Here is a 72,089-nt window from a genome sequence, read left to right on the forward strand (position 1 = left end):
CCCATCCTCATTCTTTCAGCGGGTCAAAGACTTTGTGCGTGAGGAAGTTGCCCGCCAACTTTCTTTAGTCCCCTTCACTCAGGAGCCCACCTCCCGTCTTCCAAACTAGCTCCGCACCCTCATTTCCGAAGAGGTCGCCCAAGTTGTCCCTTCCGCACACCATCAGCCGCCTGCAGCCGCGAATCTCAACTCTACGCGGGCAGTGCAGCCTGTCGCCACGCCTCTCACCTATGCGCAGCCAGTCCTGCCTGTGGCCGCGCCTCTTACGTACGCGCAGGCAGTACGCAGGCCTCCACCGGCGTTTTTCACGACCCAGTCCCAACCGCTGCCACCGGAAGCCCATGCTACATCTTGGACCGCACCGCGAGCTAATCCTTGGCGAACACCTGACAATCGACCCATCTGTTATTCTTGCTGCACTCCCGGACACGTCGCCCGATATTGCCGCCGTCGTCCTCAAGCGTTCGGCGACGCCTCGCGGCCCTTCCAGTACGGCAGCGAGCCATTTCGCCAATACGCCGCTCCTTCCCCCCAACCGTATGCTCGTGCTGACATCCCAGAATTTCCTTCGCGTCGCTCGCCATCCCCTCGCCGACGCTCGCTCTCCCCAATGCGTCGGCGACCCGCACCACCTGACCAGGAAAACTGAACGTCGCAGTTCAAGAGGCAAGAACTGCGCCCCATTCGAACTGTCAAAGTCCTCCCCATTGGACCACGAATATCCTCTGGACATCCCGATTAGATCCGAACGTCCAAGTCCCGATCAGGACATCCAGTGGATAACATGTGGACATTAATTTCGGAATGTCCTATTTAAGACATCCTTCAGACATCCACACGATTGAACTTCTGGGATCTAAACAAAATCCCAAAACTTTAATCCTATGGATGCCCGAAGGATGTTTTCAACGGGATGTCCCATACCGGTCATATGTGGGACCAACACACACAGTCCAACACATACTACGTGATCATATCGCAGAAAATTAAATCTCTACCACGGCTGCCTTCAGCGCACGCTCTTCCGAAAAGACATGTCAGCCAGCAATGTGAAGTTGCTGCACTCATAATCAAACTTCCAATGCCGACGATAAGCGGAGAAGCTGAAATGAACGCCCGAAACTGCGCAAGCATATTGGGAGGAAACGTCACAAAGAGACAGGCAGAACGCCGGAACAGCTGCGCATTAACACCTACCGCAAGGCGTAACCGAATCAATCGTGTCCTGTGCTCTTACACTCTCCGAACATGTCGAGAAAGAAGAGTACGGCAACCTCTGCAACGCCTGCGACCCCTGCCGTTGTACAGAGCAGTGACTGCCTTTACCCAGTCGAATCACCACTGTCTGTCGCATGCACACGAACGCTTTGCGCTGATTTGCGCGTAGTCGGTCACATGACTTCACGAATCCGTCTTATTGGATCTCTTCGCCCTTCTGCGTAAGCTCGGAATGCTTGAAGGCCTGAAGGTTGCTGGGTTGGTGTGCTCCGCGCTCTCACACGTTCAGTTCGCGCGCTTTCTCTGAACGTTGTGGTTGTATCGTTGTGCCATGCGCTTATGAGTTCCAGGGTGAGCGTTTTTCCGCTCCAGGTGAACGTTTTTGTCATGCGCTTTGGAGCTCCATTTCTGCGGCGCCTGTACGTCTTACGCCTAGCAAGAGGTAAGTGACAGTTCATGAAGTCAATGTTTTTCTATTAGCAGCCCTGCAAGTGTCGTGTCTGCGCATAATCGAATGACGGGCATTGTAGTACATCCCCATCTTTTGCAGCGACGGTAACGTCAATCGGCGAATGACCATGCGTTGTGTTACGTTTGGTCGCATCGTACTACTTTTCTGCAAATTTCCGAGCTTATACTCTGTCCTATATTTCTGCGCAGCGCTGAGATCCGCAAAAAAAAAAATTGAATTCGAAACTTTAGAACCGTTAACCCCCATGTGGCCCACAGGACGAGTCCGCAAGAGTTATCGTTGTCTTTACTAAACAGCGGCGAATAATAAGAAAATGAATAATAATTATAATAGCTTGCCGACACACACTGTCCAATAGCCTTGCTTCAGCTTCGTGTGCGTTTTCTTTGCGTAACCGTCATTGCGAGAGTAATAAGTTGTACAACTGGGTAAGTTGAAATAGCTGAAATTTTGTAGGCATTTGTATCGCGGTCGGGGCACTTGCTGCACGTTATGGCCGGCAACGCTGCTGAATTTTAATACGCCTGTCTTTAGGGCTGCTATATTCTTACTAACAGTGCATGCACTTTTCTTGTAATAAGTAAACTTTAGGGCGACTTGTTAGTCTTCAAGACAAGTTTACTCCTCGGCTGCCTGTGACGAACGAAACGTTTGCGCCTACATAATTGCTCGTTCGCATGTGGTCGTATTTTTTAGTACGTAACATTGAAACTTTTTCTAACTATAGACTGATTCTTTCGCATGCTTGTAGTGATAATCGTGTCGCTTAAACTTCTGTACGTGTGCTGTTGGCGTTTTGTTTGCGTAACAGCGATTGCCAAAGTAATCGTAAAACTGCGTACGTTCGGAATCATAGAACTTCGTTGGCGTTTGTATCGCGATTTCAGAATTTGCTGTCCGGGACGGCCGGTCACGCTGCTGAATTTAACAGCTCGTGTAATTACGGCTGGTATTGTTTTTGGCTAACAGTGTCGTGCACGTTCTCGTAATAACGAGACATCTGGGCGACTTGTTAGGTTTCTGCTTATTTACACGTGAACGGATGCATGCTAGTATGGTGTCAAGGTCAAATTCACGTCTCTGCTCTGTAACGACGAAACTGCGCGCTGATGAGCTCGTTCGCACGTGGTCGCAATTTTTTTTTATATATATAAGAGTTTGTGAGGGTTGACTCCACCACACGCTCTTTGTCAGTAACCGTGTCGCTTAAGCTTCGTCTGCCATTGCTGTTTTGTTTGCTTAACGATCGCGATAGCAATCGTAAAAAAGTGCGTAAGGATGGATTAACTGAATTTACTTATTTCAATACTCTTAATGTCACGCAGGGCGTTACAAAGAGGGGTGGGATTCTATGCAACAAGTGGAAATCGTGGTTTTGATGATGATGATGAGTATGATGGGACAGCTTGTCGCTGACCTTAGAGGGGTTGGGACACCAAATTTTGAGACTATAAAAAGCATGTTGTAGGCTGCTTCCGTATGCAAGCACACCCAGAATGAGGTATTGGACGCTGCAAACATTTGAAAATAATTTTACTTCAGCTCCAAAAAGTCATTAAAAACTCCTTCTCGTAGTCGAGACCCATCGCTAGCGCGGCAGTTACTACGTCACAGAGGAGGAACGAAAATATTGACGTCATAGCACACTAGCACAAAAACGTGACGTATGATGAGTAGCGATGAAATGCCGATTACGGAGCCTGCTGAGCCGAGCGACCGAGCATAGCCTCCACTATGACCGAGCTACAGGCATATAGAAATCCTTTCTTAATGCAAAGAAGGGGTAAGGCGTGCAGGCACGGACACAAGAGGAGAGAAGTGGACAACACGAACGCCGGACGGCGGCCCGCGAACAGCAAACTGCGTGCGGCGAGTTGCCGTGCGGACGGGCCTTTACACGTTTGAGTGTAAAGCCCGTCCACTAGCCGGCCGACTCCGAAAGGGACCAGGATATGCGGCACTCGTGTTGTCCGCTTCTCTCCTCGCATAGTCGCATAGTTCGGCAGCTCGGAGCGGTCTCTCGTTCACTTGGCCTTTTTCAACGTGAGAGCCCGTCCACGTTACCGGCACGGAAGCTCGCCGCACGCCGTTTGCCGTTCGCGGGCCCCCGTGCGCCGGCGGTTTTGCTCGCGAACGGCGAGATTTCCTTGCCGTAGAGAGGACGGGCCCGGGATCCATTTGTGCGGCAGCCGTACGGCGAAGCGGCCAATCAGCGACCGAGGAGTGGTCACTCTGGCACCGACGGCAGCTTCACCGCCTCTGATCGTTCGGTGCCGCCGATATCGTTGCTAGGCCTTTTCCGGTTTACTTCAAAGCTAAATTACGGCGCTTCGGAATGAATCACCGACTCTCACAAGCCGCAATATTTTCTTACCGTTGTTGTCGCTCTTCGCAATAATTATAATCATCGCGACATGCACTTTGAATCGCCAGTTGTTGACCTCTGCTGGCAGAGCACGTGTATGCGCGAGCAGACGACGCAGCATAGTTTTACGTCACTATTTTTATGGTCCACGTGACCAAGCCATGTTGCATTTCCTCCTCTGTGACGTCATAGCATCCTCCGGAGCCCAGAAACCGAAACCGAAATCGCTCGGTATAATAATGCTATTATTAAATTATTTATCGGATATATATGAATCCCGCTGTGTGTATCGTGCTCCCTAAAGCATGACGCAACGTTTGAATCAACAAACGCATGAACGAAAATTTTGATGTCTCCACCCCTTTAGTAAAAAGAAGGAATAACTGTGCACGTTTGTACGTGAACTTGGGGCGTGGAATACAGATGTAGGCATCTGTATCACGATCGGAGCACTTGCTGCGCGTGATGGCTAATTGGGCGGCTGTACTGCTTAACTTTACCACGCTTGGTAAAGCGTGGTAAAGTTCAGCAGCGCGGCCGGCTACTTAACCATTACGTACAGCATACATATATGTGACAAACAGTGACCTGCAGATTTTTCGAAAAAAACGAAACTTTTGGACTTGTTAGGCTGCTGCCTATTTGCATGTGGTCGGATGCATGCTATTATGAGGGCAGTAAGATCAAGCTTAGGCCTCAGCTTCCTGTAACGATCGACACATTTACGCTACTTATCTATAGCTCGTTCGCACGTGGTCGTATTGTTTCGTATTAATGGGGAACGTTTGTCAATCTTCGTTGACTGCTAAATTTGCGTCACGCGCCAGCCGCACTCACTGATGAGCCATGTCGCTTGAGCTTCGTCTGCCGTACGAGATTTCTTTTCTTTTTTTGCGTAATCGCGACTGCTAGAGTGATCGTAAAAACGGCGTGCGGTTGAAATAACTAAAGATTTGTGGGCATTTGAATCACGATCGCAGCACTTGTTGCACGTGATGGTTGGCCGGCCGCGCTGCTGAATTTTCCCACGTGTTTCTGTCATACAATGCCGTACACGTTTGTTTCTAAAAATAACGAAATTTTGGGCGACATCTTGTGAACTGCTGCATATTTACACGTTCTCAGGTGCATACTAGTATGTTGGTGAGGTCAAGCTTACGTCTCAGATGTGGGTAACGATCGAAACGTTTACGCCTATTAGACTATTGCGCCGAATTTGCGCGTTGTCGTATTTTTACTAATGGAGTCTCGGCATAGGCGCCCGCATTTTGATGAGGGCGAAATGCGAAAACACCCGTGTACTTAGATTTTGGTGCACGTTAAGGACCCCAGGTGTCCAAATTATTCCGGAGTCCCCTACTATGGCGTGCTTCATAATCAGATCATGGTTTTGGCACGTAAAACACAACAATTAGTTTTTTAGTAATGGTGAACGTTTGTCTCTTTTGACTGTTAATTACCCGTCGTGGTAGCTCAGTGGCTATGGTGTTGGGCTGCTGAGAACGAGGTCGCGGGATCGAATCCCGGCCACGGCGGTCGCATTTCGATGGGGGCGAAATGCTAAAACACCCGTGTAGTTAGATTTAGGTGCACGTTAAAGAACCCCAGGTGGTCGAAATTTCCGGAGTCTTCCACTACGGCGTGCCTCATGATCAGAAAGTGGTTTTGGCACGTAAAAACCCCACAATTTAATTTGACTGTTAAATAAATTTCTGTCGGGTGCGCGTTTTATCGCGTTTTGCTGGACCCAATAAAATTTTTTTCACTCACTCACTCCCTCTGTCAGGTGATTTACCGTGTAGCCGAAGTTTCGTCTACCGTTTGAGTTTTCTTTGCATAATCGCGTTTGCAAGACCAATACAATCGCGGAAGTTTCAAATAACGGAACTATATTGTAGACATTTGTATTTCAATGGCAGCACCTCGCACACAGGGCGGTTGACCAACCGTGCTGCTTCAGTTTTCTCGCATTTGCTATCATTTGGGCCAGCGTATGTGCTGACATGTGTGCGAGACGCGCTGGACAAGATTACGAGACTGTTGCATCTCCATATTGTCATTGTATATTTACTGGAGTTATATAGTCGACAATCGCCTAATTTTGTTCTATTGTTGCGATAGAAATTGTAGAAACACTCCTGTCGAAATTCCGCTGATGCGAAAGTGCGCTGCGGTTGGTTGTGGCTTCGTGGGCGCTGTTCCCGCGCAGCTTAGTGTCGAAGTTCGCGTAAATTTGGCTCTGGAAAGGCATTGTGGCTGAAAGCAGCAAGAAGCGATCGCTTCTCGCTGCTGCCCCACTTCACGCCAGTGTTCATACAGCGTGTTTACCGTCAGGGAGATGTGTTCATGTATGGCTTTGCGCACGACACTGTTTGTTAATTTAACAAGGAAGCGAAGGTTTACTGTAATTTAAAGTGGCGATAACACGTACAGCTGTTTAAATATAGGCGTTTGGTAATTTGCTGTCCCAATCGCTGCTTCGCTTTTCAGACGAAACTATGCTATGCAGACGCAGTGACTAGAATTCCTTTTATCTTTGTACAAGGGTGAAATCATTACTTCTTTTCTGATAACTGTTCGCTCAACGAGTTTGTATTAAGTCACAAAGAAGCAAAGTTGCTGTCAGAACCAGCAGATTGCTGTTAAATATGCAGGTTGTTAAGGTAGCAATTTTTGTAAACAGTTCTAACACATTTTTATTGCATACTTTACAGTCATGCTGTGTTCCTGCCATCAGCCTGGTGTCACTTTGGGTCGACATCATTCTTTGTTGAGAATCATCACAGAAACAAGCTCACGGAAATCTGCTTTCTTAGTACCTCTGATCTCAACAGTGTATTTTCGTGCCTGCGACCACTGGAACCGATCCTTCAGGATGACTAGTAAATTGCGTAGCGTACCCGTGATCTTTTCTGTTCGGCATCTGAAACTATGGACGAAAGGCTTCACTCAGCGTGTGGCGACTTCCTTATGGACCGATGTGCCTGTGAACTCTGGGTTAATTTTTGTCTCTGTGACTGTTCAAGCAAGTCCACAGAAATGCTTCACTAAATTTCTTAGTACACGTGAACTGCAATGTAGTCGTCTTCGACCGCTGAGCCAGCCTGCAGTGAGCCTTAGTGAAATGTTTAGTCGCCAAGATACGTGTGATCTTTTCAGAAGTATTTGTAACTGCTGCCATTGAAGAACAGTCATGCTCTGCCTCTGGTAACTTCCATCGAGGCTGTCTGATACCCGTGAATTTTTAGGATGAAATTGTGTTTATGTGTGGCCACTGAAGCAAGCCCACACAAATCCTCTATTAGCTTTTCATATAGGTGAACTCATATAATGGATTTTTCTGTCTATGACTGCTGAAGTGAGCAGGCTGCAAGCACTGAAGCAAGCCCACACAAATCCTCTATTAGCTTTTCATATGGGTGAACTCGTATAATGGATTTTTCTGTCTATGATTGCTGAAGCGAGCAGGCTGCAAGCTCTTAGTTAATTGTGTAGTTGCCAAGGTACCTGTGACGGTTCAGCAATATTTGGTTGACCACGGAAAGGTCGCATTCAGCTTCTGTTTACTTGCTTAGAGGCCTTCAAGCCTATGAACACTTATGGTGAATTTGTGTTTGTGACCACTCAAGTGCAGCAAGTGTCTTGTGACTCTAGTACCTGTGAAATCAGTTTGGTATTGTGTTGAAGCAAGTGTCTTGTAACTGCTTTTGTATCTGTGAACTCTCTTGTAATGTTCGTGTTTGCAACTGCTTAAGTGATCCTTTAGTAATTTTTTAATGCCCAGTGTGTCTAATATATTTAGTACTTTTACTGTGTGCAACCACTGAAGGAGGCCTGCAGAAAGTGAAGTAGCTTCCGTCTTGGAACACACCTCTGATCTTTCCAGCAAATATTGCATTTATGTGCCCGCGACCGTTGAAGTGTGCCAGCCCAATGTAGCCCTCTTACTAACTTCCTTTGTACCCCCCACACTTGCATAGGGCTTTTAAAGTTCTTTTAATGGCCGAGGCGCATCTGCGAATTAGCTCAACTGAAATGGTCTTGTCACTACACACGAAAGTGTCGATGTTTGCTCTGGTGACCTTTGCCAGAACTTGTCATATATGCACAGCGCATTTGCTCTAACCTCTAAGAACAGTTGCACCCTTTGTGTTGTAAATTTGCCACAGAACAATAATCGTCATCTGTCTTGCTTGCGTTTCCTTTCTTGAAATCCCTGCGCTCGTTACATTCCTGTCGAGAATGCTCTGTCATGCTGATAATGCGCATGGCGTTCGTGACATGGAAGTACCGGGTTTGCAGCGTTAAAGAAATAAAATGCGGGCAAAACAGATGATTATTGTTCCGTGGCAAATATACACCCCAAAGGGTGCAACTGTTTTTAGAGAGTAAGTGGATCATCATACAGCAGCTGTTTGTATATATATGGCCACTGAACTAGTCTCGATAATTTTGTTAATGCCTAATGTAGTTGTGACATCTTAATTTAGCATAACTCGTGTTCGTGTATGTAACTACTGAATATGGCCTAGGGAAAGGCTCTGGAAACATAAAGTGGCTAACATATCTAAACTTTTCCCCAAATTTTGCATTGATGTGCCTGCGACCACGGAAGTGAGCCCACTGCGAGTTTCATGATAAGTTCCGTAGTGGCCCCATTGCGAATTCTTAAATTTTCTTGCTACCCAAAGTGCATTTGTAAAGAGTGATTAATATCCATTTTTACTAACCATGGTGCGGTATAAATAACTCCTAATAGCTGAGCTTGTATGATGAAATTATTGAGTTTTATTTGTTTGCATTGATTGGTTTCACTTAAAACTGCTGAGTGCATTTTAGGGTTCGAGTGATCTTCCTGCAACTGTTTTATTGAAATAAATGCTGTATTTTTAATGAGATTGTCAAATGATTCAGCAGCCTGCAGAACTTAGTTCTGTAGCTTCGTCCCTGTTAGCACAAAAAAGTATAGGTTGCATGTCTATATGTTTTGAATTAATGCATTTTTGTCAAGTTGTATGTAATGTATTTGCTTAGCGTAGCAGGGAATCGTGCACAATGCTTCTGCAGCCTTCATTTAACGTGCTTTGAGATGCGGTGGGCTGCATTCCTGGCTTGTCTCCTGGTTCTTCAGCTTTTGCAGGACAAAAATATTTGGTCGCCTTATTGGACCGCTGTGATGGATCTTCAAGAGCCATGCAGTTTCTTTTCATCATTGCCCACAAGTCATCACAAAACCAGGCCTAGTTTTGTTAATGGCATATGTAAATTGCAGCAGGCTTGCTGCACTGTAGGGTCCATTCGGAGGAACGTCCCAATTATGGTAATTTATAATCAATATGGACGCCCTGTGGATATCCTAAATCCCCAACCAAATGTCCCACAAACGTCCATTGGACGATTGGTAAAATATCCCAGAAGCATCCTACATCCTGATAAAAATGTCCTTAGGATGTACTCTGGGTTATGCAATAGGAGTGATCCGTATTCAAACATCTCTTGGACGTCCAAATATCCCATTATGACGTTCGGGGGACGTTTCTATGAACGTCAATCCCAGGGACGTCCGAATGTCCCGTTTTCGATCTCTGCTGGGCATCTGTAGGACGCTGGTGCTCCAATGGGTTATTTTCAAAGGTCCTGCGGACGTCCGAATATTTGATTTTGATGTACGAGGGACGTTCGTTGGATGTGCAATTCTCTTGCGTCGGACGATCCTATTGACATCCGTAGTACATCATCGGGACTTCTAGGGATGTCCGACGGACATCAAGATATCCTTTGTAGGACGTCCTTTGGACATTCACTGGAGATGTGTGGTCCAATGGGTCGCGCCTCTCCTGCTAACGTGGTCGAAATTTGTGTAGAAGGTGTTCCAGCATTCGCTCTTGTGGATACCGGCGCAGCCGTTTGCGTGATAGCCGCCAAACTGTGCCGTTCGCTGCGCAAGGTGACCACGCCGCTTTCTGGACTGTCGCTTCGTACGGCAAGCGCGCAGCACGTCACTCCGCACGCAGCCTGTACTGTGCGTGTGCTTATTCACGGCATTGTTTACATCGTCGAGTGTATTGTTCTTCCCACCTGCTCGCAGGACGTCATCCTCGGATGGGACTTCTTATCCAGTCATAAAGCCGTGATCGACTGCGCACGCGCCGAAGTTGAATTTGCCCCTTGTGACGCACCCTTGGACGAAGATTGCGACCGCCCTTCTCAACTTACCGTGCGCGAGGACACAGATATTCCACCTGGCTCCTTCGCCCTCGTACCCTTCTTTGCGATGCCATCGCTGATGCAACGGTCCTCTTCACGCCGTCCGACGTCTTCATGGGCCGTAAATCTCTCCCACTACCCTTCGCGACGCTTGACATGGCTGGCGGCTGCAGCAATATATACTTTTACAATCCCCTCTGTGCGCCTATTACGTTGCTCGTTGGTGAATGCCTTGGCTTCGTGGAACTCCTCGACTCTTCGTCTTTGGTTGACGTCCCTGGAGACTCTTTTGACGTCGACCCCGGCCAACCATCTTCGATGTCCGCGCTTGAGGAAACGTCCAGGGTTGCGTTCTTGAATGCCATCGCCGATACCCTCACACCTGCCGAACGCGCCGACCTTCTTGATCTCCTGCACAAATTTAGAAGTTCATTCGACGTTTCACAACCTCACCTGGGCCACACGTCGGAAGTGCAGCACTACATTGACACCGGTTCACATCAGCCGTTACGTCAACGACCATATCGCGTCTCTGCCGAAGAGCGTCGTGTCATTACCACCCAAGTCGAAGATATGCTGCGCCGTGATGTTATTCAACCTTCGCACAGTCCCTGGGCATCTCCTGTCGTTCTCGTTCGCAAGACGGACGGGTCTATTCGCTTTTGCGTCGACTACCGTCGGTTAAATAAGGTAAGTACTTAAGTAAGTACTTTCGAAACGAGAGAAGTTTTTTACTGTCTAAATAATAACCTTGGGCAAACTGAAAGCACAGAATCGTTTACAGACGCTATCTCTTTACCGGATACGTACAGTGAACGCCACTGCGCGCGGTCGCCGCGATGGAGTCGCCCGAACCGGCTTCTTGAAACGCTGAGAGCAAACTATGTGAAATATGCTCTTATAGGGTTTGTGTAACGAAATGAAGCGTAATAGAATGAAGCACCAATGCAGCGATCGCACAGATTCGCAGCGACTCACTGCGCGTCTGCATGATTGTCCGCGCACTGTTTTGCTTTCGCCGCGTGTGCGTTTTCGCACCGTGCCATGAGCTTTAGGCCGCAGAATATGAGCATTTGACAGTATACAAGCAACCAATGTTGCGTGGACGCTATCCGAGCTGTTCAAAAATAATTTCGTTGTAGAGACTTCGACGCCTACGGCGACTGTGATGTGCCGTCGCGACGATTCAATCTTTTTTTTTCTTCTAAATTCTTGGACGTTTCAATATTATTTCTCGAGCTGCGTTGCACTGTATGTTTATCGGTGTTCTCAGCGTGCGATTTCCCGCTGCTTCTTTTTTCTAATCCAGTGTAATAATTCATAACACAAACATGACCATATGCCATGCTTTATTTAATGTGCTTCTTACCACTCCCTTTCCACTCCAGTGAACTTGCCAGTATCTATAGCATCGACAAGTTCATAGACCAAACCGTCATGACATTAGTCGGGCACCGGACTCGGACGAGTGTCTCAGTGCGCGTTTTCCGAACATCGCAGACCCGGCGCCGTAGCAAAAATCTTCCTCGCGTCTGGGGGGAAGAAGAAGAAGCCGAGGCGAGCGGACGCGTTTCACATGCACTCCGCAGTTTTTGGACTTTTTGACCCGTCAAACCCTATTGGACCACCAAAATTCTGGCTGGGATCGACGCCGGAACTGAAGAGGACCACGAGGACCCCAAATTCAAACCGGTGGGTCCAATATTTTGGTTTTTATCGGACTTTGAATTTCCCCCGTGGTCAGCCGGACGGTAGGCCTAACGAGACCTAGCACGAGAGCGGGGCTCCGCGGGCTCCCCGACCTCGGCCCGAGGTAGAGACGACCCGGAGCGAAGTCCCGAATACCCAACACCAACTTTGAGCAATCATCGACGAGAGGACTGACATGGCGGAAACCCAGGAAACCATGGAGGAAGATTTCACGACGCCACCGAGCCCGTCCTCGTGCAAGATCGAAGCGGGCCCGCGGCAGGCACCCAAGCCCCCAGAGGCAGCACCCCACCGACAGGAAGACCACAGGCAGAAAGCAATAACGACGCGGACCCGGAATGGGAGATCGATATGTACAGTAGACAGAAGAGGCGCCAGCGAGACGGCAAAGGATCGAGCAGCCAAGTTTTGGCGGGAACGGCGCTAGGGAACAGAAATTCCCTAGGCGACGCAAAGATCACAGACGGCGCGCCAGCTGCGCCGAAGCGAGGAGGAGGAGAGGGGGTGCCGCGGAGGAGACTGCCTCCGCTCCCCAAGGACGATTTAAAGATAGTGTTCAGGCCGAGAGGACTCGCAGTCAAGAGCTTGCAGACACACCAGGATGCGCGAGCGGTGGTCGCGGCCACCGGATCCGGATACAAGGCGGAAGACTTGATCATCAGGCTGCGCAATGGCTCCAACATCATAATAGTAAGTACCGACAACGAAGAGGCGGCCCAACGTATACGGCGCATCACGCAGCTAACGTTCGGGAACAGCAGCTACGCCATCAACGCACACGTGGCGGCGCCGGAGGGCACTTGCGGGGGGTCATCCACGGGGTGGACGCGGGGACCTCGCCGGAAGAGCTCAAGGCGAACCTACGAACCCGAACGCAGGGAGTGAAGATACTGGCAGCCAGAATGCTAGGCCGATCGAGCACGGCTGGCATTACTTTCGAAGGCCCCATTCTCCCCAAGAAAGTTTTATATTACGGGGGAGAAATGTGGTGCTACCCCTACAGGCCGACCAGACAGATATGCTACAAATGTTGCCAGCAAGGACACCGATCGGACGTTTGCCCAAACCCGAACATCAAGGCCTGCAAGCAATGCGGAGAGCAAGACCCAATTACAGAGCATCAATGCACACCCAAATGCCTAGTCTGCGGGGGCGACCACAAGACGGGCACTAGGGACTGCAAACAACGACTAAAGACAGCGGAGGAGCTTCGCGGCAGATCCTCCCAAAAGGGCCAGCAATGGCGGAGCAGGAGCCGTAGCCGAGACCAAGGTGGTTCGGAGAAGACGACTCCCGGGACCAAAGCAGAAGCAAGTCAAGGCGCCGGAGCCGAGGAAGAAGCACGAGCCAGGAGGGACGCCGGGACGAGTCCTACCCGCCACTGGGGAAGCAGAACGGGCCCGGACCAAAACAACAGCAGGCGACAGGTGGCGTTAAGGTGAGCTGGAGAGCAGGCCCTCCCAAATCACTATTTCCGCACTCGGATACCAATACTACACAGACAAACAGCGAAAAGAAACTAGAGGAGGAAAACAAGGCATTAAGAAAGGAGTTAGAGCAATGTCGCGAAGAGACTAAGCAACTTAAAAGAAAACTAGACGAGCTCATCAAAGAGTTGCAATGGCAGAGACAGGGGAGGAACGTGACAAACACGTCGGCTCCATCAGTTGAGGACACGCAACAGACAGAACAGCAAAACTTCAGAGACGAGATCAAAGGTTTCATGATAACAGTACAGAAGCAGATGCACGAAACGCAACAAAAGCAAGCGTTGCAGGAACAGAGCTTCCGCACCTACGTTAAAAACCAAAATACCCAAAGAACCACTAACGACGCCAGAGATAGACTCTACAATGAGATGCGTTTCGGACCTGAAAGCCAAAGTGCAAACAAAACAACACAACATGGCAGGACAAAACCAATTAAACGTACGGCAGTGGAACTGTAGAGGGTATCGGAGGAAGCAGGGCCTCTTAGAGCAGTTTATTAAAACTAAAGGAGCACAACCAGACATAATCATGCTACAGAAAACCAACATAACACCCACGCTAAGGGGATACACGTGCCAAGAGAGCGGAAGGACCGCAACCCTCATTAGCAATAAGATAGTAACCATAGCACACAAGGAGATTGAGGGGACAAAAATCGAACACGTGATCACAGAAATCATACCCAAAAAGAAATATAAAGGGAGAAGCACGTTCATAATAAACCTATATAGCCCCCCTATAGACAAAAAGATGGAGATTTCGAGAAGCTGTTTGCCGAGGCAGACAAACCAGCCAGATCGAACACACTCATTATAGCAGGGGACTTTAATGCCAAAAGTCCGAACTGGGGCTACCAGAAGGCAGAACGAAAAGCACAAAAGATAAGTGACGCGGCGGAAAGGATAAGATGTGAGCTACTCACAGACGAAAACCAACCTACGCGACTAGGGAATAGCGTAAGCCCAGATACCTGCCCAGATCTAACCTTTGTGAAAGGAGCAAGCCAGGTCGAATGGGAGAACACGCTAGAAAACCTAGGCAGCGATCACTACATCATAAGAACGTCAATAGAGGCAGGAACAATCAAGAGAAAGATAGGTTTGGCCCATTTAACAGATTGGGACGCGTTCAGACAAGGAAGTCAACAACTAAAGGGAGAGATCACATCCATCAAGGAATGGTGTCGGCAGCTCAAACAAATACAGGAAACAAATACGCATGAAATAGATAGGACGGAGCAAGTACCGGAGGTGGACAGACGTCTGCTTGGGCTATGGGAAGCGAGACGTGGGCTCACTAAAAGATGGAAAAGACAAAAGCTTAACAAGAAACTCAAAAAGAAAATAGCAGAAATCACAGCAAAAGCAGAGGAATATGCAACGCAACTGGCCAGGCAAAGCTGGCAACAGTTCAGCAGTTCGCTACAAGGTACGCTCAACACGGCCAAAACGTGGCGCATTCTGAAAGCATTAATGGACCCAGGGAAAACAAAGGCAGAGAGCAACAAGGCAATCCAGAGGCTGATTCACCAGTACGATGGTACCGAAGAGCAGCTAATGGAGGCCTTGAAAAACAAATGCTACGGACAGGAAAGACCCGAAGAATATAAAGGGGAATACCAGGGGGAAGAAAACGCAGATATGGACAGGCCAATCACACGAGAAGAAGTGAACGCAGCTCTGGGGTCCCTAACCAAAAACACAGCAGCGGGAGCAGACAAAATTAACAACTTCCTCATTCGCAACCTAAGCGAGGAGGCGATAGATCAATTAACAATCTACTTAAACAAATTGTGGAACGAGGGAACGATCCCGGAGGAATGGAAACACGCCGAGGTCGTAATGATCCCGAGGCCAGGAAAGAAACTACAGATAGAAAACCTAAGACCAATCTCCCTCACCTCGTGCTTGGGAAAGTTATACGAAAGAATAATCACAAAGAGAATACAGCAACTCATGGAAGGCAAGGAACTGTATCCGCACAGTATGTTTGGCTTCCGAGCAAAGCTATCAACACAGGATGTCCTCCTACAGATTAAGGAAGAGGTCCTAAGCAAAGCACCCAAGACAGGAGAAAACATCATAATGGCACTAGACATCAAGGGAGCCTTCGATAATGTCAGCCACGCGGCAATAATGGAAGGGCTTCAAAACATAAATTCTGGGAAGAGGACTCATGACTACGTGAGAGCCTTCCTAGCAAAAAGAACGGCCACAATAGGACTAGAGGATATAAGAAGCGAAACCTTTGTCACCCCAAGCAAAGGTACGCCACAGGGCTCAGTCATTTCACCCATACTGTTTAACATTGAGATGCTTGGCCTGGCCAGGGAACTAGGCGAAATCGAGGGCATACGACATGCAATGTATGCGGACGATATCACAATATGGGCCAACCAAGGAACGCTAGGACAAAAGCAAGAGAAACTGCCTGAGGCAGCAAACCGCGTAGAAAACTATGTTAAGGCAAGAGGCCTGGCTTGCTCCACAGAGAAATCGGAAATACTCAGAATTGGAAAGAACCCCACCAAGGCCGAAATCGATATAAACTTAGAGGGCCAGCTTATAGCGGAAAAGAACATGATAAGAATTCTAGGAATGTGGCTGCAAAGCAGCGGAAAATGCAGTCACACAATTAGCTTACTCCAAAAATCGACAGATCAAGTAAGCAGGATGATTACGAGAGTTTCAAATAGAAGACATGGCACGAAAGAGGCAGACACGATCAAGTTGCTTAAAAGTTTAGTGGTCAGCAGAGTCACATACTCGCTACCTTACCACTTGATGAACAAGCTAGAAAGAGAACAAGCAGAAACCATACTAAGGAAGGCGTACAAAACGGCACTACACCTACCGAGGAATACTTCAAACGACAAGCTACTGCAGCTAGGAATACACAACACGTTCAGCGAGCTGGCAGAAGCGCAACTAAACACACAAATAGCGAGACTTTGGCAGTCGGCTACAGGAAGAATGCTCCTAAAGAGACTAGGAGACGATACGAAAGGGGCAATAGATCGAGAGGCAGACATCCCAGGCAACGTCAGACAAACCCTCAGAATAAGTCCAATTCCACGCAACATGGATGCGAACCTACACGCAGCCAGAAGGCAGGCAAGGGCAGATTACGTGGAAGGCCACCTGGCAACGCAGGAAAACACGGTGTACACGGATGCAGGGCTATACCCGTGGGACAAGCACACTAGAACACACAGAGTAGCTACGGCTGTAGTAGACTACATGGGAGAGACAATCAGCTGCGCAACCATAAGGAATTGCACGGTAGCGGAGGGGGAAGAGGTCGCCGTAGCGCTTGCGGCAACCGAAGGCTACCGAAGTAACAGATCACTAACCATATTAACAGACTCCAAAGCTGCATGCAGGCATTACATGCAGGGGAGAGTCTGTAAAGAGGCCCTGCGAATCCTCCTCGGAGCAGGAACCCTCGGAAATAAAGTGAAACACAAACTTTTCTGGATACCGGCCCATACCGGGATAGAAGGGAACGTGAGAGCAGACAGTCTAGTTCGCGAGATCACATACCGAGCTGGACAGATAGAGCCTCTCGAGAACACTACAACGGTGGAGCCGACGTGTGCGGAAATATTAAACTACTATAGAGGGCAGAGAATCAAATATCCTCCGCCACACACACTACTTACACAACAGGAAGCAGCCGACTGGAGAAGGCTACAAACCGGAACTTTCTATAATCTACACATACTAAGTAAAATGTACCCGACACAATACAGAAACTCCTGCCCATGGTGCGGACAAATACCAACTCTTTACCACATAACATGGGAATGTAAGCATAACTACACATTCCATAAACATAAAAACCCGAGTGCGGAGCAATGGGAGGGCCTGCTCACCAGCAGCGAGCTCACCGCCCAAAGGTCAATGGTGCAGCACGCGTGCGAAGTGGCCAGGCTCAGTGCAGCCCTGGAATAGGGGCACACCCGTGCTGAAGAGCCAGGCAGCAAGCGCAAGACGGCTCACAGCTCAACCCCTTGATAGAATCAATAAAGTTTTTCTCTCTCTCTCTCTCTCTCTCTCTCTCCTCGTGTCTGTGCTTACTGCACACCCGAGTTGTAGCCGATGACTGTTTGCCAGTTTTATGTTTCGCGAGCCAAGCTACACGCAGCGTCTTGTTCTGCGGCTACGTGTGAATAAGGCTGACACTGGCCTCCGTTGCGTACGTCCGGCACTGCGGCACCGAGCAGTAGCCTACCATGTTGCGCGCCTTCAAAGGCAGCCACTACCTATTGTAGTGCTTTCAAGCGTTGTAAAGGAGACACGCGGGAAAATCTCACCACTAAATGATGACCGTAGCGTACGAGGGAATTTAAACTCTCGTTTTCAGCTCGCTTCGGCGCTCCCGAAGCAGCCGACGCGGCCGCTATGTGTACGTGATCCCTAATATCACGTCACGGTGACGGTGGCACCAGCTTTTCCAGTGGTGGAGCTCGAGGCCAATACTAATCCAAGCACAGAGTTCAATACAATAATGATTGTATAAAACTATAAATCCAGGTACAACCAAATTAGGAAGGCCCACTAAGCTTCAACAAAGATACTCCATATGGACACTCCTTTACCAGAACAGGAATTGGCCTCCCTGGTGCAGTACATAGCCACCCCCAACCAACGTTACTAGATCAACGTTACTAGATTATTTTCAGTTGTCAAACTCCGCCGCGGCACCTGGCCCCTTTCTGTAGCGCCCGCAGGGTGGCGCGCGCTACACTGTCGGCCTAAAGCCCCTTGATAATTTGAAAGTAGCGACACTCTCCTCCTCACAGCGCTTTCCTCCTTGATTCTCCTCGCCCGCCGGCTGCGCACGGCCCGCTTTTCCTCCTGGGCTCCCGCGGACGGGCCGCAGGATTCTATGGAGGCGTGTTACTTTGGGCCAGTTGCGCGCCCCAGCGGGGTTGAAAATTTTGAGAAATGCTAATAACAGCATTGATAATGCTGGAGGCAACGTTTTTGAGGAGGTTGGTTTTTTTCCTAAAGCCGTATGAACGGGGCATACCGATGTAAAGGGAGCTTTGAGGCGAGTTCTATACTCCAGACAATTTTTCTGCCACATGATAAGATGCTTTACTTCGTGCGTCTGATCTAGTATTGCTTGTGACACATCCCTTTGTGTGTGGCTTAATAAACGAAAGCCTTAGACCTCTGTTTCATGGTTCAGTTGTGAGCTACAGAAAATATCACGGAACCGAAGGAAGGCGGGATGCGAACTAAAGCATGTGGAGCCGCGTATAAGCGATGATTATTGATTAGCAAAGTAATGATTGATTAGTGATTGTATTAAGATGAATTCAGGTGTATTAAGGAGGATTAAGGTGGATTAAAGTCGATGAAGGTGCATTAGGGTGAATGAAGGTGCATAAAGGAGGACTAGGTTGGATTAAGGTCGACGAAGGTAAATTAGGGTGGATGAAGGTGCGTTGAGGTGCATTGAGGACGATTATAGTGGATTAGGATGGATTAAAGTGCATGAACAAGGATAAGGGTGGATTAAGAAGGATGAAGGTTCATTAAGGAGGATTATGGTGGGCTAGGGTGAATTAAGGTTAACGAGCAAGCTTAGCGTGGGTTAACGAGGATTAGGGTGGACTAAGGTAGATGAATGTGGATTCAAGTGGATTAGGGTGAATTAAGGACGATTATAGTGGATTAGGTAGATTAAAGTGAATGAGAGAGGATTAGGGTTGATTAAGCAGGATTAAAGTGCATTAAGGAGGATTAAAGTAGATTAAGGTCGATGAAGGTGGATTAGGGTGCATAAAGGAGGACTTTCGTGGATTATGGTGGATTAAAGTGAAGGAAAGAGGGTTAAGGTCGCCGAATATGGATTCGGTGCATTAATGTGCTTAATGTGGATTAATTATGGTAGACTAATCGTTCTTAATGCTCAATGAACCCTAATTCACCTTAGTCCAGCCTAAACCACCTTAATGCTCCCTCATCCACCTTAATACAACCTAATCAACCTACATCGCCCCTAATGCACATTAGCCTACCCTATACGGTCTTAATCCTGCTTAATCAACCCTAATTCATCATTATTCCGCCTTAATCCCCTCCCGTCCACTTTAATCCTTATTCATGTACCTTAATCCAACCTAATCCGGCTTAATAGTCCCAATCTACCTTAATGCACCCTAATCCACCTCAAACCTAACCCAGCTCCGTGGTCCCTAATCCCCCTTAATCTACCCTAATCCATCCTAATCGGCCTTAATCCTCCTTTATCCACCCAAATTCATCTTAATCCGTATTAATCGGCCTTAATCCACCCTAATCCATGTTCATGCACCATAATCCACCCTAATCGGTCTTAATACCCTTTCATCAACCCTTAATCCACCATATACCGCCTTAATCCTCCCCCACTTACCTTAATCTTTATTCATGCCTCCTAATCCTTCTTAATGCACTCTAATCCACCTTAATCTTCTTTAATACACTCTAATCAACTTTAATCCTCCCTAATCCACCTTATGTCAATCACTAATGATTCATTAATTAACTTGGGTAATCATTCTCTTATACAGGCGTTTACATGCTTTGGGTGACCTCTGGCCTTCCTTGGGTCACGTGATACTTCCAGTTTACAACGCGACCTTGAAACATAGAGCTCTAAAGGCTTTCGCCTTAAAACTTACAAAAAACTCAATGTTGACTAGCTAACGCTCATTACCTGCAATACCACGGGTATACTTGCCAGTAATTTTTTCAGGGCGCCAAGCAGAATCTGCCCTTCCGACTGAATAACAACAGTTAGAGACGTGCGAGGTGATGGAGCAGCCCCAAAATATTAAGCTTACTGAGGACAACCGCAACAAAAACGCTGGTGAGCAGGCCGGAAGAATGAAAAAAAAATGCAGCATTACGGGATGCTTTGCTACGAGCTATAATAAAGACGCCTCAGCTCGCAAACAACGCTGTTCTTTGTCGGAACAAAGTTCTTTCGGCCAATGTCATGCAGCCACTGCTTCCTGCGCAAGCCGTCACGCTTTCGTTGTGGTATCATAAAAACGGCATAACCATCTTCAGGTTTCTTGCTGCAGTTATATGCGCGACAGCCTGGCTAAGCGCTAGCAGATAGAGCAGGAAACACCGCGTACAACGTTCGCTACGCCGAGCTAAAGCGCCGAGCCAGCCGTGCTCAGGAGGAAAATGGCGCGAACGAAAAAGAAAAACACAAGCAAAACTCAAGATCCGCGCGTTTCCAAGGGCAACGGCAGGGAGACCAATCGTCGTGCAGAAAAACGGGGGCAAAACTAGTTGAGGCGGGGGAACGCACAAGGGGCGAGGAGGAGGCGAGGAGGTCGCGGGGCGGCGGCAGAGTTCAAAGAGTGTCGCTACTTTCAAATTATAAAGGGACATTATGTCGGCCCGAAGGCGGGCAGTGCGAGCAACGTTTGTGCGGGCGAACAGAGACGGCGACGCGTGCAGCAGCGTGAGACGTTTTGCTGGTGTTTCATATTTGTGTGCTAGGAAAATGCTGCTCGCCTTGTGAGCAAACATGCCTGCACTGGAACAATGAAACGGCAATGAAACAAGAAAAACCACGAGAAAGGAACAAAGTAATAGCTAGGGAGGGTGCAGCGCTCTTCCTAGCTATCAATTTGTCTGTTTTAACTCTTGTTTTTGTGTGTGTGTGTGTTATTATAAACTCGCGAGCATTCTACGACGAAATAGTGTACCAGACCACGGCCTCTGAACTTCGTGCGCATTTCCTAAAGGCTATAAACTTGCTACACTAATCATTTCAGGTCATCAAAGATTTTTTTGGAACTGCTAAACTTGACAGAACAGAATGCAATTCAAGAGAACCTGAAGATTTCTTGCATCACAACAAACGACAAAGTCGCTGCGAGTAAATCTGATGTCGACTTTAGACATTGTCGATGATGTGCCGCATCCAGGTGCGCTCTATGTTTCGACAGCCAAGTTAAATCAAGATCCATTAGAAGTAAGGCACACTGTTCACATTTGTTGTGACTGCATTCACATTGCACTGTTTCCTAGGAAATTCCCTCACTCATGTTTTTTCAGCAATACATTGGACTAGTGCGTTCCTTCGGTTGAGATGAGTCCCATTCTACTATAATCAACTTCACGCAGATATTCCGCCTTCTAAGCCTGTATATACACCTGTTAAAACAGCGCTACGTGGTAGCGTGGAAGGTGTGCCAGGCCCTGTCCTCGTCGGCGTCAACGACAGATTCAAGCAGACGAGAGAAGTCTGCAAGTAAAAAAAAAGTATTCGCAATGCCATTGACGCAACGTTGTTAAGTTGCCTGGAGCCAAGCAGCTCATCAGAATGTGCTTGCAATGAGCACACTTATGCTCGAGGAAACAGAGGGCCGGGACAATGTTGTTTATTATCCGTGTGGATATGTCATTCATAAAGTAAGAAAGGGTGCACCATGTGATCTATGCATAGCGGACATAAGCTTTGAAATCCCGGCAGTTGGCTGCGACAGTTACTTAATTGAGTCAGAAGTCTCAAGCAAGATTCCTTAAAGCACCCGACACCAAAGATGCTGGGCTTTATGAAGACTGCTAACAAAAGTGTGTCAGCTTCCCTGGATGAGGCAGGCATTTGCGGAGAGATATTTTGGAAGGTTTTAGATGATCTAGAGGAGTGCTGCCTCCCTCTTCTTGCTTGTGCAGAGCATATGTTCGCTTTTACGCGCGAAATACTGAATTTCTTCAATGTTATGCGGATGCATTTTTACTCCAGGGATAAAAACCGTCAACTAGAAAGCAGTCACAAGGTAGCTGTAGCAACCAAGAAAGCGCGTCTTTTGTGAATATCGATGCAGCATGCTTAGATTCATCAATCCGGCGTTGTACCGGCCCTATTCTTTTTTTCATGTGTCCATAAAACAACATGCCACAAACGAAAAGCCTCACTCTCCTCTTCATTCACCTATTAGCTACTTTTTACAGAGTGCACAATGTAAAACGGCTATTCTTTGAATATTTAGCGCCGCGCAGAGCAGCAAAAAAAAAGAAAAAAAATCTGGCATTGAGTCGGTGGCGCGCCCCTGCCTCGGGAAGTTTCCGTAGCCAACCGGGCCAACGGGCCAACCTAATGTCCCTTTATAATTTGAAAGTAGCGACACTCTTTGAACTCTGCCGCCGCCCCGCGACCTCCTCGCCTCCTCCTCGCCCCTTGTGCGTTCCCCCGCCTCAACTAGTTTTGCCCCCGTTTTTCTGCACGACGATTGGTCTCCCTGCCGTTGCCCTTGGAAACGCGCGGATCTTGAGTTTTGCTTGTGTTTTTCTTTTTCGTTCGCGCCATTTTCCTCCTGAGCACGGCTGGCTCGGCGCTTTAGCTCGGCGTAGCGAACGTTGTACGCGGTGTTTCCTGCTCTATCTGCTAGCGCTTAGCCAGGCTGTCGCGCATATAACTGCAGCAAGAAACCTGAAGATGGTTATGCCGTTTTTATGATACCACAACGAAAGCGTGACGGCTTGCGCAGGAAGCAGTGGCTGCATGACATTGGCCGAAAGAACTTTGTTCCGACAAAGAACAGCGTTGTTTGCGAGCTGAGGCGTCTTTATTATAGCTCGTAGCAAAGCATCCCGTAATGCTGCATTTTTTTTTCATTCTTCCGGCCTGCTCACCAGCGTTTTTGTTGCGGTTGTCCTCAGTAAGCTTAATATTTTGGGGCTGCTCCATCACCTCGCACGTCTCTAACTGTTGTTATTCAGTCGGAAGGGCAGATTCTGCTTGGCGCCCTGAAAAAATTACTGGCAAGTATACCCGTGGTATTGCAGGTAATGAGCGTTAGCTAGTCAACATTGAGTTTTTTGTAAGTTTTAAGGCGAAAGCCTTTAGAGCTCTATGTTTCAAGGTCGCGTTGTAAACTGGAAGTATCACGTGACCCAAGGAAGGCCAGAGGTCACCCAAAGCATGTAAACGCCTGTATAAGAGAATGATTACCCAAGTTAATTAATGAATCATTAGTGATTGACATAAGGTGGATTAGGGAGGATTAAGGTTGATTAGAGTGTATTGAAGAAGATTAAGGTGGATTAGAGTGCATTAAGAAGGATTAGGAGGCATGAATAAAGATTAAGGTGGGTGGGGGAGGATTAAGGCGGAATATGGTGGATTAAGGGTTGATGAAAGGGTATTAAGACCGATTAGGGTGGATTATGGTGCATGAACATAGATTAGGGTCGATTAAGGCCGATTAATACGGATTAAGATGAATTTCGGTGGATAAAGGAGGATTAAGACCGATTAGGATGGATTAGGGTAGATTAAGGGGGATTAGGGACCACGGAGCTGAATTAGGTTTGAGGTGGATTAGGGTGCATTAAGGTAGATTGGGACTATTAAGCCGGATTAGGTTGGATTAAGGTACATGAATAAGGATTAAAGTGGACGGGAAGGGATTAAGGCGGATTAATGATGAATTAGGGTTGATTAAGGAGGATTAAGACCGTATAGGGTAGGCTAATGTGCATTAGGGGCGATGTAGGTTGATTAGGTTGTATTAAGGTGGATTGGGAGTATTAAGGTGGATGAAGGAGCATTAAGGTGGTTTAGGCTGGACTAAGGTGAATTGGGGTTCATTGAGTATTACGAACGATTAGTCTAGCATAATTAATCCACATTAAGCACATTAATCCACCGAATCCAGATTCGGCGACCTTAACCCTCCTTCCTTCACTTTAATCCACCATAATAATCCACCATAAGTAAAAGTAACGGTTTGGCTTGACGAACCAACCGACTGAGCTACCTTTCCGGGCAACATTGAAGGATCACGAGTTCAAATCACATGTTATGTTCCTTTTTTTCCCTTTTTTTCTTTCTTTTTAATGTCTTTTCCTTCATTTTATCACTGTACGGAAACTCTCCTAAAAAAATTATATATCCTCACTTATGTGTGGCCACACATGTGCAGGTCATAAATACCAGGTTCTGTAGCCGAGTGCCATCCATGCGGTATAACCGAGCTCCGATTGGTCCACCTTGACTGATCAAATAGGGCACCACTGTAGTTTAAATTAGGCGTACAACTCCTGCGGGACCCGCCGTGGTTGCTCAGTGGTTATGGTGTTAGACTGCTGAGCACGAGGTCGCGGGATCGGACCCCGGCCACGGCGGCCGCATTTCGATGGGGGCGAAATGCGAAAACACCCGTGTACTTAGAATTAGGTGCACGTTAAAGAACCCCAGGTGGTCGAAATTTTCGGAGTCCTCCACTACGGCGTGCATAATCAGAAAGCGGTTTTGTCACGCATAACCCCATAATTCAATATTTAATTTAACTCCTGCGGGGACGGTAGAGTATCCGTCTCCAGTGCAAGAGGACCGTGATTCAAATCCCGGTGCCGCGCAATTCTCCACCGGAAAATACAAAAAAAAAACCGTGTGTTGAGAAAATTGCACAAACAGGCCTGGAGTGCGGCCTGATCCCGGTGACCAGAACCGGGATCAGGCAGTCTAGCAGTGTTATTGGAGGAATTAGAGGGTAGTAAATGGGATATAATAGGGCTCAGTGAGGTTAGGAGGACAAAAGAAGCATATACAGTGCTAAAAAGCGGGCACGTACTGTGCTACCGGGGCTTAGCGGAGAGACGAGAACTAGGAGTCGGATTCCTGATTAATAAGGAAATAGCTGGTAACATACAGGAATTCTATAGCATTAACGAGAGGGTGGCAGGTCTTGTTGTGAAACTTAATAAGAGGTACAAATTGAAGGTAGTACAAGTCTATGCCCCTACATGCAGTCATGATGACCAGGAAGTCGAAAGCTTTTATGAAGACGTGGAATCGGCGATGGGTAAAGTCAAAACAAAATACACTATACTGATGGGCGACTTCAATGCCAGGGTAGGCAAGAAGCAGGCTGGAGACAAGTCAGTGGGGGAATATGGCATAGGCTCTAGGAATAGCAGAGGAGAATTATTAGTAGAGTTTGCAGAACAGAATAATATGCGGATAATGAACACCTTTTTCCGCAAGCGGGTTAGTCGAAAGTGGACGTGGAGGAGCCCGAATGGTGAGAGTAGAAATGAAATCGACTTCATACTCTGCGCGCACCCTGGCATCATACAAGATGTAGACGTGCTCGGCAAGGTACGCTGCAGTGACCATAGGATGGTAAGAACTCGAATTAGCCTAGACTTGAGGAGGGAACGGAAGAAACTGGTACACATAAAGCCAATCAATGAGTTAGCGGTAAGAGGGAAACTAGAGGAATTCCGGATCAAGCTACAGAACAGGTATTCGGCTTTAACTCAGGAAGAGGACCTTAGTGTTGAAGCAATGAACGACTATCTCATGGGCATCATTAAGGAGTGCGCAATAGAAGTCGGTGGTAACGCCGTTAGACAGGAAACCAGTAAGCTATCGCAGGAGACGAAAGATCTGATCAAGAAACGCCAATGTATGAAAGCCTCTAACCCTACAGCTAGAATAGAACTGGCAGAACTTTCTAAGTTAATCAACAAACGTAAGACAGCGGACATCAGGAACTATAATATGGATAGAATTGAACAGGCTCTCAGGAACGGAGGAAGCCTAAAAACAGTGAAGAAGAAACTAGGAATAGGCAAGAATCAGATGTGTGCGTTAAGAGACAAAGCCGGCAATATCGTTACTAATATGGATGAGATAGTTCAAGTGGCTGAGGAGTTCTATAGAGATTTATACAGTACCAGTGACACCCACGACGATAGTGGAAGAGAGAATAGCCTAGAGGAATTCGAAATCCCACAGGTAACGCCAGAAGAAGTAAAGAAAGCCTTAGGAGCTATGCAAAGGGGGAAGGCAGCTGGGGAGGATCAGGTAACAGCAGATTTGTTGAAGGATGGTGGTCAGATTGTTCTAGAGAAACTGGCCACCCTGTATACGCAATGCCTCATAACCTCGAGCGTACCGGAATCTTGGAAGAACGCTAACATAATCCTAATCCATAAGAAAGGGGACGCCAAAGACTTGAAAAATTATAGACCGATCAGCTTACTGTCCGTTGCCTACAAAGTATTTACTAAGGTAATCGCAAATAGAATCAGGAACACCTTAGACTTCTGTCAAGCAAAGGACCAGGCAGGATTCCGTAAAGGCTACTCAACAATAGACCATATTCACACTATCAATCAAGTGATAGAGAAATGTGCAGAATATAACCAAACCTTATATATAGCTTTCATTGATTACGAGAAAGCGTTTGATTCAGTCGAAACCTCAGCAGTCATGGAGGCATTACGGAATCAGAGTGTAGATGAGCCATATGTAAAGATACTGGAAGATATCTATAGCGGCTCCACAGCCACCGTAGTCCTCCACAAAGAAAGCAACAAAATCCCTATAAAGAAAGGAGTCAGACAGGGAGATACGATATCTCCAATGCTATTCACAGCATGTTTACAGGAGGTATTCAGAGGCCTGGAGTGGGAAGAATTGGGGATAAAAGTTGATGGAGAACACCTTAGCAACTTGCGATTCGCTGATGATATTGCCTTGCTTAGTTACTCAGGAGACCAATTGCAATGCATGCTCACTGACCTGGAGAGGCAAAGCAGAAGGGTGGGTCTGAAAATTAATCTGCAGAAAACGAAAGTATTGTTTAACAGTCTCGGAAGAGAACAGCAGTTTACAATAGGTAGCGAAGCACTGGAAGTGGTAAGGGAATACATCTACTTAGGGCAGGTAGTGACCACGGATCCGGATCATGAGACTGAAATAACCAGAAGAATAAGAATGGGCTGGGGTGCGTTTGGCAGGCATTCTCAAATCATGAACAGCAGGTTGCCACTATCCCTCAAAAGGAAAGTGTATAACAGCTGTGTGTTACCAGTACTCACATATGGGGCAGAAACCTGGAGGCTTACGAAAAGGGTTCTGCTGAAATTGAGGACGACGCAACGAGCTATGGAAAGAAGAATGATGGGTGTAACGTTAAGGGATAAGAAAAGAGCAGATTGGGTGAGACAACAAACGCGGGTAAACGACATCTTAGTTGAAATCAAGAAAAAGAAATGGGCATGGGCCGGACATGTAATGAGGAGGGAAGATAACCGATGGTCACTAAGGGTTACGGACTGGATCCCAAGGGAAGGGAAGCGTAGCAGGGGGCGGCGGAAAGTTCGGTGGGGGGATGAGATTAAGAAGTTTGCATCAACGACATGGCCACAATTAGTACATGACCGGGGTTGTTGGAGAAGTATGGGAGAGGCCTTTGCCCTGCAGTGGGCGTAACTAGGCTGATGATGATGATGATGAATCCACGAAAGTCCTCCTTTATGCACCCTAATCCACCTTCATCGACCTTAATCTACTTTAACCCTCCTTAATGCACTTTAATCCTGCTTAATCAACCCTAATCCTCTCTCATTCACTTTAATCTACCTAATCCACTATAATCGTCCTTAATTCACCCTAATCCACTTGAATCCACATTCATCTACCTTAGTCCACCCTAATCCTCGTTAATCCACCCTAAGCTTGCTCGTTAACTTTAATTCACCCTAGCCCACCATAATCCTCCTTAATGCACCTTCATCCTTCTTAATCCACCCTTATCCTTCTTCATGCACTTTAATCCATCCTAATCCACTATAATCGTCCTCAATGCACCTCAACGCACCTTCATCCACCCTAATTTACCTTCGTCGACCTTAATCCAACCTAGTCCTCCTTTATGCACCTTCATTCACCCTAATGCACCTTCATCGACTTTAATCCACCTTAATCCTCCTTAATACACCTGAATTCATCTTAATCCAATCACTACTCAATCATTACTTTGCTAATCAATAATCATCGCTTATACGCGGCTCCACATGCTTTAGTTCGCATCCCGCCTTCCTTCGGCTCCATGATATTTTCTGTAGCTCACAACTGGACCATGAAACAGAGGTCTAAGGCTTTCGCTTATTAAGCCACACACAAAGGGATGTGTCACAAGCAATACTAGATCAGACGCACGAAGTAAAGCATCTTATCATGTGGCAGAAAAATTGTCTGGAGTATAGAACTCGCCTCAAAGCTGCCTTTACATCGGTATGCCCCGTTCATACGGCTTTAGGAAAAAAACCAACCTCCTCAAAAACGTTGCCTCCAGCATTATCAATGCTGTTATTAGCATTTCTCAAAATTTTCAACCCCGCTGGGGCGCGCAACTGGCCCAAAGTAACACGCCTCCATAGAATCGTGCGGCCCGTCCGCGGGAGCCCAGGAGCAAAAGCGGGCCGTGCGCAGCCGGCGGGCGAGGAGAATCAAGAAGGAAAGCGCTGTGAGGAGGAGAGTGTCGCTACTTTCAAATTATCAAGGGGTTTTAGGCCAAGCATGGCGGCAGCGCCACCTCGCGAGAGGAGACGGCCATAGATTTAGTAGGAGACGGCAGAGGGTCACATAAAGAACAACTTTAGAGAAGGGAAACTGTACCTTCCACAGTGGTTCGAAAATAAGAAGCGGCAGCGCATGGAACTTAGCGGGGGGCCCGACAGAGGGCGCTACCTAAACAGGAAGCGGAAATGTCTTTTTTTTGTGCAATATCTAATATGGCCGCTTTATACCGTTGGCTGGCGTACGCTGGGCGCTGGGTACGCGCCGTGCTCGCCTCGCTGGCTTTGCGGCATGCCGCAGCTGCCGCGTTTTAATGCCCACGAGACCAAAGAGCCTCTACTGACGCCCATATAAACAAACCACAAGTGAGTGAACAGGACGTGCGACATTTATTGGCAGAAGCAAAAACAGTGCACCTTCTCATACAAGATCAGAAATAAAATTTGCATGTTGAGATGCGCTGTAAACATTAAGGCGAGCTCGTAAACTGCTCACTTTCGTCGTCGCACATGGCGATCTGGTAACGAGCGACAATCAGTAGCGCAAGCAAATTGGGCAGTGCACCACCTGTTTGCATCGACAGTCGCCGTAACTTGCATTGCGAAGCAATCGGGTGACGCAGAGCATCTGCTGCCGCAACCAACACAGCGACATGGACTAAACGGCATTTTAGCGTTCCCGCCTTTCCAACCTGCACGTTTCTTTTTGTTCTTTCGGGGGCCGCTAATGTGTAACTCATAGTTGGTGCCCCACATTCTCAATATGGGCATCACCATTTTGCAGCCACTTTTGCAGGCCTTTCCACCCATGTGGCTATCAACTTCGGACCATGTAATAACGTGTGCTGGTCTCCGCTCACGCCACATCACGGCCGATGAAGGCCCACAAGCATAATTTGCCGGCGGCTGCAGCAGGAAATGTCGAATGGGGAGAGCACCAATTACGGTGCATGTAAATTGAGAGTCTTTGTCGCTGTGTGGTCTGCAGGAGCAGATGGTTACCTCGGGAGACTGTTGCCCGTGCAGCTGACCAGGTCGCCACATCGAAGAAACATAACACGGCGACCATTATCAAATTAGACTCTGCATTCAGTCACCACATAAGGTTCAGACAATACACTGTACATTGGCTAAGATCCACATGACAACAGTGGGCATCCACGCACTACAGGTCACTTACAGCACATTCAGCTATCCGATTTCAGGCACAGTGCTTGCCTACATCGCACATGGTGGTCTAGTAACGAGTGACAACCAGCAGCACAAGCAGATTGGACAGTGCCCCACCTGTTTGCACTGACAGTCGCCGTAACTTGCGCTGCGAATCAATAGGGTGACGCAGGCACCTGCTGCCATAGCCAACACAGCGACACGAACTACCCAGCATCCTAGCGTTACCTCTTTTCTTACATGCACGTTTCTTTTTGTTCTTTCGGTGGCCGCTAATGTGTCACTCACACTCAATTGGTGCCCCACCTGCTCTCAATATGGTTGTGGTCTGTTTTGTGGGAATCGCCATTTCGCAGTCACTTTTACAGGCCTTTACACCTATGTGGATATCAACTTCATACGCTTCAAACCATGTAATCATGTATGATAGTCTCTGTTCACGCCAAATCACGGCCAAAGAAGGCCACAAGCACACTTTACCCATGGCTGCAGCAGGAAAGGACAAACAGGGAGCACCAATAGCAGTACATGTAAACAGGGAGTGTGTGTCACTGTGCGGACTGCAGGAGCAGGTGCTTACCTCGAGAGGCCGTAGGCCAATGCAACTGAACAGGCTGCCACATCCCAGAAATGTAACATGGAAACCATGACCAAGTGGGACAACATTGAAACAAGATTCTGCAATCAAATCACTTCAGCATACTCTAACATAACGCTCAATCTATACATTGGCACTATACATTGGCTACGATCTACATGACAACAGTAAGCATACACGCACACGGGTTGCTGGCGGCACATCCAACCGTCCGACTGTAGGCATAGTGCTTGCCTTCGTCACACACAGCACTTTGGTAACAAGCAACAACCAGCAGCGCAAGCAGATTGGACAGTGTGTCCCACGTGTTTGCACCGACAGTCTGCGTTGAATATGAGCAACTTGCATTGCGAAGCAATCTGGTGACGCAAGCATCTGCTGCCACAGCCAACACAGCGACATGGAGTGCCCGGCATTTTAGCGTTACCGCTTTTCCAACCTGCATGCTTCTTTTTGTTCTTTTGCATGCCACTAATGTGTAATTCACACTTGGTCCCCCACATTCTCTATATATGGGCATGGTCGGTTTTGGGACATCACCATTTTGCAGCCACTTTTGCAGGCCTTTCCACACATGTGGATATCAACTTCATACACTTAGAACCATGCAATTATGTATGAGAGTCTCCGTTGATGCCAAATTATGGCCGAGGAAGGCCACAAGCAAAATTTGCACACGGCAGCAGCAGGAAAGGACGGAACGGGGAGCACTAACCACGGTGCGTGTAAATTCGCAGTCTATGTCACTGTGCGGACTATAGGAGCAGGTGCTTGCCTCGAGAGACTGTTTCCCAATGCAACTGACCAGGCTCACACATATGAGAAACGTAACACGGTGACAAGTACCAAGTCAGACAGCAGCGCAACCAGATTCTGCAATCAATCACTTCAATGTAGCTTGCACAAAAACACAGGCTATCGAGCAAGAATAGCAATCCTGAATGAAACTAGGAATTCAATATGGGAATGAGAAAGCTTGCATTCAAGAAAGAAGCCACCCTACCTTTAAAGCACTGAAAGCCAAAAACATTAACAAAAGGTAAATGCTACATAGCACACAGTGTAAAGGTTAATGCAAGACACACGCCAATGCCGCATCAGCTATTTCAGGAGAGGAATTGCACATGGCAACATACACTAGAAAGTACTGCTACAGATATGTTATGCTTTTAGACAGTGACTGGTATTAAGTATGAGCAAAGAATCGGTTGACCTTTAATGTTTGGATGAGGAATGGGAATGATCTCTAACAAAAATGTGTAATGAAGAAAGCTTGCATTCATTGAAACAAAATTATACTTGGCACGAATTGGCAAGGCCAGGAAGCTCACTAAGGAAGGGCAAGCTGACAGAACACTCTTAGCCAGCGTCGTCTGTGCTTGTTCAGAGGTTGAACGTGCATCTGAAGACACAGAATTTTTGTTGTTGAGGTACCTGGATGACTCGGCCAATATCCGTGCTGGTGGAATGATGGCGTAGGCTCTTTTCACTCTTGAAACAGTCGTCCGTAGACTTGATATCTCATCCAAAGAATTCTGGAATGGCTTCTTTGTTCGTGGTCTTGCGAATTCAGCTCCAGCCCCTTCCTGTTGGTGTAGATGGGGGCTCCCGTGATGACCAAGGTGTACTTTGCACATACTCTGTTGAGGCAGAGCAGTGGCACATGAGATACAGCAGAGATTATACAAACTCATGTAGTGTCTTCTTTCATATTCGAGCCAATTATGCTGAACTGTAAACATGAACAAACGTTCATATCATCTGCTACAAACAAATCACATGCAACTCAAGACTAGCAAGCCAATACAGCATATATCAAGCATATTTATTTCTGAACCAGGTGTTGTTAACCTTGTAGTAGCAGCCAATGTCCACACAATGGCCTTGTTGTAGCAGGCCGCAGCTTCTGTTTAGTGTGTAGAGTGTGTTGCTTTATACTGGTGCCATCCTCATTACTGCATGTCTGGAACAGAAATTTTGACTGCATCAGAAATTGAATAAGCACAATTTTGCAATATAAAATGCGAAAAGGTGCGACATATACATTGCAATGGTTTGTGACTACAGAACACATGCAAATGTACACTGTTTGTTCTAGGGTGCTTAAGCAGCATGGTAAATAAATATGGTTACTCTGCGTAAAATTGATGTCTGCGTAACTAGAATGCATGTCAACAGCTTAAGTATTATTAAGATCACAAATAAGAACATTTGTGCGCTCGTTTATACACTAGAAGAGGTCACACTGCTGATTTCACAAGCAAATAGATTAAAGACATGAAGCTATTAGAAATGATGCATTCTTTTTGTGCATGAACGTGATGCACCTCTTCACTACTGCAAAAATAAATGTCCTGAGGTAAGCCAAACTGAACAGCAAGAACATTTGGAGCCAACAGGTACGAAATGTGGGTGAATTATCAAGTGTGCAACTGTTTAATACATTAAATTCAGTACTTTAGCTTCAGTTTATCAAAAGTTTATTCAGTTCTGTGAACAAAAGAAGTTGCCGGCGTACTCGAAAAAAATATATATTGATAAGGCAACTCAGTCACTTATGGCTACGGCTACAACGAAATGAAAAATGTGACGCGCGTTCCGATATCGCTTTCTCTTTCGTGAATGTGTGTATAATGGTGGCCTCGCAACTGAAAGTTTGTTTCGGAAACAACAATGGAGGGTCCTGACTGCCCACATGTAATGCAGCATCTAGTTCGTTGACTTGCCTCCGCCTGTCCTGTGCTACCGGGGCTTAGCGGAGAGAAGAGAACTAGGAGTCGGATTCCTGATTAATAAGAATATAGCTGGTAACATACAGGAATTCTATAGCATTAACGAGAGGGTGGCAGGTCTTGTTGTGAAACTTAATAAGAGGTACAAAATAAAGATTGTACAGGTCTACGGCCCTACATCCAGTCATGATGACCAGGAAGTCGAAAGCTTCTATGAAGATGTGGAATCGGCGATGGGTAGAGTGAAAACTAAATACACTATACTAATCGGCGACTTTAGTGCCAAGGTAGGCAAGAAGCAGGCTGGAGACAAGGCAGTGGGGGAATATGGCATAGGTACTAGGAATAGCAGGGGAGAGTTATTAGTAGAGTTTGCGGAACAGAATAATATGAGGATAATGAATACCTTCTTCCGCAAGCGGGACAGCCGAAAGTGGACCTGGAGGAGCCCGAACGGCGAGACTAGAAATGAAATAGACTTCATACTCTGCGCTAACCCTGGCATCATACAAGATGTTGACGTGCTCGGCAAGGTGCGCTGCAGTGACCACAGGATGGTAAGAACTCGAATTAGCCTAGACCTGAGGAGGGAACGGAAGAAACTGGTACATAAGAAGCCGATTAATGAGTTAGAGGTAAGAGGGAAAATAGAGGAATTCCAGATCAAGCTACAGAACAGGTATTCGGCTTTAACTCCGGAAGAGGACCTTAGTGTTGAAGCAATGAACGACAGTCTTGTGGGCATCATTAAGGAGTGTGCAATGGAAGTCGGTGGTAACTCCGTTAGGCAGCATACCAGCAAACTATCGCAGCAGACGAAAGATCTGATCAAGAAACGCCAATGTATGAAAGCCTCTAACCCTACAGCTAGAATAGAACTGGCAGAACTTTCGAAGTTAATCAACAAGCGTAAGACAGCTGACATAAGGAAGTATAATATGGATAGAATTGAACATGCTCTCAGGAACGGAGGAAGCCTAAAAACAGTGAAGAAGAAACTACGAATTGGCAAGAATCAGATGTATGCGTTAAGAGACAAAGCCGGCAATATCATTACTAATATGGATGAAATAGTTCAAGTGGCTCAGGATTTCTATAGAGATTTATACAGTACCAGTGGCACCCTCGACGATAATGGAAGAGAAAATAGTCTAGAGGAATTCGAAATCCCAAAGGTAACGCCGGAAGAAGTAAAGAAAGCCTTGGGAGATATGCAAAGGGGGAAGGCAGCTGGGGAGGATCAGGTAACAACAGATTTGTTGAAGGATGGTGGACAGATTGTTCTAGAGAAACTGGCCACCCTGTATACGCAATTCCTCATGACCTCGAGCGTACCGGAATCTTGGAAGAACGCTAACATAATCCTAATCCATAAGAAAGGGGACGCCAAAGACTTGAAAAATTATAGACCGATCAGCTTACTGTCCGTTGCCTACAAAGTATTTGCTAAGGTAATCGCAAATAGAATCAGGAACACCTTAGACTTCTGTCAAGCAAAGGACCAGGCAGGATTCCGTAAAGGCTACTCAACAATAGACCATATTCACACTATCAATCAAGTGATAGAGAAATGTGCAGAATATAACCAACACTTATATATAGCTTTCATTGATTACGAGAAAGCGTTTGATTCAGTCGAAACCTCAGCAGTCATGGAGGCATTACGGAATCAGGGTGTAGATGAGCCATATGTAAAGATACTGGAAGATATCTATAGCGGCTCCACAGCCACCGTAGTCCTCCACAAAGAAAGCAACAAAATCCCAAAGAAGAAAGGCGTCATGCAGGGAGATACGATATCTCCAGTCCTATTCACAGCGTGTTTACAGGAGGTATTCAGAGACCTGGATTGGGAAGAATTGGGGATAAAAGTTAATGGAGAATACCTTAGTAACTTGCGATTCGCTGATGATATTGTCTTGCTTAGTAACTCAGGGGACCAATTGCAATGCATGCTCACTGAACTGGAGAGGCAAAGCAGAAGAGTGGGTCTAAAAATTAATCTGCAGAAAACTAAAGTAATGCTTAACAGTCTCGGAAGAGAACAGCAATTTACAATAGGCAGCGAGGCACTGGAAGTCGTAAGGGAATACATCTACTTAGGGCAGGTAGCGACGGCGGATCCGGATCATGAGACGGAAATAATCAGAAGAATAAGAATGGGCTGGGGTGCGTTCGGCAGGCATTCTCAGATCATGAACAGCAGGTTGCCATTATCCCTCAAGAGAAAAGTATATAATAGCTGTGTCTTACCAGTACTCACCTACGGGGCAGAAACCTGGAGGCTTACGAAAAGGGTTCTACTCAAATTGAGGACGACGCAACGAGCTATGGAAAGAAGAATGATAGGTGTAACGTTAAGGGATAAGAAAAGAGCAGATTGGGTGAGGGAACAAACGCGAGTTAATGACATCTTAGTTGAAATCAAGAAAAAGAAATGGGCATGGGCAGGACATGTAATGAGGAGGGAAGATAACCGATGGCCATTAAGGGTTACGGACTGGATCCCAAGGGAAGGGAAGCGTAGCAGGGGGCGGCAGAAAGTTAAGCGGGCGGATGAGATTAAGAAGTTTGCAGGCATGGCATGGCCACAATTAGTACATGACCAGGGTTGTTGGAGAAGTATGGGAGAGGCCTTTGCCCTGCAGTGGGCGTAACCAGGCTGATGATGATGATGATGTAAGTTAACGAGGCGAATAAATTACATAGCGATTGAAGCAGCGATGTTAAACGACTCACCGGTATTGCTGTCCCCAGTCGCAGCAGGACCCGGCTCCCATTTCGATGCAGACGCGTTCCACATGGCTTGCGACTGAAACCTAGCTTTCGGGCTTACAACCGGTTAAATAAAGCGAGATATCGAAGCGCAATAAACTGGTGCTGGCACAGAATAACCAACCAATGTACGAACCAAAGTATCCGTACCCGCCGTGCACGCGAACGTACCGGCAAAAATTTTAAATCCAGGCCAGAAGTCACGTGGGAGGTCGATGATGCTGAACGCTATTTTGCGTTTAAAATGACAAAAAACAACAAAGTTGGTAATGAAAAGTACAATGTAAAATTAGGAATTATAATTTTGTAGTCCTTATCATGTAATAAAAACGCTTCGTGTACTGTTGAAGAAAGTTTGTAGTGTTACATCCTTTATTGCCGGAGGCAGGGTACAGACTGACGGGAAGCCACCATCACGTGACACAGGGTAACACAGGGTTGCTTAGCCCCAAGATTGTCCCGCTATAACACTCCTCCCCCCTACGTCACGAAGTCCTTCAGATACGCAGGACGGCTGCGTTGGCGCTGTGGTCGCTGGACTTGAAGGGATGCGCTCACTTCACTGTCCTCACCACAGGAAACAGGTTCGGCACTGGGTGTTGTAGCCTCCTCTCGTATTTCTCTTTGGTCCCGGGATACGCTTACTTCACTGTCCTTACCACAGGAAACAGGCTCGGTACTGGGTGTTGCAGCCTCCTCTCGTATTTCTCTTGGGTTCCGTCTTCCAGGGTCCTCTGGGCTTGAAGGAATGCCGCTTTCGGAACACCCTGCCGGGAAAGCAACCAACGATTCCTCCTCCTCGCACATTCCAGTGTCCAAAGCGTAGCTGGCAGAACGACTTCTGAGTTGGTCAACATGCCGTCTCCACCGACGTCCATCCTTGGTGACGACCAAGTACGACACTGGTCCAGTGACAGAATCCACAATGCCCGGCAACCACTTGGGCCCATAGAGATAGTTGCGCACAAACACTCGATCCCCCACTTCAAAGAGTCGCACTGCCTGGTTACGGCGCTGCATCACCTGCTCCTGTTTCTGCTGCACACTGGACTGCAGGTCAGGATGCAGACGCTCTTACACAATTGAAAGTTTTCTGCCCATTAGCGATTCGGCTGGGCTTTTGCCTGTTGTAGCATGAGGCAGGATATGCTGGGTCATTAAAAACCTAGCCAGACGTGTGTCGATATTGCCTCCAACCATGCGCTTGAGTACTTCCTTGGTTTCGCGCACCATCCGCTCTGCTTGGCCATTTGAAGAAGGGTGATATGGGGCAACGGTCACATGTCGGATTTGATTTCGGCACATGAAGTCTCTGAATTCCTCCGAACAAAATGCAGTTCCATTATCCGAAACAACAGTCTCTGGAATGCCATGGGTTGCAAAAAGAAAACGAAGCTTCGCACAAACTGCAGCTGCCGACATGGAAGTCATTCGGCACACTTCCAACCACTTCGAGTGAGAGTCCACCACAATGAGGAAGACGTTGCCTTGGAATGGCCCAGCAAAATCGATATGTAGTCTTGTCCAAGGACGCTTGGTGAATTCCCAAGGGTGGATTTGTGCAGCTGCTGGCGCAGACCTGGATTCTTGACAACGTGCACAGTCCCTCACTTTCTGCTCAACATCTCTGTCAATTCCTGGCCACCACACGGCTCCTCTGGTCTGGCGAGCCCCTTCATCTTGACAATTCCTGGATGAGCTGTGTGAAGAATGTCCATGACATATGGTCGAGCTGGCTCTGGAATGACCACACGACTGCCCCACAGCAAACAACCTTGGTACACCGACAGTTCATGCTTGCGGATCACAAATGCTGCAAACTCTTCCGGTAGCTTGCCCTCTGACCACCCATGCTGCACCGAATTGCAGACTCTAGCCAACAACTTGTCCCTTGACGTAAAACTTGCCACCTTCCTAGAGTTCCATGTTACTTCTGGTGCCATTTCTAGCATTCCTACTTCCCAAAGACGCTGCTCTTCTTCCTCCGTCTTACTGGCCCTCAGTGGTAAACGACTGAATGCATCAGCATTGGAAAGCTTCTCTGCTGGTCGATACTCAATTTCATAGTCATATGCTGATAACATGAGGGTCCAACGCAGCATCCGTGGTGATAGCACCTGGGGAATGGGCTTGGCATGGTGCAACAGTCCTAAGAGGGGTTTGTGGTCCGTCACAATTTTGAAATGCCTCCCATACAGAAACTTATAGTATTTCTTAACGCCAAAGCCAATGGCGAGCGCTTCTCGGTCTGTTTGGGCATACTTCCGTTCTGCCGCGCTCATAGTCCTTGATGCATATGCAACCGGTCTCTCGCTGCCATCTTCCCCCACATGACTCAACACAGCATCCAGTCCATACGGGGAAGCGTCACAGGCAAGCACTAGGGGCCTGTTGACATCATAGTGCACAAGAACATGCGATGATTGCAGCAGATCTTTCGCCTTGCGAAATGCGTCTGCCTCGGCTCGCGTCCAACGCCACTCGCGACCCTTGTCTAACAGCCGGTACAGTGGCTCCAAGGTATGTGCTGCTCCTTTAAGAAACTTGTAAAAGTTCAGAGCTCCCAAAAAGGCTTGAAGCTCCTTTTTGCATGTTGGCTCCGGGGCATCGTGAATAGCACGCACCTTGTCTTCTGTCGGCTGCACACCTGCAGAGTTCACGATGAATCCCAAGTAACGCACTTCCTAAACACAAAATTGACATTTGTGAAATTTCAGTCGCAGACCGTCTTCATGGATTCTTTTGAGCACCTCTTGCAAACGAGCATAGTGCTGTGCCTCATCCCTTCCACCGATCAAGATGTCATCCAAGAACACCAGCACACCATCAATTCCATGCAACAGTTCTTCCATGTACCTCTGAAAAATAGCCACTGCCAATGCCCCGCCAAATTGAAGACGGGTTACGCGGAACAGTCCCCGATGTGTTGTAACCGTCAACAAGTCAGCTGTTTCTTCATCAACAGTCTTCTGTTGATACGCTTGTCCGAGGTCTAGCTTTGAAAACTTCGAGCAACCTGCCAGCCTGGCAAACAGCTGCTCTGGTGTTGGCAGAGGATACGTTTCCCACTGCACCACACGATTGACGGTGCTCTTGTAGTCCCCACAGATCCTTATCGATCCATCTTTTTTGACAACTGGAACGACCGGTGTTGCCCACTTCGAGTGCCGTACAGGCTGGAAAATGCCTTGGCTCACCAACCTGTCCAGTGCTTCGTCGACCTTCGGTCTCAATGCAAACGGTACTTGCCGTTGCTTCAGAAATCGCGGCGGAGCTGCCGGGTTCACCTCTATGCGTACAAGAGGCTCTTTACTTGTCCCAAGTCCAGGCTCAAAGACTGAAGAATACTTCTTGAGCAAGGCCGTTGTTCCCTTACTGCCAGTTCTACTCGGCTCGCACACACTGTGAACGCCACTCAGACTTATTCCCAAGGACTTGAACCAGTCCCGACCGATAAGTCCGATACTAGCACCTTTAACCACCACCAATCGCAGGCGATGTTCCTGCCCCCTAAATTCCACCGTCACGGTCAGTTCACCCAACACTCGTAGTTCCTTGTTATTGTAAGCTCGGAAGTGGAGGCTACTTGGGCGCAACGCCCTTTTGGATATTCGCAGCTTCCGCATAGTCCGGCCGTTGATGACTGAACACACTGCACCCGAGTCCACCTCCATCTCGAGGGGACTTCCGTTGACGCGCACTTCCACTCTCACGGCTGGCTCCTCACCAGACAGTACGAACACGTCGTATACGTCCGACGCAGCATTCTTGTGACGGCCTCCATTGGCCCGTTTTCCGTTCGGAGAGTTCGGTGCAGCCGAAGCGCGAGCTGTAGCCTTCCTGCTGCATGCTCTTACTATGTGCCCTCGTTGCTTGCAGAAGTGGCACTGCACATTAATGAATGGGCAACTGCTCGGCGAATGCGCACCCTTGCAGCGGAAACATCCACTTGTGCTCCCAGGCGAACCAGCCTGCTTCTGGGTACCCTCCTTGGCTGTCACTGGCGCAGAGACCTTCGTAACACATGGGTCGAAACGCTTCCCACTCACGCTGCAAACTTCAGACGATGTGGCACCGCCGCGAATTTGCTCAGTCTGTCGCTGTGCAGATTCCATGGCAATGGCTTTCTCCCGAGCTGTCGCAAACGTAAGCTCCAGCTCCGCCAGCAACCGACGCTGAAGAGTCTCGCTTCGCACCCCGCACACCAGTCGGTCGCGCAACATGTCGTCGAGCGATGCACCGAAATCACAATGTTCCGAGAGACGTCGCAGTTCTTCGATGTAGTCGGCAATTGACTCACCGGGCTGCTGCTGACGCGTGCCAAACTTGAAACGCTGTACTGTCACCGACGGTCGCGGCGAGAAGTGGTTTGAGAGACGCCTGACGATCTCATCGTAGGCCACCGCCGACGGCGCGTCCGGAGAACAAAGGGAACGAATGATGGCATACGTTGCTGGGCCGCAAACGCTGCAGAGCGTTGCTCGCTTCTTCTGGTTACCGTCGATGTCGTTTGCTTGAAAGAAAAATTCGAGGCGCTCCAAATACAAGGGCCAAGAACGGCGCCTCCGTCGGAACGAATTCCCCAATCGTGCCCAGTGCAGCTGCCATTTTCGGCTAGCCCTACGCCTAATCAGGCCTAACTTTCGATCCTCGTCGCCAATTATGTTACATCCTTTATTGCCGGAGGCAGGGTACAGACTGACGGGAAGCCACCATCACGTGACACAGGCTAACACAGGGTTGCTTAGCCCCAAGATTGTCCCGCTATAACATGTAGGTTAAAATTGCGCTTACTGCGGCGCCTCTAGCGGGAGATAATGTGCTCAAGGGGGAACCTTTTTAATTGGTGTACTATGCCTGTTTCTTTAGCAGCGCCGCGCGGTCGATTTTTTCGCCCTCTGTGGCCATTTGTTGAACTTGAGAGTGTGCGGGCCTGGGGTCACGTTCTCGCGCTGCTCCCAGGTGGAGTAACTGAGCATGTGTTGGTGGGCTAGTTGGTTAAGCATGATTACAAAGACGGCGCCGTCATTGTAATCCCAGGTGGAGTTTTACAACTGAAAAGTATCTAGTAGCGATTCCCCAACGTTACTAGACTAGGTCTAGTTGTCAAACTCTCCGTAGGCACCGTACATCGCGGTTGCCCCCTTGTCTTGGTTTGCCGCCAGAGGGCGGGAGCACCGCAGGTAGCTCGTAGCTAAGTACTCTTTTTCTTCTTATTAGCTGATGTTTTTGAAGTGTTTTATTTTGCATGGAGCAGGAGCGCAAATTTTGAATTCGTGGTAAGCGTGGTAAACGTACCGGCTTTGTCTAGGTCTGGCGGTTTCCCTCGTTAGGCCTAGGTGCTAGGCGGGACCTATTTGATAGGCCTATTTAACTATCTCAGCTAGCTCTTCGAAGTGATTTGGCGGACGTGCTCGTTGAGCCTAAGGACGTCGGCCTAGCGATGAAACCAAAGAAAGGGAAAGCAGCGGGGGACGCGGAGCAAGTGCAGTGCGACGAGTGCCTGCGCTGGTGCTCCCTCGACGAGACCAGTTTCCAGAGCTTAGCAGACGCGGAGGAGTCTAGCTTTACGTGCAGGCTGTGCGAAGGGGTCAGGGAAGCAGTCCAAAAACTGGAAGGAAATTGGACAGCCAAGTTCGAAGAGCTGAAAGCAGACCTGAGGGAGGAGCGGGAGAAGCGGGTAGCGTTGCAGGCGAAAGTCGCCGAGTTGGTCAAGGTGGAAGCGGTGCAGGCCGCGCAATTAGTAAGAACCGTGGCCGAGCTTGGAGAAGAGAGGGAAAGGATAGCAGAACAGCATAGGCGGCCCGATGCGCTTGAGACGCGCGCAGCGGAAAATGATGGGTCGGGACACCAAGCCGGTGGCCAAAGCACAGAAAGTAGGGTAGACCCTACATGCGAAGTGGGGGGCAGGGTGGCAGAGCAAGCGGTAGTCGGCTCGCCGCCGGTGAATCGGCGTAGTTATAGCGAAGCAGCGCAACACGCCCCGCGGGAGGCGACGCTGCAGCCACAGGGGCGCCAGCGAGCGCGAGGAGAGGAGGGGAACAAGCTAACCCCAAGGAATGAGCTCGTAGCCAATGATAAGCATAACCTGAAAGTTAGGAGGGAGGGAAAGAATGCCCTAGTACTAATCTGTGGTGATTCAAATATGAGGAGGTGCAAAAGAGCTATAATGGAGCGTGCAAAGGGTGATAAGCGGGTAGCAGTCGAGACGTTCCCAGGCAGGACAATGGACGCAGTACTGAGAGAAACAAAAAGCGAGCTTTCTGAGAATGTTGCAGAGCTCAATTTGGTAGTGGTAGCAGCGGGGCTAAATGATGTGTTCAATGGTGAAGCTGCAAAAGTAGTGGAAAGATTAGCGGAGGGAGTTGACGATTTAAGGGCGACAGCACAGCAAGTCCAGATCGTGGTATGCACAGTGCCGGAGGTGCAAGGAAGGAACGGAGAAATTGCCAAGGACGTTGTGGCTGTTAATTGTGAAATAAGAAAGCTAAGCCACGAGAAAGGATTTGAAGTGGCAGACATAAACAGAGAAGTGCATAGAGCAGGCTTTGGCGGAGGCTTTACACGAGATGGCATCCACTTTAATGGAAGGCTAGGAGCCGCAATCGGCTGGCGCCTGGCAGGTCGGGCAGTAGCTTTTTTAGGGGGTCCACTGCGCCTCAGGGCGTAGGGGTAGGTAGAAACAGTGTAGAAAGTGCAACGATAGAGGCTGACGCCAATAAAATGGCCACGAGGACGTCCAGGAAGAAAACTACAAAGAAATTTAACACCAGGATCAGGTACATAAACATGCAAGGCGGTAGAAAGAGAGCGAGGTGGTTAGAAATAGAACAGCAGTTAAAGGACGAAGAAGCAGGTGTATACGCGCTATGCGAAACTCATCTCAGGGATCTAGAAGACCCACCGTTTATTGAAGGCTACGTCTGGGAAGGGAGCAATAGAACAACGGAGAGGAAGGGAGGAGGAGTAGGTATGCTCATACACCAAGGAACAAATTGGCAAAGAATAAAGTTAACTTGCAAAGAACATGTCTGGGTATCAGGTACAATTGCCGGTAAAAAGGCATGGCTAGGAGTAGTTTATTTAGGGACAGGGACAAATACAGGCAAGAGAACAAAGATCTAGTGAAGTGTCTCGATGACGATATAAAGCAGTTTGGAGAAGGTGCCGATATTTGTCTGCTGGGTGACATGAATGGCCACATCGAGGATCTGGATGGATACACAGATTGTAATGGGAAGTTGATGCTAGACTTCTGTGAACGACACAACCTAGTTATAGTAAATAGAGAAACTAAGTGTGAGGGACAAATCACGTGGGAGTCCCGTAACAGACAAACGACCATTGACTACTGCTTAATGTCGCAGGGATTGTATAGCAAGCTAGCAATAATGGAAATAGACGAAGAGGGGAAGTACAGCCTCGGAAGTGATCATAAGCGTATTAGTCTACAGTTGGGAGCCCTACTCAAAAGAGAAATGCAGGGAAGCCAAAAAGAGTACGCAAAATTAAATGACGCGCAAATAGCGCAAACAGCGGCTGGCATAGAGAAAGCAATAAAGAAACATCCCATGGAAAGGTGGGATTATAATCAGTTAGAACTACTCATTAGTACAAAAATAAAAGAGGTAAAAGGAGTAAACTGCTGGAGAGGACAGGGGAAGCCACGAAGTTGGTGGAATAAGGAAATTAGAGAGGCCATCGAACAACGACGGTGGGCGTCTCGGGAACACAGAGAAGCAAAGAGGGCGCAGTTATCTGAAGAGGAAATAGGCCAAAAATGGGAATATTATCGACAAAAGAAACAACAAGTGCAGGTCCTCGTCCAGGCTAAAATAAAGCAGTCCTCTGATCGCTGGCTGGCTGAAGTTCGCGATGCAACTAAAGGGGGGTCAAGAAAATTCTGGAACCATATAAGCTGGCTGGGTAAAGCTAATCACAGAAAAGAGGAACAGATTCACGATGTCGAAGGAAATTGTTTAGAGGGAGATGACGCTGTGAACTACATTGGTTCAGTTATAGCAGAGTCATTTAGGAAAGACGATAGGGTAATCGCCCCAAGTGAGGGAGCAACACAGAATAGCATAATAGAAAACAGCTTAGAACTGACCAATCTTAACTGGAAAAAGTCGGAAGCAAATGTTCCAAAATGCAGGTCCGCGGGGATAGACGAAATTCCAATCAAGTTAATTAATGAACTTGGCCAAAGAAGCAAGGAAACGCTGATAAAAGCATTGGAGGCAGTCATAACAAATAAGCAAATTCCGCACAGCTGGAAACAGAGTAAAATGAATTTGATTTATAAAGGAAAAGGTGATAAGAAGAACATAAAATCCTTCCGACCATTTACGATAACATCAGTTATATATAGGCTGGCGATGCAGGCGGTGAAATTAAAAATGCAGACATGGGTAGAAAGTAATAGAATACTCGGAGAACTTCAGAACAGGTTCAGAAGTGGTAGGCGCTTAGATGATAGCCTGTTCGTGCTTACCCAGTGCATAGAAATAGCTAAGGCGGAAAATAGACCTCTGTATTTAGCCTTCCTGGAGATAAGTGGTGCATACGACAATGTGAACAGGGAACTCCTGTGGAACATATTAAAAGCTGAAGGTATCGGTAATGAGGTAATTGATTTTCTACAGGAACTATATCGAGAAAATAATGTTGAAATAATATGGGAAGGAATTAAGAGTACGGCAACTGTCGAGGTTCACAAAGGATTAAGGCAAGGTTGTCCTCTATCACCGCTGCTGTTCATGCTTTATATGATAAGCACGGAAAGAAGGTTACAACGAAGCAATCTAGGGTATAATCTGTCGTACAGATTAGGCGAAAAGGTTGTTGAGCAACGACTACCGGGTTTAATGTATGCGGACGATATTGTGCTGTTAGCATGATAGCCAGGAAGATTTGCAAACTCTGGTTAATTACTGTGGGGACGAAGGAGACAGTTTAATAATAATAATAATATTTGGGGTTTTACGTGCCAAAACCACTTTCTGATTATGAGGCACGCCGTAGTGGAGGACTCCGGAAATTTTGACCACCTGGGGTTCTTTAACGTGCACCTAAATCTAAGCACACGGGTGTTTTCGCATTTCGCCCCCATCGAAAATGCGGCCGCCGTGGCCGGGGTTCGATCCCGCGACCTCGTGCTCAGCAGCCCAACACCATAGCCACTGAGCAACCACGGCGGGTAAGGAGACAGTTTAGGTTTCAGTTTTAGTGCAGCTAAGTCCGGTGGGATGTTTTTCAACGATACAACTGATCAGGAGCTTACAATACAAGGCCATGAAATACCCCGAGTGGCCGAATACAAATATCTCGGGGTATGGATAAACAAAGGGCAGATGTACACGGAAAAGCACGAACAGTCTCTCATAGCAAAAGGGCGAAGAGATGCCGGGATAATGAAACATAAGGCATTGTGGGGGTACAACAGGTATGAGGTACTGAGAGGCATTTGGAAGGGAGTAATGGTGCCGGGGCTTACTTTCGGGAATGCGGTCCTGTGTTTAAGGGCAGAGGTTCAGTCGAGACTAGAAGTAAATCAGAGAGCTGTGGGAAGGTTAGCACTAGGTGCCCATGGGAAAACCACAAACGAAGCAGTACAGGGAGATATGAGCTGGGCATCGTTCGAAGCACGGGAAGCTCAGAGTAAAATACTATACGAAAAACGTCTGAGGAAATTGGACGATAACAGGTGGGCAGCTAAGGTTTTTAAATACCTATACAGAAAGAGCGTTGACTCACAATGGCGGAAAAAAACTAGGAAGCTAACCAGTAAGTATGCCAGACACGAGGACGAAGAAAGGCAGAGCATTAAACGACAGGTTAAAAATTCGGAAGGTAAAAATTGGATAAATTCAATGGAAAAGAAGCATAGTGTGGAACTATATCGATACTGGAAACAGCAGATCAGGAAGGAAGCGTTTTATGATAACTCAAGAGGCAGTGCCCTACTCTTTGAAGCTAGATCAGGATGTCTTAGAACGCGGAGCTATAAAAAGAAATTTAACGAAGAAGAAGACACATCTACTGTGTGGTAAATATGTAGAAACAATGGAACACCTCATACTAAAATGTGATGGTATCAATCCCGATGTCGATGCGGCCAGAGTCACCCTTCCTGAGGCCCTAGGGTTCAGAGATAATGATAGTCATGTAAATAAATTTGCGGCGGAAATTAGCAAAAGGCGATTGGAGGATTGGTGGCTCAAAAGCAGAGAGGTGACATAAGGTTAAAAGGGTAGGAAGGCGTATTTAAAGAAAATCGAGGAATTCAATAACACACAACACAGATAAAAATAAAAGGCAAAATAAAAATCTGAGCATGGTGGCAACTGCCATCGCCCCGTTTCAAAGGGGATGCTCCTACCTTCCATCCATCCATCCATCTTCTACGCGGGCGCAGCTCTGCGTTGGCGAAGGGGCTTGAGTCCTCAGACTTCGCAGCTTACGTACTCGGCAAGTGTTTTCACCGATGCGTCTTTAAATGTTTGTATAGTCTCATGTTTAGGAGATTGATTAAAAAACTTTACGTAGCTGGGAAAATGCTGCTGCGCTGCCCCAGAGTGCGCTGTGGAGTCCTTAGTCCAGGGCCGCAGCAGCCCCGGCCGTCCACTGCGCTCTATATTAATCAGCTGTTGCTGATGAGTAGCTGCAAGTAGCTGATTAGTAGTTGTAATCAGCTGTTGCTGCTTAGTACTAATTAATGATTAATGCGAACGCATGAGGCGATGTTAGCGCGACCACACGATGGTCCAAAAAGTCACGGGAGCCCAAGCGAACCAATCGAAGCAGTTCAGGACGCCAGTCAAGGCAGAGTGAATTAGGCGAAGTTAATTAAGGCACAGTTAATTGAAATAGAGTTAAGGCACTCGAACCCACGGTCGTTGGTGAGAGTTGAAGCCTCGACCTTGGTGGTGGCAACGAATTACATAACAAGATGAACTAATTTATTAATGAGTGAATTAAGTACAGTAACAATTATTAGATAATTAATAATTAATTAACTACGCATTACCTAACTAGGCGGATTTATAATAATTTGAATATCTCAAAGCTACGGCAAACAACATTACCTTGGTTGTGCCCAGCTACGCGGCATTCGCATATATTAAAACTCTGGCTGAAGTTAGCTGGGACACACGGTATAACACTCTCAGCACTTCATTTCGGTATAAAAAAATATGAAGCTAGCACTCTTTCTTTCATCAGAGCACCGCATTCACAAGTGCAATGTTGAAACCTACGTGAGCTTTGCTCCCTTGCGAGCAGAGTTGCACATTCAAAGTAAGTTATCGCTGCAGGAACGGAGCATAAATATGCATTCGAGTCACCAAATAAAATTGGATGATACGACCCGTACACTCTTCAAAACGCACACGGCATTTAAAACGCATAAGAGTGTCGCAAAAATGCACCGAGACTGCAGCAAAACACGCATCTATACAACGCGCCAAAACACATAACGGACGTGCTTCGTCGCCCTGTCCGCGCCGTTCTGACCGAGGAAAGCATCTACTAACTCTATGGAGCGGATGGATGGATGATTGAGGCTCAACCCTTTGAATCGGGCGGCGGCGGCGCGCGCCACCTAGCCTTTACTGGTTATATATGCATACATACCTATGTATTTACTCCTTTACTTTTGCGTTGATATTATCCACCAATCAGATAGTCTCCGTTTAGTTATTTCTACCTGTTCAAAGGCTATTCTACTTTCACTGTCTTTAAAACCCAAAGCTTTGAATAGTTCCCCGTTAGATTCAACTGCAGGGTGAAGTTGTTTACAAGCAAGTATCAGGTGTTCAGCCGTTTCCTCCTCCTCTCCACACGCCTCGCACACCAAATCTATCTCCTGGTCTCTGGCTCGGTACGTTTTAGTCCGCAGTACACCTGTCCTGGCTTCAAACAACAATGAGCTTCCCTTAGAGTTATCGTAAATATTTTCTTTGGCCATTTCTTGCTTAAACGTCATGTATGTCTCCAATGCCGATTTGGTTTGCATCTCTGTACTCCACATACCCCTCTCTGTCTCCTCAACCTTTTTCCAAAGTGCGACCGCAGCGCCACGAGATGCGAGGATCGGTGGTGGGTCCACGCAGTCACGGGAGTTTGAAAAGTGAACCTAGTCTAGTAAACCTACTCCATGGTGGAAGATAGGCTAGGTGAGAGAACGGAGCGCTTCTGTGGAAAGGCGCGGACGGCGTTCTGGTAACTCGGCGCGACGAGAGAGGGCGCGCGAGACTAGTGCGCACTAGAGTTACTGTATATGCTACCGCAGGTAGCAGAGTTGCGCGGCTGTTTTATCACGCCGCTAGCGCTTCTATTGGCAGAGCGTCATCACGTGGTAGTCAAGCAACCGTGCATTGCGGAGAAGCAGATGCTCGGGCCAATTTTTGTATTTCCCGACGCCGCCGCTGCAGCGAACTGGATTGACACAAGTTATCGCCAGTCAAATTGAAAGCGAATCCGGCCGACCTTACCGACCTTGGCGTTCGCTGTTCGCGTGCGGGCTAGCTGCGGAGAGCTAGCTATATAGCTATGTCAATGTAGCTATGTCAATCCTGTGAGAGAAAAACCTTCACTACACTCCCACAGAAGGTTACTTTTGGAATCCCTGCAGTGAAAAGGCACATAATGAGGTGGTACTTGCAGGTGTGGCTGATATCCAGTGTGGCTGATATCCAGTGCCTGCTAGTAGGTGGGTACGTTTCTACAGCAAGTCTAATGGGGTACCAGTGTCGAAATACTAATGGTTGGTCGTTGATTCACCAGTAATGTTTTAGACTGCCTACACGTTGAGAGCTTTGGCACATAAGCAGGTATCTCTAATGCAAAACCGAGTACCCATTATCCAGTGTTCAGTGCAGCGCCGGATTATGGGCCCAGTGCCGCGCGCTGGATGCTGGGCAGGCACGGCGTACTCAGAGGCACTGAGTACTGGTGCGAAAAATAACTCTAGCGCGTTAAATACGCGGTGCCTGTACACTGTATATATTTTGCTGGAATACAAAAAGCAACAGAGAGCGATTTGGTGCAATAAAAAAGAAAAAAAAAGCTCCGACCAGGATTCGATCGTCGGGCCTACAGATCCCAAGCCCGGTACTTTACCACTGCGCCACGCACGCCAGGAGGAGAACATGAGTGGATAATATGGCATGTCAAGGATCGAGAAGCAGTTTTAGTTTCAGAGATGTCTCGCTCAGTCATGGTAGATGCGCTATCGCCCTGCATATAAAACTCACGCCTGTACCACAAAGAAAATTTTGCTGTCCGTATTCAGTAGCAAGCTCGGAAGTGCCACAACATCTATTTTCACTTGCGACTGGCATTTTACCTTTGAAAAAAATCCTAAATGAACCGCCGACCCGAGACGCTGTATGGGCTGTTACTACTGATTTGGATAGCTGTTTCTAGTTCTTCACGCGAAGGATATGCAACGTTTTCTTAATTAAATGATGCCTTTCAGTCGACACGTCTGTCTAGTCATATATCTTCGTCAGAGAAGCGCAGGCTAGTGCCGGGAGCCTTCCGCGACAGCACATATATACCTGTGTTTATGACGCGTCACATCGGCGCTCATCGCTACTTGTGCTGGCACTGTAAACATGAAAGAATGGTTTATTTAAGAACACCGATGCGAAAGCTGAAATACAGAGTGATTTATCCGTGTTAGACTTCTTGGTTCCTGAGCCTAGGCGCGCCGAGAGCGTGCAGACGAACTCGGCGGATACGCTAGGCCGAAGCTTCGGTGGCGACCGATCTCGGCGCCTTTTTCTTGACGATCTTATGCAGTCAGCTGTTTCGATGCGCTTTGTTTGCGATTAGGCGGACAAGCAGTCCAAAAGCGATGCAAAACCACCACCGGTCGATCGACGATACGGTAGGCATGCCGCCTGCAAAAACGGAGTGCGGCTTCGCCGCATAGATTTGGTTGCTTCCCAGGCAAGATGGCGGACCTACGCGCAACTCTGCTACCTGTGGTAGCATATACAGTAACTCTAGTGCGCACTAAAGTCCCTTGATAATTCGAAAGTAACGACACTCTTTGAACTCTGCCGCCGCCGCGCGACCTCCTCGCCTCCTCCTCGCCCCTTGTGCGTTCCCCCCGCGGTAACCAGTTTTGCCCCCGTTTTTTCTGCACGCCGATTGGACTCCCTGCCGTTGCCCTTGGAAACGCGCGTATCTTGGGTTTTGCTTGTGTTTTTCTTTTTCGTTCGCGCCATTTTCGTCCTGAGCACGGCTGGCTCGGCGCTTTAGCTCGGCGTAGCGAACGTTGTACGCCGTGTTTCCTGCTCTCTGTGCTAGCGCTATGCCGGGTTGTTGCGCATATAACTGCAGCAAGAAGCCTCAAGATGGCTATGCCATTTTTATGATACCACAAGGAAAGCGTGACCGCTTGCGCAGGAAGCAGTGGCTGCGTGACATTGGCCGAAAGAACTTTATTCCGACAAAGAACAGCGTTGTTTGCGAGCTGAGGCGTCTTTCTTAGAGCTCGTAGCATAGCATCCCGTAATGCTGCATTGTTTTTTTCGTTCTTCCAGCCTGCTCACCAGCGCTTTTGTTGCAGTTGTCCTCAGCATGCTTAATATTCCCCTCGCACGTCGCTAACTGTTGTTATTCAGTCGGAAGTCCAGCATTATAGATTCTGCTTTGCGCCCTGAAAAAATTAGTGGCAAATATACCCGTATATTGCAGGTGATAAGCGTTAGCTAGTCAACATTGAGTTGTTTTTTTTTTTCAGTTTTAAGCCGAAAGCCTTTAGATCTTTATATTTCAATGTCGCGTTGTAAACTGGAAGTATCACGTGGCCCAAAAAGGCCAGAGGTGACCCAAATCATGTCCACCCCTGTATAAGAGAATGATTGCCCAATTAATGAATCATTAGTGATTGACATAAGGTGGATTAGGCAGGATTAATGTGATTCCAATGTATTAAAGAAGATTAAGGTGGATTAGAGTGCGTTAAGAAGGATTAAGATGCATGAATAAAGATTAAAGTGGGTGGAGGAGGATTAAGGCCGATTATGGTGGATTACGGTGAAGGGTTGGTGAAAGGGTATTAGGACCGATTAGGGTGGAATAGGGTGCATGAACTAGGATTAGGGAGGATTAAGGTGGATAAAGTAAGATTAAGGTCCATTAATGTGGATTAAGGTGAATTAGGGTTGATAAAGGGGATTATGACCCATTAGGCTGGATTAGTGTAGATTAAGGTGGATTAGGGACCATGGAGCTGGATTAGGCTTGATAGAGGTGGATTAGGGTGTATTAAGGTAGATTGGGACAATTAGGCAGGATAACGTTGGGTTAAGGTGTATGAATAAGGATTAAGGTGGATGGAGGATTAAGGCGGATTATGATGGATGCGGATTGATAAAGAGAATTAAGACCGTATATGGTAGGCTAAGGTGCATTAGGGGCGATGTACGTTGATTAGGTTGTACTAAGGTGGATTGGGAGTACTAAGCTGGATTATGGTGGATGAAGGAGCATTAAGGTGGATTAGGGTGGACTAAAGTGAACTAGGTTTCATTGAGTATTAAGACCGATTAGACTACCACAATCCTCCTAATGCACATTAATCCACTGAATCCACATTCATCGACCTTAATCCTCCTTCATTCACTTTAATCCACCTTAATCCACGACAGTCCTCCTTAATGCACCTTCATCGACATTAATCTACTCTAACCCTCTTTAATGCGCTTTAATCCTCCTTAATCAGCCCTACTACTTCCTCATTCACTTTAATCCACCCTAATACACTACAATCGTCCTTAATTCACCTTAATCCATTCATTTACCTTAGTCCACCCTAATTCTCCTTAATCTACCCTTATCCTCCTTTATTCACTTTAATTCACTTTAGCCCACCATAATCCTTAATGCACCTTAATCCTTCTTAATCCACCCTCATCCTCCTTCATGCACTTTAATCCACCCTAATCCACTATAATCGTCCTTAATACACCTTCATCCACCCTAATCAACGTTCATCGACCTTAATCCAACCTTGTCCTCTTTTATGCACCTTAATCCACTTCCATCAACTTTAATCCACCTTAACGCTCCTTAATACACCCGAATTCATCTTAATCCAATCACTAATCATCATTACTTTGCTAATCATTAATCATCTCCTATGCGCGGCTGCACATGCTTTGGTTCGCTTCCCGCCTTTCTTCGGACCACGTGATATCTTCTGTAGTTCACAACGGGACCTTGAAACAGAGGTCTAAGGCTCTCGCTTAATAAACCACGCACAAAGGGATGTGTCACAAGCAATACTAGATCAGACGCACGAAGTAAAGCATCTGATCATGTGGCAGAAAAATTGTCTGGAGCATAGAACTCGCCCCAAAGCTCCCTTTACATCGGTATACCCCATTCATACGGCTTTAAGAAAAACGGAACCTCCTCATAAACGTTGCCTTCAGCATTATCGATGCTGTTATTAGCATTTGTCAAAATTTTGAACCCCAGTGGGGCGCGCAACTGGCCCAAAAGAACACGCCTCCATAGAATCCTGCGGCCCGTCCGCGGGAGCCCAGGAGGAATAGCGTGCCGTGCGCAGCCGGCGGGTGAGGAGAATCGAGGAGGAAAGCGCCGTGAGGAGGAGAGTGTCGCTACTTTCAAATTATCAAGGGGTGCGCACTTTGCTTCCCGCTGGTGCCCGCACGCCTGCCAGTGGGATAGACAAAATTCCAATCAAGTTAATGAACTTGGCCCAAGAAGCAAGGAAACGCTGATAAAAGCGTTGGAGGCAGTCATAACAAATAAGCAAATTCCGCACAGCTGGAAACAGAGTAAAATGAATTTGATTTATAAAGGGAAAGGTGATAAGAAGAACATAAAATCCTTCCGACCAATTACGATAACATCAGTTACATATAAGCTGGCGATGCAGGCGGTGAAATTAAAAATGCACTCATGTGTAGAAAGTAATAGAATACTCGGATAACTTCAGAACGGGTTCAGAAGTGGCAGGCGCTTAGATGATAGCCTGTTCGTGCTTACCCAGTGCATAGAAATAGCTAAGGCGGAAAATAGACCTGTGTATTTAGCCTTCCTAGCTGGACATAAGCGGTGCATACGACAACTTGAACAGGGAACTCCTGTTCCATATTAACATATTAAAAGATGAAGGTATCGGTCATGAGGTAATTGATTTTCTGCAGGAAATATATCGAGAAAATGTTGAAAGAACATGGGAAGGAATTAAGAGTACGATAACTAGCTGTCTAGGTACACAAAGGATTAAGGCAAGGTTGTCCTCTATCACCGCTGCTGTGCATGCTTTATATGATTTTAGTGTTCGCGTAGACCGGGATGCGGTCTGATTGATTTAGATTGGAGTGACACGGTGATACGCACTCATTGCTGAAGCTCCCATGCTTTATTCCAGGTTGCCAACCGAGTACTCACATTTGGCTAAATGCTGGTAATAGACACTACATTACCCTCCTTGGGGAAAATGAAATGAATGCGGACACAATGTGATTAGGGAAACCATAAACGGAAAACAGTTCACTGCTGAAAAGTCGTGAATGTCTCCTACGAACAAACAGTCACAATGTCAGGTTGCGAAATCAGAAAGATGGCGTGGAGGCTTTCTGTTTCTCTTTGGGTAGCGCTCTTTTGGAGAACTCTGGTGCAATGCAGGTGGTGCAGGATCTGGCACTGAGGTGGGTAGAGGATATATGATGTCATCACAGTCAAATGATGTTTTGGCTGGTGCTTGTTTAAGGCCAGAGGCATCTCTGAAAAAACTTGAGTTGCGCGTTATTACTCTATTTCCTCTCGATGCCTTGATTTGTGATCCATGAACGCTGACAATGGTATAAGGGTCTGGATCATAGTACGAAGTGAACTTGTCGTGTCTGTCTTGCTTGCGCAAGACTCGCTGACCGACACAGAAGCGATGTGGTTGAGCATGCCTTCGTGCATCAGCATGTTGTTTGTTGTATGCCCTTTTCTCACGCACAGTTGTTTTGAACTTTGTTATGTCTTCCGTTTCCGAAGCAGCTTCAACATAGCAAGGCAGAAGATTTCTCATCGGTCTGCCAAACAGCTGTTCATACGGTGATCGTCCTGTAGTTAAGTGTTTTGAAGACCTGTATGACATCAGGAAAGTGTCGAGCTCTACTTTCCAATCAATGTTCTCAAGCTGACTAGTGTGAACATGCTTTTTCAATGTTCTCATGAACCGCTCAGCTTCGCCATTAGCTTGAGGCCACAAAGGTGTGATCCGATGATGCCGAAATCCCAATTCTTTTGCGAATGCAGCAAACTCTTTGCCTTGGAATGGTGGTCCATTGTCACTTTTTACCTGTGCAGGGATTCCAAACTGGCAAAACACTTGTCGTAGGGAGGGAAGCACATTGTTTGCACTTGTGGAGTGTATGACTTGTACCACTGGGTATCGTGAGAAGTCATCTAACACCACCATAGCGTACTTTTCATCTGGGAAGGGACCACAAAGGTCGACTGATACTTCTTCCCAGGGACCACTGGGTAGCTCCGTTATGGCAAGTGGTTCTTGCTTTGCTTGGGGAACAGCTGCTTGACATGGTAGGCAGCTTTTAATCAAAGTGTGCACGAGCTTATCCATGCCTGGGAACCACACTTTTTCTCTTAACATTTGTTTTGTTTCCACAATCCCTTGATGGCCCTTGTGGGCAAGCAGCACTGCTTGTTTCTGCAGAGTAGCGGGAAGAACTAGGCGTGTTCCTCGAAGGACGATGTCCTCGGGCGTTGTTAGTTCTGTTTTTATAGATGCAAATGGCTTCAGTTCAGCTGAGACCCAGCTGGTGAGTGTGGGGTGCTGGATAGCACTGATAAGTGACTGTAGCTGCTGGTCTGCTTTCGTTGCATCAGCGACTTGAACCGAGAAGGCCTTTGGGATGTTGTGGCGCTGGATAAAGTTGACATACTCATTAGGTACTTTGTCGATGCGGGCACACATTTTCGTTTCAGGAACTGGATGCCTGGAAAGGTAATCGGCAGGGTTACTACTTCCTGCAGTGTGTTGTACAACAAACCTGTACTGTTGAATGCGTAGAGCAAGGCGCTCAATGCGGGCAGATGGTGATGATCTTGGGTTTCCCAGTATGCTCACTAAAGGCTTGTGATCAGTCAGCAAAAGGAAGTTGACTCCACAAAGGTGAAGGCGGAACTGCTCCATGGCCCATACAGCTGCGAGCACCTCACGTTCAATTTGGGATTAGCGACTTTCAACTGGTGTAAGCGCTCTACTTGCATAAGCTATCACTGCAATGTCTTCACTGTCACGCTGTGTAAGGATAGCACCCAGTCCATGTGGACTTGCATCTCCCACCAATTCTGTCGGTTTGGATGGGTCAAAGTAAGCAAGGGTGTAGGGATCGCACATGGCTTGCTTTAGGCTCTCAAGAGCATTTTGCTGTCGTTTTGTCCACTCCCAGACAACATCCTTCAGTGTCAGTTCACGTAAAGGCTGTGTGAGGTCAGCAAGATTTCTCAGAAATCTGCCTGAATAGTTGATCATTCCTAGCAGGCTCCTCACTTCTTGTGGTGATTCCGGTGTTTTAATCTGTAGGAAGGCTGCTATCTTCTTAGGATCAGGACGAACGCCATCAGCTGAAAAATTAAGTCCAAAGAAGTTCAGTTCACGTTGATGAAAGTGACACTTCTTTTCATTCAGTGTCAATCCAGCTTCTTGGAGTCGCTGCAGAACGGCTTCCAAGGACAAGTCGTGCTCCTGTTTTGTTTGCCCAAAAACAAGAATATCATCACTAACATTCAGGACATTGGGGATGCCATTGAGCACTTGGCGTATGGTGTTCTGAAAGATTTCAGCTGCACTGCTGATGCCGAAGTTCAGTCGCTTGGAGCGAAACAAGCCAACATGTGTTGAGAACGTGGTGAGTTGCCTTGAGGATGGGTCAAGTTCCAACTGGTGATATCCATTCTTTAAGTCAAGATTGGAGAACATTGTTGCTCCATTTAAGGCAATAATGACGTCATCCACTGTTGGGCACAAATGTCGTTCCCGTTGAATGACAGTGTTCACAACACGCATGTCAATGCAGATTCGAATTTCATCAGGCTGATGCGGTTTAGGCACAATAACCACAGGGGACACCCACGGTGTAGGTCCTATGGCTGGCTCAATGATGTCTTCTGACAGGAGGCGTTCAAGTTCTTTCTCTGTGGCGTCACGTAAGGCAAACGGAATACACCTGTGTGGTTGTGCAACCGGTGGGACAGTGTCGTCCACAAAAAGATGAATGTGGTGGTATTTGAGTTTTCCAACTCCACTAAACAACTTGGGGAATGCTTCCACGATTAACTTGTCACCTTGATGCTCATTAACTTGGTATGTGATCTGGACAAGCCCCAGGTTGGATGCTGCTGTGAAGCTTAAGAGTGGTGCACAGTTTCCTCAAATGACAAAGATGTCTTCTTCAATGCAGTTACCTTTGTGTCTCATTGTGACAGAGACTTTGCCTAGAAGTTCAAGCGGAGATGTTGCTTTGTATGGGAATACTCTGACGGATGTTTCCTGGAGTTTCACCTTTAGCCGATAGCTCTCAAAGTCATTTTCGCCAACAATTGACACTGTTGCACCTGTGTCGATTATGAAAGTGACCGGCACATTGTTGACAGTGACAATACCTTTAGGAGATGGGCCTGTCTGAGGTGAGGTCATGGCAACGAAAACATACTTGTCACTGCTTGAACTGGTGTCACGGGTAGCAGCACATTCTTTGGTGCTAGAACTCTTCTTACTGGAGACTGCCTGATTCCTGTTTGGACCATTGTCACAGTCCACTGCTTGTACCATTTGTCTCGTTAAACGACAGAATCGTGCAAAGTGACCAACCTTGTTACATGCCTTGCATGTCTTGCCCCATGCAGCACAACTTGATCGTCCGCCTTGGTGAGGCCACTTGCCACCGCAGTTGCGACAATCAGCTGATGAGACACGAGGTCGTTGCGGTGCATAGGTTTGTCGCAGCATCTGTCGGCTGTTTCTTTGGTGTTGGCCATGGTGCTGTCCTTCCTTGTGCACTGCGAGCACCGCACTGCGAGCATCGACGTTCTTTTCGATTTCGGATACATCCCGTTCGACATCCTCGAGCATTCTTCCTTGTTTAAGTAAGTCTGGTAAAGTGAGGGAATGAAGCATTGCGTGTTTGCGAAGGCGAGACGACGTTGTGTCGAGGATTATTTGGTTCTGGACTTCAGCGTCGACGTTCTCGAAGTTACAGTGGCGAGAGAGCTGCCGGAGGCGCGCGTAGAAGGCGTCCAGTGGCTCACCAACGTTTTGCTGGGCTTGGCGAAATTTGTAGATCGCAAATGTCGAGTTCACTCGCGGGGCGAAGTATGCACTCAGTTTCGCTCGTGCGGCATCGTATTCTGGCGTCGATGGGCTCTGCGTGGTCTGGGTCGTGCTTGTAGCTGTTTTAGCTTGTATAGGGCAGTCGGGGAGGGAGCGAAATATGTCGTAGACTTCCTCGCCGACGTAGTGCAGGAGGAGCGCTTTCTTGCGTGCATCTGCCGTGATATCACACGCTAAAAGAAAGCTGTCGAACCTTTCTATCCACTTGGTCCATTCGTGACCAGTATTGTTGGCGTCTGTGGCGCGGAGGTCGAAACTTGGGAAGGGAGGGAGCGCGTATGCCATGGCTGCGATTGCCGGTTGCCGCTTGCTGCTGAGGGATGATACGACGGAATGACTTTGTTTGGCACTCACATGGGACCAAGTAACACTTCTGACACCATTTTAGTGTTCGCGTAGACCGGGATGCGGTCTGATTGATTAGATTGGAGTGACACGGTGATACGCACTCATTGCTCAAGCTCCCATGCTTTATTCCAAGTTGCCAACCGAGTACTCACATTTGTCTAAATGCTGTTAATAGACACTACAATGATAAGTACACTCTAAGAACAGTTTACACCCTATGGCTTGCCCCTTCTGCCACACAAAAATAATCGTCATCTGCCTTGATGCGTTTCCTTTCTTTATCGCTGCAAGCCCGGAACTTTCCAGTGACGAACGGCACGCGCGTTATCAAAAGGGGCACTCCAAAGGGTGTAAACTGTTCTATGCTGATAACGCGCGTGCCATTCGTTACTGGAAAGTTCTGGGCTCGCAGCGATAAAGAAAGGAAACGCATCAAGGCAGATGACGATTATTTTTGTGTGGCAGAAGGGGCAAGCCAAAGGGTGTAAACTGTTCTTAGAGTGTAGAAAAGCACGAACAGTTTCTCATAGCAAAAGGACGAAGAGATGCCGGGATAATGAAACATAGGGCATATATTGGGGGGTACAACAGGTATTAGGTACTGAGAGGTATTTGGAAGGGAGTAACCCACGAAACACAGAACCTCTTAAAAACTTCTTGAAACGGCTACAAACGGCTATAGACGTCTTGGTCTATGATAAGACTGAAAATAGAATTTCTTCTAAACATAATTTCAGCACTTGGAATATGCTAGTATATATTCTACCTGCGGCAAAACCCACTACTGGTGTCACTAGAGTCTATTTTGGTAAACACATTCAGAATGTCTAACTCAAGAACTTTTCTAGATGTTTTTGTCTAAAAGCGCATAAAATGCCAAACAACGTGTTAAAAGTACGGTTACCGTCGGCCTTAGCGAATAAAAAACGCCGCAGACAAATCGAACTCGTTGGAAGCAACATAGGTTAATTGGCTTTAATGTTAAATAATTTCACACCAGAACTTCAACAATCAAGGCCGTGTTATTGTTTTCCATACGGGGCGCGCACACGATGCCTGGAAACCATCAGCAGCGGGAGCGAAACGCCGGCGTTGCAAAGCGGTGTCACAGAGCCACCGCGCTGCGATCACTTCGGCGGCACAATCCAAATTTGTCAGACATCTCATTCCGTGCTGGAAACACTGGCTGGCAGGAAGTTTGAAAAAACGGTCGCTGCCACCCGTAATGTTTCGTACGTGGGTTCGTTATGCCAGTTGTGCGTCATTCTAAGCCGTTCTGTACATTTATACTGGATATTAAGTGGAGTCATTTAGCTGTGCTGATGCTTTTTGCGTGTGTTTTGCATTAGTGCTTCGTGACATCGGCTGTATTGCCTGTTTTCGCCGACGGCTTACTACCACAATGGCGGGATCTGCGTTCGCGGCCTTCGTGTCTCGGTGTGTCTGCACGTCGCACGTTCGGATAACACTTCTTCCGGTAAGTGAAATACATTGCACTTCGTTTTTCGTCAACAATGTGAATATTTTTAGGTGTTACCCACGACAGTTCTTGATAGATGGGCTCTCCTGCTCTGCGAGTTTTCGTCTTTACTTTTATATGAGGGTTCTGCTTGTGTTCAGCCGTCCAGCACTACCACGCTCCATGACTTCCGCAACACCAGTTAGAACTTCGCCCTGCTTGTTAGTCTGTGGTTAACGTAGCACGAACCAACCGAAGGAGTGCATTCGAAGACGACGCGCTGGCTGTAATGCTGAACCGGACTGAACTCGCCCTATTTTGTGTCCTTTTGTTCTTGCGTGTGCGCGCGTGTGTGTCAGTGACTATGCAGTTTGTAGCGTTCCCACTTTATAGCAAAACAAAATTATAACTGCAATGTTTACTTCCCAAATTAAATCGTCTGCTGATGTACAAATTTCACTTGTGTTTTGTTCTAAATAAGCAGCAAAACCTTTAACCTAGTAGGTGCTTCATCTGGGAGTGCAATCACGACTGCTTAGCATTATTAATGAAGGACTGTGACAGGGTCACCTTATTTGTAATTGCAAATCTGTCTTTCAACTGACTTGATGCTCTCTTATTTTGTTTCTTTCACTCCATAGACGGCTGGACATTTTTCTTGTACCTTGGCGCTAGCTGGATGACGGGACCTCATCGTGATCAGCGTAAGCCAACAAACTGTTCAGTCTCTGGTCCTCCCAGTGCTTTGTACATATGTGTTAAGGCTAGTGAGCGCTTCGTGGTAAAATAGCTAGTTGGTGTCTCAAAACGGGCATTTTTTGCGCTGGTTCTTTATAAGCTGCCACTATTATAACCAATTTCTCAGTGCCAGTGTACATACACAGTTCTACTATTAGTTTCCCCCAAAGCCTTACAAAATTTAACTCTAGGTAGTGCTACGTAAGAACTCGCAAATTAACTCTGTTGTGTCATACAAGTATTCCATACATGAGTGAAAATTTGCTACAACAGTGTACGTTACACCTTGTTTCCCTAATACACAGATGTATTCAAGCCAGCATTTGATTAGTTTGGTATTCTAAATGTTTTCTGTGTGATTGTTTTTTTACAGGAATTTACTGTACAGCATCAGCAAGCAGTTCAATTTAAGATTTGTGTGCTGTAAAAGGTGTGCTTTGCCGCTAGAATTGATAAAACATGGGCCGAGGCTTCCATACAATGACAAACTTCAATTTCGCTCTACCACCGTCAGCAGTTGGCTGGCGCTTGCAAAATGAAGCACATCAGGTAGCTTGTGTCAGACTGTTTTTTAACCTTATTGTGAGGAGATCACGAAGTGATGTGTGGAGGCGCCTGTGTCTGAGATATAGATTGTGCTGCAACAGATGTGCGTGTAGAACAGGCATGATGCTGAGGGTTCCAGCAGTTTGCAGAGGTGCTTTTAAAATTTTCTCATAACTGTTTTTTTACCTGTGCTGTTTTTTGTCACCTGTTTCAATAATATAATTGGAGGTGTCAGAATTTAGCAATTTATTTGCCCTGGCCCATTAGCCTGCCATATTTGACTTTTCACTAGGTGGGCAATTATTCAGCATGGACCATTACTTGAATACACCTTTTTGTGTGCAGTGGCTTCTCAATTGTGGGTCAACGTAGATGCTCATAATTACCTCATGCTATAGATGCACTGATGAATTTGCTACATATACGAATCACTTTGCACTTTCTCGCGCAAACAGCATGTTAACACTTCCAAGACAGTGGACAATTTTATCGTTTGATCACATCATGAGATACTTTCAATATTGTATGACGCATCATTTGTGTGAGGTGTTGCCCTAAACCAATTAGGGTCACATGAAAATATATCAACAAAAGTGATTGATCCAGCTAGGAGTGTTGCTTTGGAACGCTACTTTATCACCAGTCCTCCTTTGCATGCTACCTGCTTACTCTGTACTGCGTCACATTTAAGTTTGAAAGAAAGGCAGTGCAAAATGCCAAACTTGCTTTTAGTTAACAATATAAAACGCTGTTTAACTTTTTTAATTAAGCTAGTACATCCTTTACCTGCAGAGTGAATTACTATTTTAGACTGATTATATCTTGCAGGAAGCTTCTCAGACTTGATAATGGGAGGAACAAGGTGAAGGACACATTACACAACTGGTATCGCAGGCGTAAGTCCAGGCCCGTGTCACCTAGGAAACGTGAAAGAGCACGCATTGTCTCTGTCGTCTGCCAACTCTGTGGCCATGCGCCTAGCAAGAGGTTCTCCGACAGTGGACCATTGTGTAAATGTCTCAAGGTATCTGCCATTGTCAGTCTTTCGCGCGCATACTCAGGGCGCACCACGACCACATGTTCTATAGTCTCTACAGTGCCACACACTGAACAGTCCGGGGAGTCTGTCCGTCCAATAATGTGCAAATATTTGCACGTGAAGGCGCCGCCTAATCGGGACCCTTTTTCTTCCCTTTCACTTATGTAGAATAGCAGGCCAGATGCTCCATTATCCGGCTGACCTCTCTACATTTTCCAGTCATTAAAATAGTTCTTTTTTTCTTCTCAGACTTGTTTGACAGGTTGATAAGTGGCTTTTTAGCCACAAAATACCATATATTATTTTAAAGGCTGACTTTGACTCTGCTATGCAATTTAATGACTATATGCCAGGAAATACTTAAGCGTACATACCTTAAGCGTACATGCATTCATGCCTTAAGATACCCGTAATTTAAGGGAAAGGAGTGCTTATATTTATTTTTAATGTGAGGCAAACTTCTTACTTAGCACATATTGCTAATTGAAGTTCCAATTTCAATATTCCCATTTCCTCCCTCACATTTTCTCCCCCCTCTTCTGTGCAGGTATTGCTTGCCTATGTCTACAAGAACTGTCACGCGTGGCCTGTGACAGCAAGCTTTTGTGGGCAGCAAGTGCTCTCCTACGAAGGCTGACCTGCTCTGGCAGCGGCCGCAATCATCTTCAAGATTTATCCATGATCACCTTTGCTGCTATTTGTCACTCTTGTTAATTACACTTTCTGCATCTTTTCTCATTTATTAGGTATTAAAGTATGAGTATGTGACATGGTGTGAAGTTGATGTCTTGCTGCATTTTCGCTTACAATCATCTTTTATGCATGAAAAGCTCATCGTACAGTTTATGAAAAAAATAACAGCATATTGTTATTTATCTTTCAGTTTTGGTAATGTGCAACGTACAAGGAATTCACTAATGGACGATATGCCGAAGAACTGGCCATTATTTCTGCGTGATGCTGTGCAAGCATGTGGCATTACCTTACAAGAGGCATCCACAAAGTAAGTTACAATTTACTTTTAAATGAAGCATGGACATCAGAAAAAATATATTTATATTGCTAGTTAGAGTGGTTCGCAGAGTGTTTTTCCAGATGTGTACTATCCTTTATTTCTTGACTTTTTGCAGCACAGCGTTCTGTTTCGTATACTGGTATCAGGCTATTGCGCCTCCTGTACCTGAAAACAATGTAATTTTTGCTTGAACTGCAGCATCACTCACAAAATTTTTCTTTGCTAGAAACTATTTCAATTTGGTGGAGACCCAGCAGGGCGAAGTTTTGTCAATAATGTCGTGTTTCATCCAGAGATGTTCTTGTTTAGGTCAATGGGCGAACATTGGAATGATATCAGCATACAATACAGAACTTCTTTTATTTGCAAAATAATTCTGACAGGCGGCATGCAATTGATTGGTCTAATTAAAAAGCACTAATTGACCAATGAGGCTTTACTACACTATTCCCATGGTTCACATCTGGAAAAACTACCTGTGCATCACTCTATCCGACAATATACATTTTTTTCTGATGTCCATGCCTCGTTTAAAATAAATTGTAACTGTGGGCAAACGTCGGGTTACTGTAACAGCTGCCGCAAAAAAATTGAGGGAATGTCTAATAAAAGTCTTCAGTTGTTCTTGTCAAGCCGTCCATTAGCCAACTTTTAGCGTAACGTTAGCAGGGCTTACTGAAGTACTTCTAGACGTCCATGGCTACAAAATTTCTTGATCAAGACAGCTACTAGGCTTTTGAATTAGCCGTTCAAGACATCTTTTAGACATCAAATAGCTGCTTGCGTGTTTCGTGGGAATGGTGCCGGGGCTTACTTTCGGAAATGGGGTCCTGTGTTTAAGGGCAGCAGCTAGAGGTTTAGTCGAGACTAGAAGTAAATCAGAGAGCTGTGGGAAGATTAGCACTAGGTGCCCACGGGAAATCCACAAACGAAGCAGTACAGTGGGATATGGGCTGGGCATGGTTCGAAGCACGGGAAGCTCAGAGTAAAATCGTATACGAAAAACGCCTGAGGAAATTGGACGATAACAGGTGGGCAGCTATGGTATTAAATACCTATACAGAATGCGCGTTCACTCACAATGGCGGAAAAGAACTAGGAAGCTAACCAGTAAGTATGCCAGACACGAGGACGGAGATAGACAGAGCATTAAACAACAGGTTAAAAACACGGAAGGTAAAAATTGGATAAATTCAATGGAAAAGAAGCATAGTGTGGAACTATATCTGTACTGGAAACAGCAAATTAGGAAGGAAGCGTTTTATGATAACTCAAGAGGCAGTGCCCTAGCTACTCTTTAAAGCTAGGTCAGGGTGTCTCAGAACGCGGAGCTATAACAAAATTTAACGAAGAAGACACACGTACTGTGTGTGGTAAATATGTAGAAACAATGGAACACCTCATACTAAAATGTGATGGTATCAATCCCGATGTCGATGCGCCCAGAGTCACCCTTCCTGAGGCCCTAGGGTTCAGAGATAATGATAGTCATGTAAATAAATATGCGGTGGAAATTAGCAAAAGGCGATTGGAGGATTGGTGGCTCAAAAGCAGAGAGGTGACATATAAGGTTAAAAGGGTAGGAAGACGTATTTAAAGAAAATCGCGAATTTTAATAACACACAGCACAGGTAAACAAAAATAAAAGGCAAAATAAAAAGCTGAGCATGGTTGCAACTGCCATCACCCCGTTTCAAAGGGGACGCTCCTACCTTCCATCCATCCCACTTAGCTTCCCGCTGGTGCCCGCACGCCTGCCAGCGCCTGCTCTGTTTTGCTGACACCTTGATCGCTACGAGACAGTCGTATTTGCTTTGTGTGTTAGTAATTTGATCAGCTTTATGTGGCTGTGCGATGGGAAAGTGCTTTGTGCCCTTCTTACTTATTTGCAAACCTGAGAAATAAAGTCTCATCATGATGTTCTGCCCGGGACTGTACATACCTTTTTGGTGGTTACATAAAGCAGCTGTTGCATCAATTTCTCTACCAGTGCTACATGGGGTGATTATAATGCTTGAAAACATGCTCGTAAGTAGGTTCCATTAGGTGTACAGAACAGAGAAAGGACCGCGGAATCCGTTGAAACTAGCGCAGCCACGTCGGTAAATCGCCTTCACCTCATGCCGCACACGGTTTTGACTGTTCTTTTGAGACGTACACGAAACATATGAAGCCTTTTCAGCAACTCGTGGAAATAGTATTGCACATACAATGTAAGTGAAATCAAAGTGCCCATTGTAACTATGTACTATCCCGCTCGAAATTTTCAGGAACGCGATCGAGTGCTCGGAAAGAATTTATATATGCTGCATAGTCTGCAGTCGCCTGGAATGTTTCAAGGTATGAGGGGTTTGGCATGCGCTATATGCTTGTAGCAATACGACGCAACTAACGCGGTTTAACTGTAGAGCTACAATAAACATTTTTCTGAAAATATGCGTCCCGTAAAATTTCGATCGGGACTTCTACGTGCTGCTTTTTAACACAGGCTGAAACAGCGACGATACATGGTCATTTCACCTAGCCCGGCGTTCTTTAAAGTGGGCATATAAGAGCCGTCAGTGAACACATATTTGATGGACTTTGCGCGGGCGGCTGAAGTTACAGCTTAAATCGGTACAGGGACTAGCGCGGCAAATTGCGCGTCCGCCGTCTGCTTTCAGGCGCTTACGGAACACCGAGGGCCTAGAGGGCCTTAGAGTTACTGTATATGCTACCACAGGTAGCAGAGTTGCGCGTAGGTCCGCCATCTTGCCTGGCAAGCAACCAAATCTATGCGGCGAAGCCGCACTCTGTTTTTGCGGGCGACTTGCCTACCGTATTGTCGATCGACCGTGGGCGCTTTTGCATCGCTTGTGGACTGCTGTTCCGCCTAATCGCAAACAAAGTGCATCGAAACAGCTGACTGAATAAGATCGTCAAGAAAAGGCGCCGAGATCGGTCCCCACCGAAGCTTATGCCAAGCGTATCCGCCGAGTCCATCTGCACGCTCTCGGCGCGTCTAGGCTCAGGAATCAAGAAGTCTAACAAGGATAAATCACCATATTTCAGCTTTCGCATCAGTGTCCTTAAATAAGCACAAGTAGCATGAGCGCACAAACAGCACAAGTAGCGATGAGCGCCGATGTGACGCGTCATGAACACAGGTATGTGCTGTCGCCGAAGGATCACAGTCCTAGCCTGCGCTTCTCTGACGAAAATATATGCATAAACAGACGTGTCGACTGAAAGGCATCACTGAACTAAGAAAACGTTGCATATCCTTCGCGTGAAGAACAACAAACGGCTATCCAAATCGGTAGTAACAGCCCACACAGCGTCCCGGGTCAGTGGTTCATTTAGGACTTTTTTCGAAGTTAAAATGCCAATCGCAAGTGAAAATCGGTGTTGTGGCACTTCCGAGCAAGCTACTGAATATGGGCAGCTAAGTTTTCTTTGTGGTACAGGCGTGAGCTTTAGTTGCTGGGCGATAGCGCATCTACCATGACTGAACGAGACTTCTGTGAAACTAAAGCTGCTTCTTGGTCCTTGACGTAGAAAATGATGCGCCGATGCTCGGCATCTGGCGTGGCGTAGTGGTAAAGTACCGGGCTTTGCATTTGCAGGTCCGACGTTCGAATCCTGGTCGGAGCTTTTTGTTCTTTTTTGCACCAAAATGCTCTCTCTTTCTGTTCTCAAAAAATATATATACGGTGTCCAGGCACCGCGTATTTAACGCGCTAGAGCTGTTTTTCGCACCAGTACCCAGTGCCTTCCAGTACGCCGCGCCTGCCCAGCACCCCAGCATCCAGCGCGCGGCACTGGGCCCATAATCCGGCGCTGCACTGGACACTGGATACTGGGTTTTGCAATAGGCATACCTGCTTATGTGCCAAAGCTCTCAACGTGTGGGCAGTCTTAAATATTACTGGTGAATAAATGACCAACCATTAGTATTTCGACTCTGGTACCCCATTAAATTTGCTGTAGAAACGTAACCACCTACTAGCAGGCACTGGATATCAGCCACACCTTCAAGTGCCACTTCATTATGTGCCTTTTCACTGCAGGGATTCGAAAAGTAACCTTCTGTGGGAGTGTAGTGAAAGTTTTTCTCTCACAGGATTGACATAGCTACAATATGGGTAATAATGCAAAACACGTACAGTAAAGGCCCTTACCGTACGTATGGTAAATAACGACATTAATTCCTCTTGCATCCTGCTGCACATAAGCAGTAGTAGATGAAATATCTTTACTTAGTTGTGTAACCTTTTTATGTTCAGAAACAGCAACCAAAGCAGTGCATTATCCTGAAAATGTGAGCTGGATTTTTTATGACAGTAATGTGAAAGCAGTGTGGTGCATGTGTTTGAATGGGATCGAATAAAAAGCTTTTTCGCTTTCAGAGCGATTCGTGCAGACGGGAGCCGAGCACCCGGTCATTATATCATTCCGATGGGACTGCGCGGACACTGCGATGAACCAACTGTGAGATGCGCTGCGCACGTTGTGTTGTTTCTCCGCAGCTAGTGCGCACGCGAACAGCGAACGCTAAGATCGGCCGGATTCGCTTTGAATTTGACTGGCGATAACTTGTGTCAATCCAGTTCGCTGCAGCGGCGGCGTCGGGAAATACAAAAATTGGCCCGGGCATCTGCTTCTCCGCAATGCACGGTTGCTTGACTACCACGTGATGACGCTCTGCCAATAGGGGCGCTAGCGGCGTGATAAAAGACGCGCAACTCTGCTATGCCTGCGGTAGCATATACAGTAATTTTAGAGGGGGTCAGTTCGGAGCGCCACTGGTGGCGCACTTTGATAGCAGAGCATTGGCGCGCTGCGGCTCCCGGCGTCGTTCGGGGTAGCACACTCTCAAGTTCAACAAATGGACACAGAGGGCGAAAAAATCGACCGCGCGCCGCTGCTAACAAAGCCGACGTAGTAGCATCACTTCTGGATGCGTTCGTTAGTTCCAACATTTCCCGGTAGAGGCATCGTAATAAGCGCAATTTTATCTTACAAACTTTCTCTTACAATTACCGAAGCATTTTTGTTACATAAAAAACACGGCAAAATTATTATTGCTAATAAGTTATTGTACTCTTTGTTAGTAACTTTACTCTTTCTTCGTCATTATAAACGCAAATAGCGTTCAGCATCATCGATCTTTCACGTGACCTCGGGCCCGGATTTGAAATTTTTACCGGTATTTTCGAGTGCACGGCAGCACGGATTCATTCGTTCGTACACGTAGACTGGTTGCTTCTTTGTTGCTAAAACAAGTTCATTTCGCTTCGATGTCTCGAGTTATTTAACTTGGGTTGAAGTGACGTGTTTGCAAACGGACATGTAAGCCCGAAAGCTAGGTTTCGGTCGTGAGCCATACGTCTGCATTGAAACGGGAACCGTAGTCTGCGACTGAGGACAGCAGTACCGGTGAGTCGTTTAATATCGCTGCCTGAATCCTTATGTCTCGTTAACTTACAGGCGGAGACAAGTTAACTAACTAGATGCTGCATTACATATGGGCAGTCAGGACCTTTCGTTGCTGCTACCGAAATAAACCTTTAGTTACGGGCAGTTGTGAGTCAGTGTTGACTTATAATTCTTGTCTTCCTTTGTTGCGCTGCTTGGTCACATTAAAGAGACTTTGTTCGACAGCGGGTGTCAGAAACGCCGCACACTCGCAGCAGGCAGTCGTTATACACACAAACTCACGAAAAAAAAATAGAGATGTCGGAACCTGCGTCACATTTTCATCTTGTAGCCGTGTGCATGGACGACTGAGTGGCTTATTTTCGTGCCCGCCGGCAACTTTCTTTCTTTAGGTAAGTAAATTGAAGTGAAAGTAGTGAATTTAGTGTATTAAACAGTTGTTCTAAACCAGCTGTATTAAACCATATTTCGTTCTTGTTGGTTCCAAATTTTCTTTGTGGTCGGTTTGCTTTACGTTAGGGTATTTATTTATTTATTTATTTTTGCAGTAGTGAAGCGGTACATAACGTTCGTGGAGAAAAATAATGTACACCAGTCCTAATAGCTTCATGTCTTTCATACGTTTGCTTGTGGAACTAGTAGAGTGTATAAATCAGTCCATAAATGTTCTCATTTGTTATCCTAATAATACTTAAAGGGCCCCTGAAATGGTTCGGACAAATTTTGTAGACGCGTAGGGTACAGCTTAAGTAGAACATTCGCACCACAATTTAAGTGAAGCGTTACGTATTAATGGAGCTACAAGCGATTAGAAGTTACCCTCCTCCCTAGCCATGCTTTTCATCCTCAACTCGTTCGCCGAGCGAGCGGGGCTAAGCTCCGCCTTCACTGGTTCAGCGTCACGATGCGACGTCACACCTTCCACTTCCGGTTGTTTTGGAGCCCGCCCCCGCCCGCGCGAGACCGCTCCGCTAGCCGCTTGGCATCGACCCCAAGCGAGAGCTATCGAAGCAGCGTGCGTTGCGAGCATTCTGTCGTAGCGCCGAACGTGTCTTGTATTCCGGTAACCACATGCAAGCTGGTCATTTCGGCAAATGACTGTAGGCATAAACTCAAGCTGATGAAGGAACTTTAGCGTAGACGTACGTGAGCGGCCTGATCGGTCTGCACGGTCCATACACTTGTTGGTGCAGAGCTTAACCAGCCAAACAAAGCGCTAATATTGCTCTAACCAAGTGTAAAACATTTTAAACATTTATAAAAACAACGTGTTCATGATTACACTCCTGCGAAAAATACACACCAGCAGCAAAGAAGAATACACTTCGTTGCTGCTACTGTGTATGGTTGAGCTCTGTGCCACCAGGTGGCTGCACCGTGCAGACCATTCGCATTTGCCCTTCTGCTCATCTCATGGCTCATCCCGTTACGGCAAAAGCCTGTTTCACATGATGCGATTTTCGTCGCACCGGAAGTGCGATTTCCGTCGTTTGCGATGAAAATCGCAGTCGCAGTGCCGACCCCCCGATTTTCGGCTGCGACCAACCGGTTGGTCGCACAGTCGCACCGTCGCACCGATCGCTGCGATTTTCCGTCGAAATTGCGCGGAGAGCTGTCAACGGAGCTATTCCGCCGGTTTGTTTTGGAAAATGGCGTCTCGCACGACAAGTGCAATGCGCGGAGAGGTGGATCGTCGAATTCGGTACGTACGCGAAGGGAGAATAAAAAACTTGTACCGCAGATTGCATTCTCCGATTGCTATGCGTTTGTTGACACGCTACACAGCAAATGAAGTGCATTTTCACGTTTGCTTCGTACGCCTTTGGGAGTTCTCAGTGCTAGGAGGTGTTCGAACCCCAGCAGACGACGAGGTCGTCACAATTTTCTTTTGCTGAGTAGCATGCAGAAATCGCGCTTACAAAGCAGCTTGAATTACTTCAAACTTGGCAAGGGCAAATGACAAGACAGCAAAGTACCCGAAGTTTCAACGTTGCGCTGAACGCGGTACCGTTCAGTTGCATTTTCTTGTCGGTTTTCAAGCATGAATTTCCCGATGCATCTTGAAAGCTTATCTTGCCTCTTATTAAATTTGACAGAGCGAAAGTGTAGGCTATCGTAATGAATTTGCTACGATAGCATTAAATCCGTGGCTTGAATAAAACATTACATGCACGTCAAGTTGCACCTCTTCTCTGGATATTTTTTTTTCTTGCACAGAAACCAATAAACATTGACTATGTTGCGGACTTTGTATCCTTACTGCATCTGTATGAACACATGCTCTGCAAGGTACTTAACTGTACAGCTAGTAGATTAAGTAAATTGCTTGCTATAATGGCACAGTGACAACGTACCCTCCTGCACAATTATGTAGAACTCGTGCAACAATGCGAAAAGCAGGCAAATGGCCTGTTCTAGTGGGGATAAAACAGTATAAAACGACACGCTGAAGAAAAGTAAATCAAAACTGTGCAGTGAAGTCAGCCAGTACAAGCAGTTCTTGCACGTTCACGGCTGATCAAGTGTGCAGAAACATTCATGCCTTACATGTTTCTAGTAAGCTTCTAATAAGTTTGTGATCACATATATTAGTGTGTAAAACCATATAACGATATCCGCTGCGATTACTATCTTTATAAATAATGAAATACCATGCTACTTGCAAGAACATATATCACCCGAGGATTTTAGAACAAATTTCTGCATTTCAACTATACACAATATACACAATAACACAAACTGGGCTTTTTTGCAATGACAAACTTATTCCAAACTTTACTTACATACAGGCAAGAAAAAAAATTATAGACAGAAATATAGTTCTTCAATTTGCTCACCTGCCACTGTGGTTATAGCATTCTGCTGCTAACACAAGGCGAGGGGTTGTTTTGCCAGCCATGGAAGTCGCATTTCAATGGGAGTCATAGGTGAAAAAAAAAGCTCTTGCACTTAGATTTAGTTCATCACCTTTTATTGAACCCTTGCACTTCAATATACTATTGCATAGGGGGCATCCTTATGCAAAATCTAACACCAATAGAAAGCAAAGGGCAGAATTGTAAAACAACCATGTTTCGTGATAATTCGAGTGTGTAAATATTCATTGGATCAATATGTATTGTTCAACAGCACTGCACAAATAAGCATGATCAGGTATAGCAAGTACTCTGTCAGGAAGCTGGTTCTACAGATGTATAATATCAAGGCATGAATGCTCATACTACATATACGTCGCACACATAGCACAAAGAAAACCTTTTTCAAGAGTTGTCCCTTCTGGCAGATCTGAGTGGGCCATAAGCAGCAGGAACTTTATTGCAGGACATTGTGTAATACCGCTTATGAAAGAATGAAGAGAGTTAAGAGGCTTTTAACAGGAGTACCTCATGCTGCTCTAATAAGAGGAACAATGAGCAAAAACATTTTTGGTAGAGCACTTAAATAGTAACTTTCTGAAAGGCAGAAAATTCCAGGTGAGAGTTGGAGGTACATTTGGCCCACACATACCAACAACACGGGCATACTACAAGAAACACTACAGCCTATGGTGTATTACAGTCTATGGGAAAGCTATCTTATGCAGAAATCAAGAATGATGCAACAAGCCCTCGACAACACTTCAGACTTTCTTGGCCGGTCTGGCCTCTCGCTTTCTGATAAGTCAGCTCATATCAACGTCGAAAAAAAAAGAAAGACTAGAATCAAGAACTGCCCCAGATTGCACATTGTGATCCACATAGCTGGACAAGTATGCCCACAAGACAACATCCACAAATCCTCAGCCAGTGTAAGCCCATGACGGCAGAGCCAGCACGTGGGTGAAACAATTATGCAATGCCTGGACGCAACTTCCACACCTGGTGAAAAGAATAATCTCGAAATAATGGGGGTGGACAAGTGGATACTATAGAAAATCGCAGATGCTGTGCTTGTGTCCAAGGTATGGTATGGTATGAATTACCAGCAGCACACAAAAAAGACAACTCGTCGAATACAGGCATCGGGTAGTAATAACAGGTCTTTCCAACTTTACCATGCTTGAAGACCTCTATGAGAA

At 46.8% G+C, this 72,089-nt stretch overlaps 2 protein-coding genes across 2 annotated transcripts; both read right to left on the reverse strand.

Moving 5' to 3' along the window:
• Positions 1–37,679: 37,679 nt before the first annotated feature.
• LOC142583754 (uncharacterized) lies at positions 37,680–55,270 on the reverse strand. The gene is made up of 3 exons (XM_075694234.1): positions 54,385–55,270; positions 38,798–40,585; positions 37,680–38,719 (listed from the first exon to the last, which is right to left on the reverse strand). Exons 1-3 carry the CDS (start codon positions 55,268–55,270, stop codon positions 37,680–37,682), a joined length of 3,714 nt encoding a protein of 1,237 aa, XP_075550349.1.
• Positions 55,271–55,309: 39 nt separating this feature from the next.
• On the reverse strand, positions 55,310–57,754 carry LOC142583755 (uncharacterized). The gene is made up of 2 exons (XM_075694235.1): positions 56,545–57,754; positions 55,310–56,478 (listed from the first exon to the last, which is right to left on the reverse strand). The coding sequence occupies exons 1-2, from the start codon at positions 57,752–57,754 to the stop codon at positions 55,310–55,312; spliced, it is 2,379 nt and encodes a 792-aa protein (XP_075550350.1).
• Between the last annotated feature and the right edge of the window lie 14,335 nt (positions 57,755–72,089).

Source organism: Dermacentor variabilis, chromosome 5, assembly GCF_050947875.1.
Source record: "Dermacentor variabilis isolate Ectoservices chromosome 5, ASM5094787v1, whole genome shotgun sequence".
Taxonomy (NCBI): domain Eukaryota; kingdom Metazoa; phylum Arthropoda; class Arachnida; order Ixodida; family Ixodidae; genus Dermacentor; species Dermacentor variabilis.

What these genes read in the sequence shown, in the direction of transcription:
- LOC142583754 (XM_075694234.1), bottom strand. Translation starts at nt 55,270, where the DNA reads ATGGAGCAGTTCCGCCTTCACCTTTGTGGAGTCAACTTCCTTTTGCTG. An exon ending in CAATGGACCACCATTCCAAG is followed by an intron (nt 40,586 to 54,384) that starts GCAAAGAGTTTG and finishes TTTTCTTTCAAG; the next exon opens with CAAACGACATCGACGGTAAC. An exon ending in CAAAAGAATCCATGAAGACG is followed by an intron (nt 38,720 to 38,797) that starts GTCTGCGACTGA and finishes TGAACTCTGCAG; the next exon opens with GTGTGCAGCCGACAGAAGAC.
- LOC142583755 (XM_075694235.1), bottom strand. Translation starts at nt 57,754, where the DNA reads ATGGCATACGCGCTCCCTCCCTTCCCAAGTTTCGACCTCCGCGCCACA. An exon ending in TGTCACAATGAGACACAAAG is followed by an intron (nt 56,479 to 56,544) that starts GTAACTGCATTG and finishes TAAGCTTCACAG; the next exon opens with CAGCATCCAACCTGGGGCTT.